The 64,430-nt window shown below is 35.6% G+C and overlaps 6 protein-coding genes and 1 non-coding gene across 15 annotated transcripts in view; 4 read left to right on the top strand and 3 right to left on the bottom strand.

The window, feature by feature from the left end:
• Positions 1-5,565: 5,565 nt before the first annotated feature.
• On the top strand, positions 5,566-8,969 carry LOC110107301 (G-type lectin S-receptor-like serine/threonine-protein kinase At2g19130). Its single transcript, XM_020837524.2, has 2 exons — positions 5,566-8,380; positions 8,848-8,969. The coding sequence occupies exon 1, from the start codon at positions 5,909-5,911 to the stop codon at positions 8,348-8,350; it is 2,442 nt and encodes an 813-aa protein (XP_020693183.1). The 5' UTR covers positions 5,566-5,908; the 3' UTR covers positions 8,351-8,380; positions 8,848-8,969.
• A 2,658-nt stretch (positions 8,970-11,627) lies between these two features.
• On the top strand, positions 11,628-14,829 carry LOC110107321 (pentatricopeptide repeat-containing protein At3g50420). Its single transcript, XM_020837557.2, has one exon. The coding sequence runs from the start codon at positions 11,686-11,688 to the stop codon at positions 13,828-13,830; it is 2,145 nt and encodes a 714-aa protein (XP_020693216.1). The 5' UTR covers positions 11,628-11,685; the 3' UTR covers positions 13,831-14,829.
• Positions 14,830-18,697: 3,868 nt separating this feature from the next.
• On the top strand, positions 18,698-26,047 carry LOC110107326 (equilibrative nucleotide transporter 3). Of its 7 annotated transcripts, none has more exons than XM_020837567.2 (11): positions 18,698-19,114; positions 19,298-19,508; positions 20,272-20,343; positions 20,427-20,531; positions 21,578-21,733; positions 23,138-23,281; positions 23,388-23,493; positions 23,603-23,778; positions 23,866-24,026; positions 25,300-25,558; positions 25,684-26,047. In XM_020837567.2, the coding sequence occupies exons 3-11, from the start codon at positions 20,302-20,304 to the stop codon at positions 25,789-25,791; spliced, it is 1,257 nt and encodes a 418-aa protein (XP_020693226.1). In that variant the 5' UTR covers positions 18,698-19,114; positions 19,298-19,508; positions 20,272-20,301; the 3' UTR covers positions 25,792-26,047. The 7 variants fall into 7 exon arrangements, with proteins under 7 accessions (XP_020693226.1, XP_028547364.1, XP_020693222.1 ...); XM_028691531.1 differs by having other exon boundaries at positions 18,698-19,140; XM_020837563.2 differs by having other exon boundaries at positions 18,698-19,159.
• Positions 26,048-27,099: 1,052 nt separating this feature from the next.
• On the bottom strand, positions 27,100-31,669 carry LOC110107324. Of its 3 annotated transcripts, XM_020837562.2 has the most exons (6): positions 31,590-31,666; positions 31,445-31,516; positions 31,274-31,333; positions 30,834-30,951; positions 30,527-30,700; positions 27,100-27,454 (listed from the first exon to the last, which is right to left on the bottom strand). In XM_020837562.2, exons 4-6 carry the CDS (start codon positions 30,930-30,932, stop codon positions 27,278-27,280), a joined length of 450 nt encoding a protein of 149 aa, XP_020693221.1. In that variant the 5' UTR covers positions 30,933-30,951; positions 31,274-31,333; positions 31,445-31,516; positions 31,590-31,666; the 3' UTR covers positions 27,100-27,277. The 3 variants fall into 3 exon arrangements, with proteins under 3 accessions (XP_020693221.1, XP_020693219.1, XP_020693220.1); XM_020837560.2 differs by lacking the exon at positions 31,274-31,333 and having other exon boundaries at positions 31,590-31,669; XM_020837561.2 differs by having other exon boundaries at positions 31,445-31,647.
• Positions 31,670-33,775: 2,106 nt separating this feature from the next.
• LOC110107309 (cytochrome b6-f complex iron-sulfur subunit, chloroplastic) lies at positions 33,776-44,645 on the bottom strand. Its single transcript, XM_020837537.2, has 5 exons — positions 44,485-44,645; positions 44,087-44,328; positions 39,246-39,363; positions 38,244-38,426; positions 33,776-34,180 (listed from the first exon to the last, which is right to left on the bottom strand). The coding sequence occupies exons 1-5, from the start codon at positions 44,524-44,526 to the stop codon at positions 34,079-34,081; spliced, it is 687 nt and encodes a 228-aa protein (XP_020693196.1). The 5' UTR covers positions 44,527-44,645; the 3' UTR covers positions 33,776-34,078.
• A 7,312-nt stretch (positions 44,646-51,957) lies between these two features.
• On the top strand, positions 51,958-52,120 carry LOC114578375. Its single transcript, XR_003699424.1, has one exon. It is a non-coding gene; the product is annotated as a U1 spliceosomal RNA (small nuclear RNA).
• Positions 52,121-53,391: 1,271 nt separating this feature from the next.
• LOC110107314 overlaps positions 53,392-64,430 on the bottom strand; it is a 14,788-nt gene continuing 3,749 nt past the window's right edge. Inside the window, exons 3-5 of the mRNA XM_020837541.2 lie at positions 62,214-62,378; positions 54,309-54,374; positions 53,392-53,883 (exon numbers count right to left, since the gene is read on the bottom strand). Of these exons, the coding sequence (XP_020693200.1) occupies positions 53,635-53,883; positions 54,309-54,374; positions 62,214-62,378 (480 nt within the window). The 3' untranslated portion in view covers positions 53,392-53,634. The remainder of the gene's footprint in view (positions 53,884-54,308; positions 54,375-62,213; positions 62,379-64,430) is intronic.

Below are 64,430 nucleotides of genomic sequence, written 5' to 3'. Positions count from 1 at the left end.
CGCGACGCGTGATGCGACTCGCGAAGCGATGCGTGGTCAGGCTCGGTCCACTTGGACTCCGCGCGGGCAGCTTCGGTCAGCCCCGGTCAGGGCGGGCAGCGGGTCATTCCGTGTCATTTTCGGGTTTCCAGGTCAACCCGAACCCGACCCGGTTTTTCAAACGGGTTGAAAACTCGAACCCGAACCCGACCCGGTCCGGGTTCGGGTTGACCTGAACCCGACCTGATCCGGGTTCGGGTTGACCCGAACCCAAAATTTTCGGGTCGGGTCCGGGTCGAGTTTTCGTGTCGTGTCAAATATTGACAGCCCTACATCGCATGTTCTTCGCCTCGCCAGATCAAGTAGTCGCAGCGAAACTGTGCTAGAAGTGATAAGGTAGGGATATGCTTGAAACTCTGCTTCAATGACGCATTTTTCTTCCGCGTGTAAGGCTCTTCGACAAAACCGTCGCAACCAGGTGCATCATTTTGAAAATCTAATCTTTCATCCACAATGTGAATTGCATTTATTAATATATTTTGAAAACCTAACCTATGAACAAGTAAGACCGACGTCTAATACAACATAAATTTTTTTTCTGTGACAAACAGATGCATTTTTCTGCGACAAACACAATCTCGGGTAATGGTGTCTACATTCTAGTGTACATTCTAATCCGTTGATTTAATTTTTTACTGTTGCTAAATCCCAATTTATTCACATAAACTGAGATGAATATAAGTAATTTTTGCTTCATTCTCATCAAATTTGGTGGATATTGGAGTAAAGTGCACAGTCAGAGTCGAACAAAGCATGTGAGTGGAAAGCATAAAACCTTAAAGCTTCAGATAGATGAAACCAATTTAATGTTGCAAAAAGGACGAGTTCAAGCACTTTGTCATTGGATACGGGGTCAACCATTCGACTTACTCTATCATGTTAATGGGACATCACTTAAGAATTACAAATTGATTTTAACTGATGCAGATGTAGTTGACATGCTTAGCGGTTCTTATGAAAGGAATAAAATTGAGGTGACGGTTACAATGAAATATCTCGAAGAAGATATATCCCAATCAAAAAACAATCAAACTAAAATAGACAAACAGTTGACTAAAATGCATCAATTCAGCTCGATGATTGGAGAAGATATTGGTATTGTCGTAGATGATTTGTGCAATGATTTCTTTATACCCCAAATTGATGAGGCAAACAGTCTTTTTGTTGGTTCACTGTTTCAAAATGCCCAAAGTTTGAAGCAAGCAGTTCGGTCTGATGCAAATTTTAAGAATTATGCTATAAAGATTAAGGCTAGTGACAAATCCATAGTTATAGTTACTTGGGAATACAGAGGTTGTCCATGGAGAGTACGTGCATCATTGTCTCGTGATGGTCACTCCTTTGAAGTTAGAAAAATAAAATCAACACATTTATGCCCTGGGGTTAATAGAGTCGGAAACAAGCAAGCTACAACTAGTTGGATGGCTCATGAAATCAAGAACATTGTCAAGAGAACTCCTGATATCACACCAAAAGAAATTAGCAATAACTTGGAGAAAACTTACGGGTTATCATTGCCATATATGAAAATTTGGAAATGAAGAGAGTCGGCAAGAGATGTAATGTTTGGTTTTGTCGATAATAACTACATGTGGGTGCCTATGCTGAGGTCAGAGTTAATCAACAGGGATCCTGGCTCTCACATTAAATACATATGTGAAAGCAAAGGAAATGCATTTAATATGTTCTTTGTTAGCTTCAAAGTATGTATTGATGTTTTCATTGTTGGACGTAGATTCTTAATTGGGGTTGATGCTTGCCACCTCAAATCAAAGTATCTTGGTGTATTGCTATCCGCAAATTGTTTGGATGGAAACAATGGTTTGTACACAATAACATATGGTTTGGACGGTATCAAACACTTATAACCTAAATGTTTTGCATATGAAACTTGAAGAGATCTTCAAAATCAGTCCACAAGTATACTCGTATTTGAATAATTTGTCATGCAAGTGGTCTAAGGCGACATTTTCAAAGCACATTAAAAATCACTCCAATACAAACAACATGTCAGAATCATTTAATGTATGGGTTGAAGAAGCTAGAACTAAGCCAGTCGTTGATTTGGTTGACATGATTAGGGCAAAGATTACGGAACAACAATCGCAAGGAAATCTAATTTCCTCCTCTTGGAGAGGTCAACTAGTTCCTCATGTGGAAGAGTACATCAGGGACATCACAACTAGGAAAGAGCATTTTATAATTCGCCAGTCAACATTGAGTAGAGCTGAAGTTGAGGATCTTCATGAAAGGCACGCGGTTGACCTAGAAAAGAAGGATATTTAATAACAAAATCAAGTACATTAGATTTTCTTCGTAACATTCTAAGTTACATTCATTTGCAACTACAAGTCTTCGATATCGAATTGACGACAATAACAACAACAAGTAAAATCATGATAACCAATAAGAATTTATTTTGAAGCAACTCAAATGTAACTAAAACTGCAAGCTTGAAATGACCTTCTGATGCTTTTCCACTACTTAAGCGGTTCATATCTTCTAGCTCATCATTTTCTTCATCAATCCACTTTTACAATCATCTTCCGATCTATTTCAGGGGCATCTGTAGAATTTTACTCCGCAATTATTAGCTTTGTAGCAAGTATAGATTTGACATTGCAGATTACAACGACAATAGATTGCATTGTTTAGGCTTCTCGTTGATGGAGTCGAGCGGCGAAGTCATGTCATATATCCCAAATTGCTGCAATAACAAAACAAACACAAATTTGTAATCAACTAAATGATATACTATAAATAAAACCAATCCGATAAACATAACTCGAATATGTTAAAATTTGAGAAGAAAATCTAAGCAACTATATCTTGCACTGGTTCTCATTCAACCATCTGTCAACCTCAAATAAGAAATTAAGGATTAAAGATCAAAATTAATCACTCTGCTTTGGGAGCATAGCTTCGTTCAAGTCCTTCCTCCCTGGTAGCGATGAGAGGTAGTTGCGACAGGCAGTGGCGAAGCCAGAAATTTTATTTAGAGGGGTCCTAAATTAAAATAATTTTGTTTGCTATTTCATTACCATGGGGTCTGTCTTTAGAGGCAAGAGAGGAGCGAAAGATATTTAAATTAGTTTTACTCAACATTCTTTAAAATATAGAAAAAAAGGAAATTTATTGATTGCATAGCATAAATTTGAATAAAAATATAGCTTAATGATATCAAAAATAAACTATCTTTAGCTCATTGGATTCGTCTCATCGAGCCGCTCGATTTTATAAGCAAATAAATTTTGAAAACTGTTTGATCATCCAAATTATGTTTTGAATCTTCCAAATGTATTTCGGGTCCTTGATTTGGACTCATTTGTGCTCGGATTGAGTCGAATTTGGTGTTGTTGGGTTCGTATTTTGAGACGTTAAGTTCGACTATAAGTTTATTGAAATCGAAGTTTAGATGGTCTCCGATTTAATTTTTGAAGTTTCCAACTTGTTTTTTTCCAAAATTCGTGCCCGATCAATATTATTTTTGATGATATATCAATAGCTTAGTCTTGATTTAGAAAAATAAATTAATCAAATTATTTCTTTCTCTTATCTAGCATGCATATAAGAGAAAATAATCAATTTCTCTCATATATAAAAAATGTACATGTGAACTTTTGCTCTTCCTTGTTCTCCTTTGATGGTGGTAATTGGTTGGAAACACTTATAATTGAATTATTTTTTTTTAGGGGGGGCACGTGCCCCTCTTGGCCCCCCTTCCCTCCGCCACTGGCGACAAGGTAAGAATCCCGAATTAGTTCTTTGATATGTTCTGCTGAGATGGATTTGATTGATGTAGTGGAGAGATGTGCCGAAATGGGTCAAAACAACAACCTTAACAAACATAACGATACATCAAACCTAGACATCTCCCTTATCAGGCCATTACACCTAAAATGCATTCTAATGTACAAGAAAACATCAAACCTAGATATTGAAATGAAGAAGAACACATCAAACCTATATATTGAAATGGAGAAGAACAACAAACCTACGCGATAGGAGGCCGAACACCGTTCTATGTTACCTGTTGTCCTCGAATATGAAAAAGAGACGGTGAAATGGAGAAGAAAATACCTACCCGAGCGAGCGAGGGAGATGAACTGAAGGCGAAGCAGCGTGGTTTTTTCCCTTTTTGGGTTTTCCACGTAAAAACCTTTGGTGTTCACTTCTCTTTTCTGTTTGTGTGCGGAATACTCGTGCAACGCTAAGACGAATATTTATAAACTCTACCGCCGCGTATATTCTAGCACGCAACAGGCATAAATTTAAAAAATATGTGAAAAAATTATCATGTTAATGTATATTATTATTTTTTGTTAATAATTTTACTATAAAAGATTAGTAAAATTAAAAAAAAAAATCTCCCAAAGAAAGTAAGGAGAGAAATTTAACATGCAGAATTTCTTCTTGCTTTTCTCAGATCAATAGTTGAAAATCAAAATGAATTCTCCTTTAAGAAATAGTTGTCCTTCGGAAATTAAATAACACAGCTGTCTTTTATTGACCAGGGCTGTTTGATCCAATTTGCCATCTTTTGGCCTTAACATTTACGCAGCTAAGGACCATTAGTCCATGTGATTAGTGATATCTCAATGTAATTAATTAGCGCTAGGGATTTATTAAGTCAATAATCAATAGTAATTAGTGTAATTACCTTGAACTTATGTGGACAAGCATTGAAAGCTGAAAGCTATAGTCACTGCCTCGTAGACCTCATAAAGCTTCTCTAAACTGCTGGTTCAAGAAAATATCTTCTACAGCTATGGTTCAGACTTTGAAAAATCATCTATTGTAAAGCATCTTGTTGTCAATTCTGTATATAGAACGAATACAGAGGTGAGGAGAGAAAAAAAAATGTAGTAGTTTTCATTGTGAATGTTTTTGGCGTAGTAGTTTTCTTACTGCTTCTTAGATCATCTCCAATAGAACGGCAAATCATTGTTTGCCGTTCTTCCATCGCTCCAACCGAGCGGCAATTTTGCCGCTATTTCATAGCAAGTGAACTGTGGAACCCCAAAATAGGCGTAGCACTGTTCATCCGCTAAATTTTTATGTGTCAATGGGATTTACCCGCGAAATGGAGAAAGACGGTTACGAGACGACGAAGCCCTTGAAATGGAGTTTGATTGGAGCAGAATTACGACATTTTGGAGTTTTGTTGTATTTTACATTGAAAAATAGGATTTTCAGTTGGAGATGCTCTTAAAGTAGCTTTTTAATATAAAAATTATAATTTGTGTATTAAAATCTATTTTAAAAAACAGGGCGAATTAGAACATCCAATCCAGACATGCCACGTCACCTGGATACACTGGACTCTGATGTATTTGGATGACATGGCACGTCTGGATTGATGTCCAGACGAATCCGGATACCGGACATAATAATTTTCCAAGAAACAGTGACTGACTGACTGTGTGTTTTCTTCCCAACAATAACATCATTTAATAATATAATACAATGAAATAAATCTCAGTAACGTATAAGACAATAAATTCAGCGTACCTCTTCCTTTAAATAACAGCGTCTCCTCTAACCAGTTCATTAAACAGCCGCTGCTTCTGTTGCATTTCTTCTGTAGTTTTTGCTGCCAAGATGTATTTGTCTCTCTCCCTCTCTCTACTCCTATATACACGCTGCGCGCTACCATACAGATTGTGCAGTATTGACATCTATACACATAATTTGCAGCTATTATAAGTGTCTGCGACGCATGTAATAATTTCCAAAAAAAAATCATCATTATCATCTCCACGAAGGCTGTCAAGAAGAACCCAAATTCTTCATTAAAACTCAATCAAAGAACCTTATTTCACTTTCTGATTGGCATTAGAAGTTGAATTCTGCCTATGATTCAGAAACCATGGCAGCTAACATCAGTCCATACAAATTTGTTTCAAAACTACTTCTACTTACAGCCTTCTTTCTCAACACCAAAATTTCTATGGCAACAAACAGCCTCTCTCTTGGCCAATCCCTCTCAGGAAACCAGACTTTAGTCTCCAAAGATGGCACCTTTGCTCTTGGCTTTTTCACGCCTGGCAACTCTCACAAGTTCTACATAGGGGTCTGGTACAATAAACTCCCAGGCCAAACGATCTTCTGGGTAGCAAACAGAAAAGCTCCCGTCTCTGATCCCACTACTTCAAAGCTCCAAATCTCAGATCTTGGCAATCTCGTCCTCCTCGACAGCGCCAAATCTCCAATCTGGTCATCGAATTCCACTGCTAAAGTTAACATAGCCATCCTGCTCGATACAGGGAATCTTGTCCTCAGAAATGATTCAAACTCGGAAGTTGATCTCTGGCAGAGCTTCGCTCATCCGACGGATACATGGATGCCTGGAGGATGGCTTGGTGTGAACAAAATCACTGGAGAGTACCAGAGTTTGACATCATGGAAGAGTACTGAGGACCCTGCGCCTGGCCTCTTCGGGCAGAGCATGAACCCTGATGGCTCGGACGAATATGTTCTGATCTGGAATGGTTCAAACATCTACTGGAGCAGCGGTCTATGGAATGGCCAGTACTTCTCTAACGTCCCAGGAACCCGAGAAAAAACAGCCTTCAACTTTACTTTCGTTGACAACAAAGAGAGAAAGTTTGCCACATACACGATGGTTATGGATTATATACTTACGCGATTTGTAGTTGATTCTGAAGGGCAAGGCAAGCAATGGTTTTGGATTAATAACACACAACAGTGGCAGACAGAGTTTACCCAACCGTTAGCTCACTGCGATGTCTACTCTCTTTGTGGACCGTTTGGTGTATGTGATGAAAAGAATCCAGATTCAATTTGCAGGTGTGCTGAAGGTTTTAAGCCTGCTTCAGAGCAAGAATGGGCAAACACAGATTGGAGTTCAGGTTGCTTGAGGAAATCGCAGTTACAATGCGAAAAAGATGGGTTTTTTCCTATGCCTAACATGAGGCTGCCTGCAAATATTCCAGAGAGTTTGAATCTGACGAATGAAGTGGAATGCAAAGAAGCTTGCTTAAAAAATTGTTCTTGCACTGCTTATGTTTATGGGACTGGCTGCTCAATTTGGAAAGGGGAACTCAGGAACCTTCAGCAACCTAATGTTGGTGGTGAGAATGGAGGAACTCTGAATCTTCGCCTCGCAGATTCTGACCTTCCAAGTCCAAGCAGCTCAAACACAAATGTAGTTGCTGTGGTTGTTGGTGCAGTTGCTGGAGGAGTTGTAATCTTGGTAATTGTTTTCAGCCTCGTATGGCTATGCAGAAGAAGGAAGATAAGAGGCCAGGCTGCAATGGTAGAAGGCTCTTTGGTGCAGTTCAGCTATGGTGATCTGCAACGAATCACCAAGAACTTCAGCGAAAAAATTGGAAGTGGGGGCTTTGGCTCAGTCTTCAAAGGAATACTTCCTAACTCCATACCAGTAGCTGTCAAGAAACTTGAAGATGCGGTGCAGGGAGAGAAGCAATTCCGCGCAGAAGTTCGCACTCTTGGCTCAATTCAACATGTTAATCTAGTTCAACTCCATGGATTCTGCTCTGTCGGCAACAAAAGGCTACTCGTTTATGAATACATGCCAAGAAGCTCTCTTGATTCCCAGCTTTTCAGCGACAGCCCCACTGAGCTAAACTGGGAGATAAGGTTCCAGATCATTCTAGGAACAGCAAGAGGACTGGCTTACCTTCATGAGGAGTGCAGGGAATGCATAGTGCACTGTGATGTAAAACCTGACAATGTGCTATTGGATGCAGATTATAACCCCAAAGTTTCAGACTTTGGAATGGCCAAGCTTATTGGAAGAGATTTCAGTAAGGTGCTAACGACAATGAGGGGCACTGTAGGCTATCTTGCACCAGAATGGATTTCAGGGCTCCCAATCACACCGAAAGTTGATGTGTATAGCTACGGAATGATGATCTTTGAAGTGGTTTCTGGTAAGAGAAACAACATGCATTCTGATGATGGAAGTCTGGCATTTTATCCTTCATGGGCTTCAAGAAAGATTGTGGAAGGAGATGTTAAGAGCTTATTGGATAAGAGATTGGAAGATGTTGATGTGGAGCAGTTGACGAGGGTATGTAGAGTTGCATGTTGGTGCATTCAGGACTCGGAGGGTCTAAGGCCTGGAATGGGGCAGGTTGTTCAGATACTGGAGGGAGCTTTAGAAGTGAACATGCCTCCATTGCCAACTGCACTTCAGAATATGATAGGCAGTCAGAATTCAGCGGTTCATTCATTGAGGAATGAAGAGAAGGGAGAAAGCAGTAAAGAAATGACCATAGAATCTTTTGTTGATAATGAAGATGGAGAAACTACTGTCTCTCGTTGATCAAGAGCTAGCAAATGGATTAGTTTTGCTGTAAGTTTGTATTATCTGTGTGTGTTGTTGTTGTTAGGTTAGCTACTATAAGTTTGTCAAGTAGGATTTAAATTTGGCTTGGGATAATTTTTTTACTGCTTTTAAAATAATTTTTTAATTTTTTTTTAAATTCAAGTTATCGCAAATAAAGCCTTAATTTTATAAATATTTATTGCCAATAAAATTTCATAATTTTGTCACGTTTGAACAAGTTAGGCTCCGTTTGGAACATGTTTCTTACTGTTTTTTAAAGCAGTTTTTTAGTTAAATTTTTTTAATTTTTATACTTGAAAGTCATTTTAAGAAGCAAAAAATATTGTCCCAAACACAACCTTAATCTAGCTATTCTTGTTGAACATTACAAAGGATATATTTCCTTAAGGTCCATGGAATAATTCCTCTTGAGGATTGAGGTTTATGGACATACTGAAAATCTGAAATGGGGACTTGTTTTGTGTGTCAATCAGCCTCTGATTCCACATGCTACAGATCTCATGGGATTTGGAGTTCTGAGAATTGCGTCTGGAATGATTCTACATAGGGGCAAGTGATCTTACTTCATTTTCAATTTGCATGAACACCCAAGGCATCTACATGAGATCTTTCTCAAGGGTTTGCAAGCTTGAAGGTGATCATGGCTGTTAGAGTATACTCTCAGCACATCTTACTTATCTTGTTCCATTATTTGTCAATGTCAGCATATACTCCACTTCCTGATATTCTCTGTCCACTGCGGCTAACACAGGCTTTAGCCGTTATACTCAGGTTGTATTAGGCATTTTATATTAGCCTTTGATTCGGCTGAAATGGAACAAGCACAGGAGCCATTGTTCTCCTCAGAATAGTTTTTCCTTCCTCTAGTTTTTGCTTTGCTTGCTTTCTCCTTGCAGGTCATTGAAGTGAAGCTCAACAATGGCATCCACTCTTTAGCTAAAATTTTATGAGCAACTCGCATGTATAAATACATTGATATTGGTTGATTTCAGAATGAACGAGTAAAATCAGTTAAAAGGATTTTAATCAACATTATCATCTTGGAGATTGATATTAATCTGTAAGTATAGTTGAGAGCTATTGTATTTGGATTTTGGGAAGTGCTATCAAATATTTGATAGAAAATACTTGAAAATTTTAAATAAATTCTATCAAGAGAGGCAAAAACAGTAGTTTGCTCCGCAAATCCAATAGAAAAAACAACAAAAATGTGATTTTTATTGAAGAAATCAAACTAACGGAAGAAATAAAGCAAAGATCCTCTATTCGAGAGGAGTATATTTCTCTCCCAAAATACAATTCAAAAGGAAATCTCTAAGACTCTAAACAGTCCATACATTCAATTTCCCTCCTAAACTTTCTCAAAAAAACCTTCCAAAAGTGCTCTTTTGGCTCTTGCGCTTGGATCGACATACAGTAGAGGCGGAGAAGTTTCGCCTCTGTTTCGCATGGGCAGGTCCCATAGGATCTGCTGGATCGGTCTAACAAAATTCTATGTATATTATGCATCTTCTATGGCTTCATGTGTTTAGTGGATTTCATCCCATTTCTTGTAGATATAGGCTTTATTTTGCATCTCTGTGTGATCTTTTCTATGTTTATTTATTGTTCAATAAACTATGAACTTGGATGCTCTCTCATATTTAGTTTAGCATTTAGCTATAACAAATTAATATTAGAGCATATTGTAAAGTATAATGGCCATGAAATCCGAGATCAATAAATCTGATGGCTTAATAAGTTTTTTACTATGTGCTATCAAGATGCATACTAGAAACTATTTTCATGCAAATTTTTATGAATTACAAACATGAAGTATTATTCTTCATTTATTTACAAAGTGAAGTTGGGAGTGAGGGGGCGGGTGGGCATAAATTAGATTTTTCAAATATTAAAAAAAAATGTTATAAAAGCATAATTTTTTTTATTTTGGCGATCGTTGCATTATTGTTTGGAATCATGGAAGTGTTTGCAATTTTAGCACTAAAGGGTTTTTTTTTTGCAAATCATTATTTTTTTCGAACTTTATACCTATCGCCGTTGTTGTTCAACAACAAACCTTTGACCACCATCACGTGGCTACAAACTTTCGACAATCATCGCTCGACCATGATCATTCAAGCATTGTTCCCTAACTTCGGTTCTCCGACCACCATCTCTTAAATACAATCCTTTGACTACTATCCCTTAACTATGATCCTCCATCAACAATTCCCCAACTATGGTCTCCTGAAAATGGTCATTCATTTGACCATCGTGGTCAACTACAGTCCTCCGGCCACCATAAACCAATCATGATACTCTGACTACTATCACATGACTATGATCCTTCAATCATTATTTCCTGACTTCGGCCCTCCGATTACTGTTGTCTGACTTTGGCCTTTGATCATCATCATCTAACTTTGAACCTTCAATCACCATTGTATGACTTTGATCATTTAACAATATTAGCCCAACTACGATTCTCTTATCATCATCGACGACTATGGTCATTTGACCATCCACTATTGCTAAATTTTAGTCCCCCGACCATCACCACTTAACTATAGTCACTCGACCACTATCACTTGATTATAGTCCTTTGTCCACTTTTATTTGACTACCATCCTCTGAACATTATCACCTAGCTACACCGACTTCCATAAACTTTGCCATCTATATTCGCCAACAACGTCAACACGTACCATCACCTATAAAGATGATACACATCGTGACACAAACTCTAACTTTTTACGTCTATCTCCTACCCTCAAACAAACAGTATAAGATTTATTAAAGATAGCTTCCGTACCACATGGCTTATCCAATTTTCATTACAAAAATGCATTCTATATAATTTATGTATATTATGTTGCATTAAAACTTTCTTCAATCATAAGGACGAACATCAATTGTAGTCTATAACTATTTGTTCATTTAATTTGGGTCACTTATGATTTTTCCCTTTTCTAACTTTCCATATAAAAACTGGATTGTCTCTTCAACTCCATTCTAATTGTATGTATATGCTAAGATGTTAAGCCCTATTTTCATTTTTCTTAAATTTAGTAACACTCAATAATTATTAATAATTAAATTTGGAAACATATAATTAAAAAATATTAGAAAATAGTATATTTTTAATGCATAACTTATAATAAAAATCATATTATTATGTGCTCTTAAAAAATATTCGACGCTTAACTAAATCTTACACAAATCAGATCAAAAACTTTGACAAGTTTTTTTCCAAGAAGCATTAACTCACGTACATCAGCACAAACACCGGATCCGAGCCCACTGATAATTCCATTTTCCCCAAATACAAAATGACGAAAATAGCTTTCATAACTTCTTTACTGGCTTCCCCCACCAGTTACGAAGCCTCACTCGCAACCGTGGCCGAGTCCCTCCGCCGCCTCCCCTCAACAAAATCTCTACGCAAATGCCGTCAGCTCCACGCTTTCATCCTCACCTCGGCCCCCTCCCCTTCCATCCGCTTTCTATTCAATAACCTATTGTCATTATACTCAAAATGTGGCGCACTCCTCGACGCACACAAGCTGTTCGACAGAATGTCTGACCGAAATACCGTCTCCTACAATGCTATAATGTCCGCCTATTCCAGGTTCCCTTGCCACGCCACTTCTTGCATGCATCTGTTCCATGATATGTCGTCGGTCGGCATCACTCCCAACGCCTCCACCTTCTCCGCTCTTGCACATGTCATCCATGACCACCGAGCTGGCAGCGCCGTTCATTGCCGTGTCGTCGTTTTGGGATTCTACGGCAATGTGTTTGTAAAGACGTCTCTTTTGAGAATGTACTTGGGTTGTTTAAGCTTGGAATCGGCAGAGAGGATATTCCACGAAATGCCTGAAAAAGATGAGGTAGCTTGGAACTCCATGCTCCTCAGTAGATTGAACGGTTGTGAGATTAAGCGTGCACTGCAGCTCTATGTTGGCATGGTACAAGAAGGATTAGAACCTACTCCTTGTACGTTTACAATGCTTTTGACTGTGTGCAGAAAAGCGGAGGACTTGAATGCAGGACGAGTCGTCCATGGACATATTATTAAGTCTAAGTATCCACCTGATATTCCATTGCAGAACGCGCTTCTTGATATGTATGCTAGCTGTGGGGATGTGAGAACGGCTGAGTTGGTTTTTGAAAGAATTGATGATCCAAATTTGGTGTCTTGGAATTCCCTGATGGCTGGTTTTTCAAGTAATTGTGATGGGGAGAAGGCTATTGGTGCTTTTGTGAAGCTAAAGTTGATGAATTGCTCAGATGTGCTTCCTCCCGATGAGTATACTTTTGCAGCTGTCGTTGCTGCTACTGCTGCTTTTCCTTCATTATTCTATGGAAAGCCTCTTCATGCTGAGATCTGTAAAACAGGATGGACGGAGAGTGTCTACGTTGGACAGACGTTAATTGGCATGTATTTTATGAATAGTGAGCCATTGTCGGCCGAGAAGATATTCCATAGTGTTCCTCAGAAGGATGTGGTCATATGGACTGAGATGGTGGCTGGACATTCAATGCTGGGTGGTGGGGAAATGGCAATACAATACTTTTCTAATATGCTAGTGGAAGGACATGAAGCTGATAGCTTTTCTCTTAGCAGCGCTATAAAAGCATCAGCTTTTCTTACCGCACTGAGACAGGGTGAGATGTTCCATGGTCTGGTGATTAAAGTTGGATATGGAGGAAATTCTTGTGTTTGTGGAAGCCTAGTTGATATGTATGCTAAAAACGGTAGCCTTGAAAGTTGTAGATTTGTGTTTGATACAATTAGAAGGCCTGATTTAATATGCTGGAACTCAGTTATTGGAGGATTTGGTAATCATGGAAATGCTGAGGAAGCCTTTAGTCTTTTTCGACAGATGGTGGAAAGTGGTCTACAGCCTGATCATGTCACCTACATCTCTTTACTTTCTGCCTGTAGCCATTGTGGACTGCTTGAGAGAGCCAGGTTTTACTGGTTTTGTATGATGAATGATGGCATCATACCAGGGCTAAAGCACTATACCTACATGGTAAACCTGCTAAGTCGAGCTGGGCTGTTGCGAGAAGCTGAAGAGTTGATCGCGAGCTCACCTTTTGGAGATTGCTCCACTGAGTTGTGGAGAATTTTGTTGAGCTCATCTGTTGTCAGCAAGGATTTGGATATGGGTAACCATGCAGCTAAGAAGGTGTTAAATTTAGAGCCAGATGATCTTCCTACCCATATATTACTTTCAAATCTTTATGCTTCGGTCGGTAGTTGGGATGAGGTAGTTGAAGTCAGAAGAAAGATTAGAGGTCTACTTGTTGGGAAGGAACCTGGTTTAAGCTGGATTGGACAGAAAAATACGGTTCATGTTTTTTCTGCTGATGATGATTGCCATGCACAGATTGATGACTGTCGAAATGAGTTGCTTAGATTGCAAGAAAATATGGAAGGATCAGATCTACATAATATTTGTTTCTGATTATAACTGAAGGTCATCTTTGATATTATTTTAATGCGGTGAGGCTAAACATTCCATTCAAATTGCTTCTGATTGGTCTCTGTACAGGAATACATGAAAACTGCATTTGCGCACAACAAATTAATCCTTTTTTCATGGGAAGACTGTCCTGTAAGTAGAGTAGCGAAGCAAGCTTTAGTTTTGAGAGGAAGGTTTCAATGCTTTTGATAATTGAAGAATTTCAATGGCAGATGATATAGTGATTGTCAGAATTTTGTTTTGCCTGCCTATCCGACAAGCAATATGATGATTTCACGGAATGTATGGAAAAGCAGAAGGCCGGAAAAGCATCCATCAACCTGATGAGGAAGCAGATGCAAGAACATTACGAAGACAGCAGGTGTTCATTTTGTTTTCAAATCTATCTATGAGTGGCACCAGAGTCTTACTAGTAAGTACGAATCGAGCCCAAGAGAAAAAAAAATTGAATGAAAGAGAAAACTAGAGTAATAGACTGAAGATTTCACTAGATTTCCATTAGAAAGTACATAATATGATGTAACTTGATCGATTGCAATCGGTCATAATACTGATAGGCCGGTTCCTCCTGAACTGGCCCAACCGGCCCATCCAGGGCCAATTTTTGTTTATAGGAGACAGGCTAGTCCCGCCTCCTCTATACTTGCCGTAGCCCGCCTCCTTTATGCTTGCCGCCCACAATAGTAGGTTCCACTATTCCAATTGAGTTCAAATTAGAAAAGGAGGGGGCGGCTAGGGCTTTGGAGGGAAAATTGATTTGGAAAGTTTATTTATTAAATAGCATGAGGTGTTTTAGGGTTAGGGTTATGCTTGATTTGTTTCTCTTGTAGTTCTTTGGCGTCTTGGGCTCTAGACTCCTTATCTAGAGATTGGGAGATAACGATCCTTCTCTCGGATTGAGGATCACTTGTATCTTGTTTTGTGTTTGTTTGGTTTTGATTCTCTTATTGCAATCCATCGTTTTGAGGCTGATTTCACCCATATTTTGCATTATTTTCACTGTTTTCACCAATTAGTGATAGTTTTGCTTGCGAACTCAAGTATTTCCCTTATGGTTACTTGCTAACTCAAGTATATCCTATCAAATACATCAGTCTCATCCTCTGATCCTTATTTATAATTTTAGCTCAAATTTCAGTGTTACAGCACATTTTATTCTAGTGACTTCGGGCAAGCGGTGAGTAAACTATTTGATAACTTGCTGAGTCTGATTTATTTCAGCAATATGACTCGACTGACTCGCCCCAGCCGGCATTGGGGGGTACACTTTAACTAATCAATGCACTGATAGAAGGAAGTTGTCTGTGGGGTTGGTTCAAACAGAGAATCCGCATTACTGCATGGAAAGGAAATTTCTTGGAAAATTTTTAAAGGTAACCAGTTCACAGTCCCCAACACATACACGCAGTAATTTCCCATTTGAAAGTATAGGTGGCAAAGCATTTATCTTATTAAAGTTAATGGAGAGTTTAAACCAAATGCAACATTTTATAAGAATGAATGAGAAAGAAGTTTTTACGAATCCAAATAGTTAGGGTGAATTCATGGGAAAAGGCTTATTATGATGATGATCATCATGATATATGGAAGGGAACGATGAACTAAACACATAAAAATAGTAAATCACGATTTGCAAAATACAAACGAACGCAAGAGATTTACGTGGAAAGCTCAAATTTGTGAAAAATCACGGGTGGAAGGGAGAACGGTTTCACTATAGAGAAGAGACGCAGTACAAACAGCTTCAAACCCTAAGCCATTTATAAGTTATAACATATTTATAGGAAAAAAATAGGGTACTGAGAAACAAGTGGGCAGGTCAAACCTCGTTAAGGGGCGCTGCCCCCTTGGACCCCCGACATATATAGATAAGTTTTCTATACAAATGATTAATGAGTTACTAGACCAGTTATATGGGCGATTATATTCTCAAAGATTGATCTGAAATCAAGATATCATCAGATCAGAATGCATTTCGTTGGCATCCACAAAACTGCTTTCAAGACTCATGAAGGCCACTACAAGTTTTTAGTGATTCCTTTGGGCTTACCAACATCCAGCTAACTTCCAGTCGCTTATGAACAAGGTATTTCAGCCAAACCTCCGTAAGTTTGTATTAATTTTCTTCGATGACATTTTGGTGTATAGTTGGTCTGACGTAGAGCATGTGGAGCACTTGAGGCTCGTGTTAGTAACATTGAAGGAGCATCAGTCATATGCCAATTTGAAGAAGCGTTCTTTTGCACAATAAATGTTGGAGTATTTAGGACATGTGGTGTCCAAATCAAGAATAGCTTTAGATCTTTCCAAGATAAAGACTACGTTAGAGTGGCCCTTACCCAAAACTCTAAAGGAGTTGAGAGGGTTCTTGGGACTCACAGGGTACTACATAAAGTTTGTGAGGGGATACAACTCTATAACATGGCCATTGGTAGAGCAATTGAAGATTGATTATTTCAAATGGGGGGAGGCATCCACCCAACATTTGAGCAATTTAAAAAAGCTATTACGAGTGTCCTCGTGTTAGCACTATCATATTATAGCTAATTATTTGTAGTAGAGACTGATGCATCAGCCTATAGGTTGGGTCCAGTTCTCATGCAGAGTTAGAGGCCCATAGCTTATTTCAGCCAGATGTTGACCATTAGGGTGAGGGTGAAATTAGTGTATGAAAGGGAGCTTGAAGCGTAAGAGGGAGCAGGATGAAGAGCTTAATAATACCAGCAGAGACTTATTGTAGGACAAGGATAGCCATCATGGTTACTCTTTGATAGATCAGAAGCTACTATACTGGGGACGATCTGTGCTCTTGAGGACATCACCACATATCCCTCTCTTATTGCAGGAGTTTCATGACACAAGTGTTGGGGGATATTCAAGAGTTCAAAAGACATATCATAGACTGGGAGCGGAGCTATATTGTGTGGGCATGCCAAGGGATGTAGAGGAGTTGGTGGCAAGTTGTGATGTGTGTCAAAGACACAAATATCTTGCTATGACAACATGTGGTCTTCTACAGCCTTTTACATTATGCAAGAAGGTATGGGAAGAGATGACTATGGACTTCATTGAGGGACTACCTAGATTGGAAAGGTTCAATATGATTGTAGTGGTGATGGGCAAATTGAGCAAATATGCTCATTTTACTCCCTTATATCACCCATACACCGTATTGTCGGTGGCAGTCGTATTCATTAAAGATGTGGCCCGTTGCATGGCATACCTGAAGTCATTGTGTCCGATCAGGATAAGGTGTTTCTGAGTCGCTTATGGAGGGAGTTATTTAAGATACAGGGGCCTATCTTAAAACGGAGTATAACTTATCATCCCAAAACGGATGGCCAAACGGAAGTGGTGAATCTCAGTGTTGAGATTTATCTTCATTTTTTTGTATTACATACACCAAAGATGTGGGCTAAGTGATTAACCTGGATGGAATATTTGTATAACACTTCATATCATAAATTTATGCGCATAATCTATATAAGCTTAGAATCTAAATTTTTTTAATAAAAAGTCTAAACTCACAGTCAAGAGAACAAAATGATCTGCACATCTTTTAAATTTTTATTATTAATTGATCGTCTGAAACGCTTCAGGATTTCGGGAATCAAATTCTCGCACTTCACGCAGAATCTAAGTCAGAATCTTCATTATTTTACGGATCTGAAAGCAAAAAGTTGTTCTCTCTAAATGTTTTGGATTTTTGCTCTTTTTTTCTTCCGAGAAATTCAGGTTGATTCGTATGGATATTGTCTTCTTTATAGTATGGGGCTCAGCGTGTTTCCATTTATGCTGTCAAAGACGCCATTTCCACCTACCTGTGAAAGGTTCTTTTCTAAATTTATTTAAAATTTATTTTAAAATTAATTAATATTGAATTTTAATTAATTTCATATTGTATCTATTTTAAAATCTATATATTTTGATCATATTTTAATTTAGATATTTTGATGCAATTTTTTTATTTAATTTTTGATGCAGCTAATATTAGAGAGAGCCCGATTAGGAGAGCATATACATTAAATTTGGCCTGAAAGGTAGGGATAAATTTAAGTAGAATTGGTTAGAAAGTATTAGAAATGATATTTTTTATTAAATTTAAATAAAAATTTGACTCTTAACAGGACAATAAAAAAAATTTATGTAGGCATTACCATATAGTGGGATTAGGGCTTGATGTTGTTGTTTTAGGCATTTATATAATTGCCAATTTAATATTAAATAATTTGCAAATCTAACCCTCAAATCACTTTTAAAATTTTGACATATTTATTATTTATACCGAGCTTAATTTATGTAATTATTAATAAACTAGAAAGATATAATTTTCTTTCAAAATGTCAAAATAAAGAGTGGGTATTTTCGCAATGAATTCATAAAATTTTAGATTTTTTTTTTCATTTGAAATTATAAATGAATCGAGTCACTTGCGGCTAATTAATTAACATTTAATTTAAATTATTAAATATATAATTTTTAATTGTTGCATTTTAATATATTTAATGAAAATAATTAATTTGGAAATAATTTACCTTTCAGATTATTATTTATTAATTTAAATATTTAAAAGATGAAAAAAAGGAATGTCAATTTTCTTAATCTATTTAATATAATCATTGAACAAAATCTTTAAAAAAAAATTGGTAGGTGCTAGGTAGGAGAAAGAAGTTTATATCTCTAATATATATATATATAATTTTAAAGCAAAAAATAATATTAATTTATATAAGTTATATACTTCCAAAATTTAATTTTGCACGTGCTAAAATAAAATTAAAAAAAAAAACAGCTGAAGTATGACCATGCTTTGCTTAATTTGAGTTGTTTACCATCACCTTATTTTATGAAACCCTAAAAGATGACGCTATCTATTTCCATGGTCTCTTTAGCCCGAATTATTTAATCTTTCATAGCAATCGAAGCTCCCAATAAGTCTACAACTTCCCTTGTTAGGTGCAGTAAAAGGAAGTCCAGCCAAGGCTTTGAAGATTTTTTTAAGGCAATTTGAGTGCTAAAGCTGTTGACGTGACCCAAGCGTTGAAGAATTTAGATAAAAAAGGAGGCGACTTTGGATCTTTGAAGAAGAATGAGCTGACAAGTGTGAACGATCACTATGCCTAAATGGAAACCAATCGCCTCCAGCCATATAATTGAATTGGATAGTAGCTACTTGCCAAAGGAGACCCCGCCTTTCGTGTTTGGCTCTGCCTCTTTGTTTATTGAGAATTAGGGTTCAGTGATGCGATAGTGTGGAATCTTGCACGTAATCTTCTATCTTGGCCTCAGTCGGTAAACACAGAGGGAAAAAGTACTTTTTTTTCCTCACTGTAGCTATCATTTGATCTTTTTTGGGGCATTGATTCCTTCTTTTTTGTAATTTTCGTTTGAAGTTTAGGACTTTATATGATTCTTATTGTTTTCTCTATTTTGTGGTTTATGGCTTCAGCATGGGAAGAAAATTCATTCAGGAAGTCCCGAATGGATTTACATTGAGAGGAATGCTATCGGAGTCAAACGTGCCATTTATTTTCCTTTAAAAAAAGAGCTTATCACTGAAATCTGGGGTTTTGAGTGATACCTTTCAATTCTGTTGGGAACTCGTCTAGTTTTTTTTAGTTGTGGATATAAAAGTTCTTTTCTTACTATTGCAAGGAAAGGTACTCTTTTCTTCCTCATCATTTCTGATTACTTTTTGGATTCCGAGGCTGCTTTAGATTTAGTGGGGTATTTTTCTTATGAAAACTTGTTTCCATTCTGCAATTTGGGTTCAAGTGGCAAGTTTTCTGCGTCTGCCGTAAAGCTATCTCCCTTTGTTTTGTTTTTGTGTGAGGTTTACACTGGTAAAGAATGACTTTGAGATTCTGAGGTTCATCAAAGCGTCCTTTTTGTGATCTGGATTCCAACTGCATGATGGAATCCTTCATGTTCTCTTGAATTTTTAGTCTTCTTTAAGGAGCTACTCAAAATTGGTATTTTGTTTTTTTTTCTGTCATGCTTAGCTTATAGGTTCTCTGCGAGCTAAGAAGAAATAGAATTCATTTATCTGATTAGAGCTGAAGATAAGCCGAAACATGCACACACAGACACCCATAAACAATGTTAACTTCTTTCTGCTTAGCTTCTCTGGTTTTAAGGTGTAATAGTGGTGGATCCTTTTGAGATATCTCAATTATTCTGCACAAAATTCTTATTTTAGTTCAGGGAACCTAGTTTTTTGCTTATTCTTTTTGTTAACTTTCCTCATTTAATTTGCTGAGTTCCTTGTTTTTTTATTCAAGAGCTCTCCGGTTCAGTAATTTATATGTAGATTTTACCAAGCTGTTATTATCATGTTAGGCTTAGATATGACTTTTTTTATTTGCTTTATTCCTTTGATTCTCTTAGTAATTTATATGTGATTTATTCCTTTGATTCTCTCAGCACTTGAAGGTATATTGAAGTGAAGCAAATATGAGTTCGCAGTTTGAAAGAGAGGAAACAAACAAAAATAAGGTTCATTACAAGCCTATATTCTTCTTTGCTAGAGATTATGCATGTATTGTGATGATTAGCAAAGAAATTGCCTGTATACGCAGGGAAGATTTGCTGCCATTGTTGTTTGCTGGGTCTTAGGGAATGGATCTCTCATCTCATGGAACAGCATGCTTACTATTGTCGACTATTATACTACAAAATTTCCGGTATGATTGTGTTTAATAAGTTTCTTGATGCTATTGAGCCAGAAGAAGCTATTTAGGCTTGAAGATAATCTGTTTTTAATGTGCCTTTTAATTCCAGTACAGAAATTCAAGCTCTTCTAACAGATCTAGAATTTGAACGCATCCATGAAAGCAATACTTCCCAGCCCTTCTTTCAAAGAGATTCTTTGCAGATATAGTTCTCATTGGCATGATAAAAAAGAGATTCATATAAGGGATGGAAAATAAACTTGTCTGATTTGGTTGGATTGTCTTAGCTAATTTCTTGCCCATTAAAAGCTGAGCTACACTTGCATGTTATTTTCAGAAACAAGCTTTTGTAGCCCTCAATGTGTAATTTTCCTTTTTTGATAAGACAGATGAGTATGTCTCCTAACCCTCCAATTGAAGTGAACCTTAATGAAACTAAGGCTTCGTTTGGGACAGCTTTCGTACTATTTTTTAAAATGGCTTTCTAGTTAAAAATTATCAAATTCAAAAAATTTTTGTATTAAAAAGCTATTTTAGAAAGCAAGAAGAAGGCTATCCTAAATGAAGCCTAATTCTAATATGTATGACGATTTACTATTATATACCTAACATCCAAAAGAGCTTAAGAAATGGAAAGAAAGGCCACTTCTCTACTTTTGGTTGGATTATTTTGGCTAATTACCTGCACAATAAAATCTAAGCTTGACATGCTTGTACTTCAAACGAGTATTTCTTGTAGTTTCAATGTGGTAGATTTTAGGTTTATGAACTTTTAAGATGATCTGCAACTGTAATGAATTTGCTGACACTCTTTCTTTCATATAAAGCTGCCTCTATTTTTCTGATAAAGTGATTTGAGAGTTTTGGATATTAACATGTCCACAGAAATAAACTGCTAGGTAGAGCATGTCTTTTTATATATGAACTAACATAATAATCATCCTGTATATAAATTGTACATTCCTTATCAAAACTTACCGTTTTTTTTTCTTTTTTGGGTGTGTGGAAAGATATGCATTTACTTAAATTTTTTTCTTGATGTCTTTTTGTTGTTGCAGAAGTACCATCCCACGAGAGTACTTACACTAGTTTACCAACCTTTTGCCTTCGCAATGCTTGCAATACTCACCTATCATGAAGCAAAGCTTAATACTAGAATCCGGAACATATGTGGATACACGTTGTTTTTTATAAGCTCATTACTTGTGATAGTTGTAAGTAAATTTTCCAACTTTTCTTAAGCTCCCCCCTATAACTCCTTAATGTATTTGGAAATTTCTCCTGATCAAATTAAATTGATTAGTGCCCTTGTGATATGTGATAGAAGAATATAATAGACTAATTATTATAAGAATTCAAGTGTTAGGAACAAAAAATCATTGAGAGATAATGTGTAAAAATAAGAATGTTAAGACGGATGTGTAGTAAAACTAGAAAGGAGTGAGAAATGATTATAAAGTTGGGATAATTATGGAATCATCTATTAGATGTAATAATAGCATATAGACTCAAATGATTTTGGCATCTATAATAGAGTGCCGAAGATGTACTATTAAGGAATTAGGTAGAAAAAGGTTAAGGGATTATCAAGAAAATAGGGATAGAACAATGGTAATGTGGCTTAAATTTTTCCAAAGGGGTTTGTAAAAAAAAGAAGGTAATAAACTCATGTTACCTGAAGTGGTTGGTGTGTAAGTGAGCTGAGCTGGCTCGAGCTCGACTCATTTATGGGCTCAAGAGCCGAGCTTATCGAGCTCACAAGTCGAGCTCGTTCTTGATAAAGCTCAGCCCGTGAGCTCGCAAGCTGGCTTGAATTACTGTTTAATTTTTTTTAAATCATTAATATTTTTGTTACATTTAAAAGTTCTAAAAAAATTAAATCTAATCTTCAACAGCAGCTTAATAAAAACATTCTAGAACCGTTTATGGGCTCGCGAGCCGAGCTTATCGAGCTCACGAGTCAAGCTCGAGCTCGTTTAGTAAACGAGCTCGAGTTCGATCTTGATGAAGCTCGGCTCGTGAGCTCGCGAGTTGGCTCGAACTACTCTTTAAATTTGTTTTTAAATCATTAATATTTTTGTTACCTTTAAAAGTTCTAAAAAAATTAAATCTAATCTTCAACAGCAGCTTAATAAAAACATTCTAGAACATCAATACCAACAAATGCTAATAAATGAAACACAACTTTTGAGATATTGAAATAATGAAATTTTCAAAATATATATATATATATATATAATTTAAAAGCTGTGAAGAAAAGCAGCTTTTTTTCTTTTCTAATAAATGCTAAAGGGTCTTGAGCTCACTCCAACAGTCTTCTTTGCTCGATTTCTGTGTTCGCTCTCCATCTGTTCGAAACGGGTGGTAAAATCAAAACCAGGCGGGAAAGTGACGAACAGGAAATCGAGCGGCTCCGTAACGTCGAATCGAGCGGCTCGACGAGTGGCTCGATAAGCTCGATATAGTGTCACGAGTCAAGCTCGAGCTCGGTATTTGACTTGTGAGTCGAGCTCGAACACCCCCTGACTCGAGCTCGACTCGACTCGTTTACACCCCTAGTCTAATACAATTGCTGATGATTATGATTCTGTTGATTTATCTTTGTTTTACCCTCACAGTTAGATCTAGCAACATCAGGGAAAGGAGGGGCTGGACCCTTCATTGGCATTTGCCTTATAAGTGCAGCTTTTGGAGTTGCTGATGCACTTGCTCAAGGTGGGATGGTTGGTGATCTGGCCTTAATGCGTCCAGAATTCATTCAGGTTTTCTTCTCTTTTTACAACGCAATCTCTAATCCACAAATTCATTTTTTCAAAACTGTATTACTTACTCATTATCCTACTCTATTTCTATTTTGAATATATATAGTCATTCCTTGCTGGTTTGGCTGCTTCCGGGGCATTAACCTCTGCTTTGAGGCTGATTACTAAGGCAGCTTTTGAGCATAGTCATGACGGTCTTCGCAAGGGAGCCAGTACGTGAAAATTACTTCTTCCTTCTGTACAGAACAATTTATTCTTTTCAACCATGATATGTTTTATTATAGTTTATTTCATGGCCATTGCTTGAACTGATTCCTGCAGTGATTTTCTTTGCGATTGCTTCATTTTTGGAGTTTCTTTGTGTTCTACTATATGCATTTGTCTTTCCCAAGCTTCCAATCGTAAAGTACTATCGATCGAAGGCAGCTTCTGAAGGATCAAAAACAGTTTCAGCAGATCTTGCAGCTGCTGGCATCCAACTGCAGAACAAGCCAAATGTGCGTGTGTGTTTGCACATTCAAGCCACAATCTGAATTTGTTAAACTAAAAAACTTTATAAAATGAGCATATTGTATGTAATTCAGGCTGAAGAAGATCCAAAGCAATTAGAGCGTATGACTATCAAGCAGTTGTTGATGCAGAACTTGGATTATGGACTGGACTTGTTTCTTATATATGTTCTAACTTTGTCAATTTTCCCAGGCTTCTTGTCTGAAGACACTGGGGTCCACCAACTTGGTTCTTGGTATGTTTTTTTTTTTTTGTTCACTCTTAGGTTCAATATTTTTTGTATTTCTATTTTTTTGCATGAATCATATAGTCTTCCTTCTTTTAAGCTCTTAGTAATTTGATTGGTTTCCTTTTTTATTGAAATTCATGTTTCATATAGCTTTAAACTTCCATTTTTTATATACATATATGATGTCTTGTTGATTTTTTCTCCTGAAGGATGCAGATCTTTTTCAAATCTTTTATAAATTGAAAGTAAGGCACAAAGCAGAGCTTTGTATTGGGTACCCATAGCCACGCCCACTCATATACTCAACCATATCCAATGGGTATGGTGGTATGGGTATGCTCATGGCCTCCTTGGTGGGTATGGGTGGGTACTCAGCATCGGGGGATAAATCGATTCACATTGCTAATCACTGTATGTCTTATATTAGCGCAATCTTCACTACACAGTGTGCAGCACTGAATCACGCTGCGACCATGGTAAATTTTGATATGCGGCTTGAAAGTTTTCAATCAGAGCAATGGGCAAGAAGCCTAAAGGCCATCAGTCCGTGGCAAGCTGCGTTCAAGAAACATGAAAAGTGGGTGGGTATGGGTGGGTACGACATCTCAAAAGTCACCATGGGTTGGTGTGGGTGGGAAAAGCCAGTCTGTCGTCCGCGCAGAGCATGGGTACCCAACCAGGACCCCATGTAGGGCTTTGGTACAAAGTTAGCCACATATAATTAGGTTGGAGGTCAATCTAAGGCTTCGTTTGAGACGACTTTCTCGCTGCTTCTTAAAGCAGCTTTCTAGCAAAAAAAAATTTTAATTTTTGTACTAGAAAGTTGCTTTATGAAGCATCAAGAAAGCCGTCCCAAACGAAGCCTAAGATAAGAACGACACAAGATCAATTATAGATCGAATTCCACACATAAGAGCTAAAAAATATTGAGTTTAAGGAATGTTGCAATATGGACTCAAATCTATGAACTTTGGCTTTAGTTTTCGTACTGGTTTTTAAAGCAGTTTTTTAGTACAAAAATTTTTTGAACTAAAAATTTTGGTTCTAAAAAACAGTAAGAAAGCTGTCCCAAATGAAACCTTTATCTAGAGAACCAAGGAGAGTACCAAATCAAGTTAGAGCTTCTTCATAGCCCTCATTGAAATTGCCAATGATGTGGCATGATCTTGTTGATAGAAATAGATCCCAAATAAATCTATTTCTTTGGATCACATGATTCCGCTGGCTTTTTCTTCCCTATTATAGTTCTTGAGGATTTGGTTTTTCCCTCATTGTTCAGGTATTCTCTTGTTTTGATCGCAATGTATAATGTGCTGGACCTCATTGGAAGATTTACTCCTCTCATCAAACAAATCTGCATAGAATCAAGGAAAGGCCTTATGATTGCAATTATTTCCCGTTTTCTGTTCGTTCCTGCATTCTATTTCACTGCAAAATATGGAGGACAGGGTTGGATGATACTCCTCACATCATTATTAGGGTTAACTAACGGTCATCTTACCGTTTGTGTTCTCACTGCAGCCCCAAAGGGTTACAAGGTTAGCTTTCTACAACCTTTTTTCATATCTTGGAAATATTTTCATTAAATCATTAATTTATTCATATTTATAAATTGTTTTTTTTTTTTTTTTTTGTTTCTGAAATGAAATGGTTTCTTGTGCAGGGACCAGAGGCTAATGCCTTGGGAAATTTGCTGGTTCTGTTTCTTTTAGGTGGTCTTTTTTCAGGAGTTGCATTAGATTGGCTATGGCTTATTGGCAAAGGCTGGTGAGGTTATTGATCAGCCACTTCAGTTTCTAAATTCCAGTCAGAAAGTAATCTTAAATTTAGATTTTTTAAAAAAAATCAATTTTAAGGTTTTTTTTTTTTGGGTAAAGTGAACTAATTCAAGATCGACATCTTGAATTTTTTATCACAAAATAAGTGTTGAAAATCATTTGCTTGCTAATGCAGCAATGGAGCTTCTCCATTGCTTCTGCATTTTTTACTTTAATATTTCATTAATGAATCATGTTTTGTGATGGTAATTAAGGGCTTGTTTGGCTATTTTTTTCTTTACATGGCTGCAGGAAGTATTTAAAATGGAGCTGATCAGAATTTACTCGTTATGTATGTTAAAATTTTTTAATTTATATTTAAAATGAAATAAATAAATCAATCAATAAAATAAAATTATTTTCATTATTTTCATTAGATTGAATTTTAAAAAATTTTAATTACTTTTGAATTGAATGCAATATCTAAATGATCAGTTAACTTTAATATTATACGCATCTTGAAAAATTTTACAGAATTTCAAAATTTATTTGATAAAAAAATTAAATTTGACCTAAATTATTATTAGAATTGCAACCATAAGAATTTTAAATATTGTTTAACTCTCAAATCAGCGCCAACCATACCAACATTTTGAGCGAGTATGCGATTTTTTGACTTAAAAAAATATTTTAAGAAGCTGCAAAAAAGTCATCCCAGATGAAATGTATAGGCTTCATTTGAGACAGTTTTCTTATGGCTTTTTAAAACAATTTTTTAATATAAAAATTAAATTTTTATGCTAAAAAATTGCTTTAAGTAGTAAAAATCCGCCCCAAACGAAGCCTTAATATAATTATAAACCCAGCCACTCATAGGATATCATCCCTAGCTACAAGTAGGGGTGTCAATTTTTGACATGACCCGAAAAATTCAAGTTAGGGTCAACCCGGACCCGAAATAGGTCGGGCTCAGGTTCAACAAATCAACCCGTTTTAAAAATTGGGTCAGAATCGGGTTAACCCAGCAACCCAAAAATGACTCAAAATTGACACGAAAACTCCTATTTGACTCGGAAACCCGAGATTGACCCGATTTTGACCCGAAAATTAGTAATTTTAGATCAACTTCGAGTCATTTGTGTCAGGTTGGGTTGACCCGGACCCGAATCAGGTCAGGTTCGGGTCTAGTAACCTGACATGTTTTTAAAAATGGGTCGGTTTTGGGTTGATCCGAATAGTGCCGGGTCAGTTTCGGGTTCGACCTGAACCCAACCCGTTGACCCGAATTGACACCCCAAGCTACAAGGCAAAGTTCAGAAATAGCAATCTAAGAACAAACTCTATTATGGCTCATTTAGTTGCTTGAAGATTCTGTAAAATGATCGGAAGAAAAAATTGATTTCTCCCCAAAAACAATCATTGAGAGAGAGTTTCTGCATCTAAAAGCAACAGAGTGAGCCCTTTAACCACAATAAAAACAGGCAGATGAGGCAAAACTGTCTAGTTTTGTTCCATTGCTTCTGCGTTTTGTGTACCTTCTTCATGATCAGGTGCTTCCTGTTCAGGTTGTTGTGGAGGTGGTGGCAACATCTCGTGCACAATATTTAACAGTTCGTCAACATCATTTGAACCGCCATCTTCATTTACCTTGAAGCGAGCATCCAAATTGGGTATAACCTATAACATGACAAAAACAGACATGGGTGAAAAATCATATGAATACTGATCAAAATTCTAGATTTTGTTGCCAATTAAGCCTTCGTTTGGAACGATTTTCTTCTTACTTTCTAAAACAGTTTTCTTTTACAAAAATTTATTGAATTTGAACTTTTTTACTAAAAAATCGTTTTAAAAAACAGTACAAAAGTTGTCCCAAACGAAGCCTAAATAACAGTTCTAAGAGCATGAAAGGTGTTTAAGTTTAATGGAGAATGATTCGTACTATCAACAAAGGCTTTGATGGCGATCACTTCCCTAATTCGATTGGTATATTCTCCCTACATGATAATTTCGTAAAAGTATTCTAGGAATATATTATGTGATATTTTAAGTGGATATTTGTTGTTTTCATGACCAATTTATTTGAAGGGAGGGAAGGGGTTCATATCTTGTAATTATAATTCTAAAAAAATAGTGGAATCCATGCAATCATAGTATTTTTTTAGAGGAACTAATCTTCAAACCACATAAAATCTCTATCTTTAGTGATTTTTTTTTTTAAATCTTCTTGCTTTCTTGCACTTTCATTCTCAAGAAAGATAGGACAATTAGTTGTACATCATCTAACAATTAAAATGTGAAGGGGAGCAACATATAATCAGCATTAGTAGACAGAAATATCCAGGGCAAGAAGATTCTAAGGGGTGACAATTAATCTAGCAGAAGGTAGCTGCAGTCTGAAAGATCCATCAAGAGAAGAACAGGAGGGATAAAAAACTGTAATGATGAACTACCTTTTCAGTATATAAACCTTGGTTATTGGTGCCATCTGACTATTTTATTATTTAGCAACAAAAAGGCTCATAATAAGGAATGGACTGAGTTGCTCCAGAATAATTAACATATATGATTAAAAGGCATAAAGAAACTTGGTTTCTCACAAGCATATTGGCTCATAGAAGGCCATAAGCTTGAACTATAAATGTCCTTACAAAGAAAAAAAAAACGTCCAAAAAGATTTTCAGCGATATACCCTGCAACTCTTTTGCCAAAAGCACATAGCATTTCACCTGCTCATTGTTCAACTAAAAAATATACATTATAATTAACATTTTTTCCAAAAATCTTCATCATTTACAAGTTCTTTTGAACCTTTATCTAGTTGTAGCTAAGATTATATTACTACAAACTACTCATTTTAGTAAAATTGATTTAGATTTTAGTAAAAGTGCAGAAACAGTTATACAAAACGCCAGTTTTGGTAATACATTTTACACCATCTGTAATCTCTAATACTAACCAAATGCAAGCCTAGTACTGAAGCATGAAGTCAAATGTGTTATAAGCCCTAATAATTTATCTGAACAGAACTTTTAATCTGCCCCACTCCCCTAAAGCTTCAATATTCATTTGGAAGTAAATATCAAAATGATACCTAAACTTCTTAAGTGTATTCCTTTTAATCCAAAACATTTTTAGGTATTCAACTTAGTATCCGAACTCACCAAATATGAAAAAATTTTATCATATTCTCAATTTTGTCATCTTTGAACATAATGGATGGGGAGAAACTTTCATAAAAGCATTTTGATTTTTTTTGGGATCAATCTACTTACTTAACACCAGTTCAAACTACCGAAGTTCATTGTTTTTTTTTTTTTTTAAGGAAAAAGAAATTAAAAAAAAATTTAGTTGTTGACCTCAACTAATGAAGTTCATTGTTAAAAGTTCAAAATAGCCTAAAAAAACTTCTCTCAATAATTTCCATCTAAAGAAATGATAAAGTATTGGTAGGACCAAATTGGTTCAAATTTAGTTGTTGACATGTAACCTACGATCGAACCTAACCGCCAGCTCCCATTACCCACGATCTCCCTCATGTAACTCCCTCCAACAGTCATTTGCTTCCTCAAAACCATTCAAACTTTCGCTCTCTAAAATTGAACGCAAGGAAGAGAACCAAAGGCACCACTTTCCACAATCTCTGCTCCCGTTGAACTCAGTCGAAGCCCCTCCAGCCTCCGTCTGCCCTAGTCGACCCTCGACCAAGCCCATCTGAAGCTGACGCCGCATAAAATCGACGCCTTCAACCTCGCACGCGAGATTCTCAACCCTTCATGCCCTACACCTGATCGCGACCACATACCCGATCCCGTCAAACTCCCTAGAACCTAAGCATCCGGCTCGTCTGTCTTCTTCCTCCTGCCGACACTCGAAGCCCTAGCTGACTGCCGCACTTGCCAACTTCAGCCTCCGTGCGTGACTCTGCCTCTGACCCGACATTCGTCTTCCCTCTCTCTCATATGAATTTCTTTCAAAACTCACAATACCAATCAAAACTAAAAGATTACTGAGTTTCATATGAATTTCTTTCAAAACCATAGAAACTTTAAACCATGATGTGAAGATTGAATTTATGATTTGCAATTTAAGTACGAACAATATTACCAATTACCATTCAACATTATCAGAAGATAAGTGATACCTAAGCATAGGTTTAAGTATCTCAGACCTAATACATAGAAGAATTGAGATATAAGATGTAAATATTAATTTTAGAGTGAATATTGGGTCGGCTATATTGCATGCTATGCTTATTGGGTGGTAAAAAATTGTTGATAGTCAAGTGTGGCTAAAAATGAGAATATTAATATTAGTGTGTGGCAAAAGTACGATGGAGAAATTAAGAGACTGACCATATTAGAATAATGGTTTGAAAGGCATATATCAAAGATAAGGTAGTTTAAAATAGACTTGTTGATTGGGACATGTGCAAGAAGGGTAGACAATGCACTACTTAGGCGAATAGATAAAATTAATGTCAAAATGTTATGAAGGAAAATGCTACAGACAAAAGTTGTTCAAAATTATTTGCAAAGAATAGATTTAACACCTTAAGAAGCACTTGATATGAACAAGTGTAAAATAAGTATTCATAAAAATGATTCCAAATAGTGGGGATAAGCTAATGATAATGGTGATGATATATCCCTAGAGAAGCATAAAAGATTGTCAAGCTTCACCAATTGTACATCCATAAAATTTCTTCATAAGTTAGAAAATACTTAATAAAAAAAATCGAGATGATACCGCATATAGCTCTGCATGACTGGATGGCCTGAAGTTGATGATATTCAACAGTTCAGCCTTTGTAAGCTTGCGCTTTTCATTTCCTTTCTTGAACTCTTCATATCTTCTCTTAAAACTTTCAATTACTTCCCTAGTCTGATTGCAAGCAGCCCTTTGTAGAAGGTAATCATACACCTAAACGCATTTGCACAACAACAATTTCAATGTGATTTCAATGCTTTGCATAATAAGATTTAAATAAGAGTCAAACTAAGAAATAAAATCGTCTGGAACCACATTGAAAAGCAACAGATAGCTATTCAAGCACCTTACACTCTGAATTAGCTACAAGTCCAATACAGGCCATAGGATCGCGCTGTGCACCTCGAGCACGTAACATGTCCAAAACTTCAAAATCGGTAAGCATTCCCGCATCGGTCTTTAGTCTGCAAAGTAGCAGCTGGCATGCATTAGTAGCACCTTTCAATACAGAAAGTTAATATGAATAAGAGCAGCCATGCTCGAACTTGCAAAGTTAATTCTAGCCAAGGTAGCCGACCATGAATGTAGTTTCAGAAAATTACCTAACATTTATCACGTTTATCTTTTCAGAGAAGTTGTCTTCTTCTTGTTTGAATTTTTAATTATAGAAATAGAAAAAAAAAAAAAAAAAAACAGTAATAGGTTGCGTTTGTCACATACGCTTGGGCGCCAAACTACCAATAAATAGAAACTACATAGACAACGAAATAGATATAGATCCATTACCATCTATCCCGAAAAACTTAAAGAATCAGCATCTTTTGGGCCAACTAATGTCCTGACGCTCTAGAAGACGTAAAATGGAAGAAAATCATATAACTAGTGATCACAGAGAGAGAGAGAGAGAGAGAGAGAGAGAGAGAGTAATCAGAAAAGCAAGATCATGAGATCACTTACATTTTCATCGTCGGAGTAGGGAGGAGATATCTTTAGGGTACTGAAACGGCAGCACGAGGGCAGGAAAGAGACCTGATAATTAGGGTTAGGGCAGAAGCAGTGAAAAGTAAATTGGTAGACAATCAAGGCCGAGAGGAGATCGAACCAGACTGGGGCTGCAAATGGCGAAATTATTCTCCGGGGCATTTGGACGGGAATAATTTGGCGGATATTTGAGAGTATATATCGTATGCATTTGTGTATAGTATACATATTGTATTCACATAATTAGCACTCATAATTTGAAAGCTTTACATCCGGAGGTCAATAACATGTCGTCATGTGCTCTTACTATTTACCGCGCGACCCGACGACCCGACCTGTACCAGAACCCGATATTTGCTATGTTCGTGTATTGCTAGGTATTGCTTGGCAATAACGAGAAATATCGCTCTGTCAAGACCAATACCAAATAATACCTAGCAAAACTGGAGTATTGCTCAGTATTACTCGGTATTGATCGGTATTGCTCGGTATTGCTAGGTATTGGTCTTGACAAATAGTATTTCTCATTACCGAGCAATACTTAGTAATACCCTGGTCTGCACAAATCAGCTAATACATAGCAATACCGGGTTCCGGTCTGGGTCGGGTTGTCGGGCCGCACAGTAAAGAGTAAGAGCACATGTCGACATGTTATTGACATCCGAAAGTTGAGCTATGCAGGTGTACGGACCTAATAAAAATTCCATAATTTGGATGTTCTTTTCGTCTGGAAGTCACACAGAGCAAATGAACTGAGCTTTTGATAAGGTATTAGTGGTTCTGCTCAATTATTATGATCATTTTTTAAGTAATTAAATGAATTTGAATAATTTTTTAAATACTCGATTATTAAATAAATATGAACATATATATGTACTGCTTATTTATGTTCATAAATAATATCAATTAAAGCTTGATAAAAACCTCGTTAAGAAGTGTGATTAAATCTTTATTTTATATATTTTCATATAATTCTTAGTTTTCTTATAATAAGTTATTCTTATTATATAAAAAAATTAATTTCAATTTTATGTTATCAAGTTTCATTATAAAAATTTGTTCATAAACAAGAGGTATTTATTCATATTTGCAATATTTTTTGTTTAAAATGTGATAGGAAATACTTGATTTCAAGTATTTCCAAATCACTTCTATAGCAAATCTCGATGCAAACTGCTGTTCACAGTAGAAAAAAAAAAAACAGCAAAACAGTGGGAAAAACAGGGAAAAGCTGAGAGAAAATTGGAAGAACAGCTTGTATTTTACTAGTAGATGGAAGAAAAATAGCAAAGATACAAGGATCCTCTATTCGAGAGGAGGATCGCACTCTCTCAATCTCTAGAATTCGTTCTAGAGCCCAAGCCTCCAAGAAAACCTTAATTCCAATCAATCAAAACATGATCACTCCCTCATTCATTCATCCCCTTTAATACAACATATTTCCTATTTTAATTTCCCTCCCAAAACCTCATCTCCCCACTCCGTTTGAACATTCAAATTCTTTGGAGAAGTGGGGCCCGCCCCCACTTAAGAAATTTCATTTAAAGGAGGCGGAAGCCTCCGCCCCCTATAGACCAACGGCTGGAGATGCTGCTGGTTCTGGACCGGTTCACAGAGAACCGGTCTAACAAAATGTTCATGAATAAATTTGTCAGCTCGATTCAAGGTTTCATGCACTTAGTGCTTCTTATGCTAAAGTAGTTAAGTAAATATGTCATTCGTGATTAACAAGTTAATTACTCTCTTAAATATTATATTTTTATATCACCATCATATATATGTGCGTACATTTGTATATTTGTGTGGCTTTGAAACTTGATGTGATTATCATAGCTTGTATAGTTAAGCTAAATATGAAAATTGTACTCAATAGCCCTATTCTCACCAAGGTTTTGCTTCAACTGCTTTTTGAAGCAACTTTTCATTACATAATTTTTTATTTTAAAAATATTTATACTAAAAAATTAATTTAGAAAAGAATAATAAAGCCGTCACAAACAAAATCTAAATCGTATAATCAAACACTATAGCTTACTAAAGTTAAATGAAAGTCAAATATGAACAATCAAGTACTCGTAATTGGCTCGGCTCGGCTCAATTCTAATAAAAAAATTTTAGTTCAACAAATTTTAAAATTAAAAAATTATTTTAAAAAACAATAAGAAAGACAAAGACCAAGTCGCTCGATCATACATAAGCTACTCTTCAACTTAGAGACAAGTCTACAAAGATTTCATAGAAACTCCATATTCAAAGATTTCATCATTTAGTTAGAGTTCCTTGAGTGGCTCTATGTACTTCCATAGCTAAAAGCAGAATGATTATATCCATTTAACATATAACAGTTTTCCATACATTCCCAGAAAATCATTAGCAGTAATCACATATAGCATATCATTTAAAACAAGTAATTAAAGTTGCAAACATAACATTCATTTTTTATCCCTTTTTCTAATTAATAGAATATTGATGTCCACATTGCTCTTCCCTAACACAACATCATGAAGCTTTGGGAAAATAATGTTTTTTTTTCTTCTTCAATGACAGAATATTCAAACAAACAGATCTTGTTCCTGCTCTTTTTCTTTGTTGATGAACAGTCCAGAGAGTTCAGGACCACCAAGGATCTTCACCGGTTCTGAAATCAGTTTCTACCCAGGGAACAAATAAAACCTTCCCTTCATCTATATCCGCATGAGCCAATGCCAATGACTGCAACATGCAAAAAAAAAAACAATCTTAATTTGGGCTTCAAATTACTCCCTATTATGAAGTGTAAAGAGTGTAATATTAACATGTTGCGAGTAAAGACATGCAAGAACTAAAGCTTAAATAACATTCAGCAAGGGTTAATGGTGAATAATGAATCATAACGTATGCACAAAACAATTGACATAGAACAAATGATGATAATAATTTCGAATTCAAGCAGCAACAACAACAACAAGTCATTAATAAGAGTATATGTTTTAGATATCTTGAATCTTTTATTTAGAGTGATGGTGAAATAGATGGGGATATTATTAGTAGAATTCAAATTGGATGGTTGAAGTGGAGGAATGCATCGGGCTTGTTGTGTGATAGAAAAGTCTCCCTCAAACTTAAGAGAAAATTCTATAAGATGATGGTGAGACCCGCAATGCGTTATGGTGCAGAATGTTGGCCATTAAAAGAGAAGTATAATACTAAGTTAAGTGTTGCAGAGATGAAGATGCTCATGTGGATGAGTGGATTTACACTTAGAGACAGGATACAAAATGAGCATGTACGTGAAAAGGTTGGAGTAGCTCCAATGGAAGATAAGATTAGAGAGAGTCACCTTAGATGATTTGGTCACATAAAATGACGGCATTTCAATGACCATGTTAGGAAAGTAGAGTTATTAGATTTGACTTATATTAAGAAAGATAGAGATAGACCTAAAAAGACTTGGTTAGAAAATATTATAAATGATATTTCTTTATTAGATTTAAATAAGAATTTGACTTTTGACAAGACACAATGGAGAAAAAAGATCCATGTAACCAACCCCACATAGTGGGACAAAGGCTTGATGTTGTTGTTGCCATTCAAGCGCTCATGTCAAAATTGTTTTTTGTATTCAAAGGTTTGGTTTAAAGTGATATATTTTTTGCCCTTTAAGGTCATTTCTCTAATATACTAACAAGTAGAGCAAAAATGGGTGAACTTTACTGCAAATAAATAAGCTAACAACATTGTTAGTGTTAATCACAATATTTTGAGCTCGATTTATAGATCCTCCTTTTATTGTAATTCTTGTTAATTGGAAAATGAGATGCAGATTCAATTTTGATGTCTTTCTACAACTTCTGGCGATATTTTATGCTGTCCATTCCTCATACTTTATCTCCATTTCATATTCAACTTCCCTGCTGGTCAAATTGATCTCTCAGTTGTCGATCATTATACATGACCAAATCGTCTAAGTTCATTATTTAAGTCTAAGTTCATTATTTAAGCTTTGTTTGAGATGGCTTTTTTACTGCTTTTTAAAGTGGATTTTTAGTACAAAATTTTTAATTTTGTACTAAAAAACCACTTTAATAAGAAGTATGAAAGCCGTCACAAACGAAACCTTAATCTTATCTTCAAATAAATGCTTCTCTAGCATCCCTATGTAAAGTTATTTTTTATTATATCCTTCCTCATTTTACCAAATATCCATCCTAACATTACCAAATATCCTATCTTACTAGATTTGCCACGCTCAAATTAGCTATTAAAAGTGCTTTCGCTGACCGATGGATGAATTTATCTAGTATAGCCGATCTGATTGTATTTTTATAGCTAGATCCGGGTGAGCTTGGCTGGACAGATCTTGTAATCTATCCTGATGAAATTAATGATAAGGGAACTTTATTAATGAATAACTACTTTATGTAACACTGTTTAGAATTAGATTCTCATACCCCTTGGACAAAGGTTTAGGCGTTGTAACTTAAATAGGTCTTAGACAATATATTGTCACAACATTATTATTGTTAAAGCATCCTTGGGTAATTCAAAAAGGAAAGCTAGCAGGACCTCATTTCATTCTTTTTCAAAAATTACAGGGAGATAGAAGATAAGATAGCATCAAACGCTAAGGTAGAAAGGGCTAAGAGGGCTATCTGCATGCTCGGGTTTTTACATAGAGATCACATATATAGCAAAAGGTTGTATTTATAGGAATAATTCTTGTGGGGCTTGAAAGATGGGGATGAATTGAGCTGTTTTCATCTCGTCGTGTAGATGAGACTGGCAGACGTGGTGGCTGCTCCATTGTCTACAAGATCCTGACCATTGGATGTTTTGATCGCAAGTTGTTTTGTGATGTTATTACCGTCAAGCAAGGTGATAATCCAAGATTGGATTGTTAGCTAGTTTCTTAGTTGTTGAAATCCACTATTAGGTGGGAGATTTGGTGAACGTATGGACTGGCTGACCGAAGGAGTTGATTTGTTGAACGTTGTTGCCACAGAGATGTTGTGCTCGCTAATAAAATGGTAATCAATATCGATATGCTTCATGCAAGCATGAAAAACAAAGTTAATGGCAAGAGCGAGGTTGGGATATTGTCATAGTGAAGAGCCGGGAGTTAGTGTCGGGTCCTGGAAATCATAGAGAAGGCATCAGCTGACTTCAGTTAAATTTGTTATGAATCTTGCTCGAGGGAGAGCGAGAGGGAGGAGAGGGATAGAGCAATGAAAGGAATTTGGAATTCCGTTATTAAATACAACTCTTGGGCTTACAAGGGGTACTTCTTTACATCAACCTATACATTCTATTTATAGGCCTTTTATATAAGTGTTATCTCATGCAAGAATAATCTAATCTAAAACCGAACCATTACACAACAAAATTGAGTTCTGAAAGTGAGCTTAAATGATGATCAATGATGATTGTTTGTTTGCATCAGCTGACTTCAATTAATTCGGTTTCAGTTTTTGTTTGGATTGCATTTTTTCAGTAATCCTATTAATTTTCTATTATTTTACTATCATTATTATTAAAAGTTATATTGTTACCAATTCAACAGCACTTACTGATAAGTTATTATATCACTATTTAAAGCATAAAGCAAATATTAAGGTTTTTTCCACGCCTAAGGGCCAATTTGCTTCAACATAAGAGAGATTTATGTTGGCATATGGTCATTCATGTACTCATTGGGATATTGGAGATCTTGAACTGTTCTCTATTTGGCTCATTGGAGTTATTCTCAAAGATTGGATGCATGAATTGGATGCATGAATATCAAGGTATAATCATAGAAAGTGATAACTTCAATGTTATCAAATATTTGCAAGAATTGGGAGGTAAATGGAGAGATGAATTGGTTTTCTTAAAAGATCACAGGTATGTTTTGTTTAACTGGGTGGAGAGGAAGTGTAATAAACTAGCTAATCTATGTGCTAGTTATGCCATATTGAGCGACTTCTACTGGGATTTTTTTTTCGCCTAGTTTGATTCCTCCTTTGTTTTGTGATTTATTAGAGGAGGAATCTAATAATGCTTGTAATAAGTAGTTGCTTTGTTTTTTAATAATTTTAGCCGATGGCTGTTTTAAAAAAAAAAGGGGCCAATTTGCTTCAACGTAAGTGTTTGCAAGTGATGGGAACCTAATTTCGAATATAAGGTATTTGAAATGAGTTTTAATATTAAAAAAAAAAGTTTTAATATCTATTTGTTTTGTGGTAACTTATTTTTTATAAATTCAAATCTAGACTACCGCGAGTTTCATTTTTATCCATCTTCATCATCATTATAAGTAAAAAATAATATTCTAAACAATCATTTCGTTAATTTTATATTATATTATTATTATTATAAAAAATTGAGACTAGCTTATCATCTTTACAGAGGTGAGTTTCAAAAAATGAAATTCACTTTCTACAAAACAATTTTTGAACTTGCTTTTAGAAGTGAGTTTCAACCACTTACCTCAAAAGAAACAAACACTAATATGAATTCACTTTCATTTAAAATATATCAATCAAACCTCAGTTCCAAAACTCAGTTCCCATTACTTTCATCAAAACCAAAACTCAGCTCCAAACGCTTTCAACCCTCAAAACAAACTATTCCTTAAGTTTTTATGTTGAAATGTAAGAAACACGATACATATCAATGGCACTAGTGAATGATAACAAGCAGTCTTGCCTTGTAAGATTCAAATTATTTAGCAATAAAAACAAAAAAGGCGTGATAAAAGAATTTAAACGCTAGCCTAAAGTTGCAAAGAGCACAAAAAAAGAAGGGTTTGCGAGCTTACCAAAGGAGCAGGACCTCTAACAACCTTGCCTTGGTAGTTATACTGGGATCCGTGGCAGGGACAGATGAACTTGTTCTCGGCCGAATTCCATGGAACAACACAACCAAGGTGGGTGCAGACAGCATTGATTCCGTAGGTTGCAAGAGATCTATCAGCCTCTACGACAAGATAAGTAGGATCTCCCTGTGATCAAGAGATACATATTCAATTGATTCCCATAATTAAATAAAGGTATTAAATAAATCGATAGTTAAAAAACTACCAACTTAATATGCATCTAGCAGTTGATGTGGCATCAAACTTTGTTGTACTAGGGCTATATCACTTGAAATATCTTATTTAAGATGCTAAATATTTATAAACTTCAATACAATATAAATTACTCTTGACAAAGTTTAAGTAGATTAACTACAAAAAAAGGTTGTTTTAGGTTATTAATTTACATGACCGATTCGAAAAATTAGAGAAATTAGTTAAGTTATAGTAAATCCACTCATATTTTGAAAACTTACTCATTTTAGATTGAAGTATCTTTTATTTGCATTACAACTAATGTATGCCAATAGAAATAGTCATAAAACATATAAATATAACAAAAATTGCATAGATATAAGCTGCCGTGTATGTTAACTGCCACATGCACAATGATTCACGCATGGGCTTAAACAGCTTTGTTGCCTTTATTTAATTGTTAAAGCGTGGTACTATATTAGAATAAGCTTTCGTTTGGGACGACTTTTATTCTGCTTCTTAAAGCAACATTTTAGTATAAAAATTTTAATTTTTGGACTAGAAAGTTGCTTTACGAAGCAGTAAGAAAGCTGTTCCAAACGAAGCTTAAATTACAACAAATTTCATACTATAGAATAAGTCACCATCATCATCATTAGTAGCCTTATCCTAACTATTTATCACTTTATAATTCTCATTTTTAATTCATACCTGCCAAGTGACATCAGAAATTCAAGTTGACAATATATGGAGGATATTGGTATTGTCTACCTTTAATCCTTGAGTGAGAGTTCTATCACCGGGTCCATGAATTTTGAGCCATTCAGCGGCCACAACATCATTTCCAAGGGCATCTTTAGCAAAAGTTCCGCTACCACCACCTGACCCACTACATTTAATCCCAATGACAACATTAGGAACAAAAATAAAAAAGAATTATACTATAATATCATGATAAAAAAATTTAGCAGAATAAACATATTTGTTAAAAAGAAGAAGACATTTGATATTAACCACCCGACATTTTAATTTTATCTTATGAAAATAATGCTCTTAATTTATACCGACTATCTTCTATTTTGAACAAATGCCTTCCTATTATTATAATTTTTTGTATCAAGATATTCTGATATGATTCTTTCAACTACAAAACAAAAAATTATGTTGAAACCATAAAACTATAGCCAAAATGACATAGTAAAATAATTAAATGACACTGCTATTTGGTAAACAATCTCGTTCTAATTGATATTAATGTGTCCTGCTTCTCGCTAACATGTTCCACTTCGAAACAACAGAGATAGATGGGAGAGCAAACTTTTTCTGAGGATGGTTTAAGCTTAGTTTTGATTAATCTGGTATGGTAAGGATGAGAACAGTTTTCAAACTCGTCTTTAGAAGAATAGATGGGTGAGAAAGCAAACTTTAAAATTTAAATTTCCCAACTTAGAAATGTACTTTAGAGTCAGTGGAAAGTAAATCGATGAGCAGCACAGTTTAGCAGTTACGTTGAATCTTCAACGATGTCTAAGTTGTTTGGCAACAACTTAGACTTCGTTTGGGACGGCTTTTTTACTGCTTTTGTAAAACGGAGTTTTAGTACAAAATTTTTTATTTTTGTACTAAAACTCCGTTTTAGAAAGCAATAAAAAATTCGTCCCAAACGAAGCCTTAGCAAGGTCTGAGTTATTTGACGCTTAATGACAACAGTGCTAATCAGGTTTGGTAATGGAAGTTTGATGGCTACTTTTTAGATAATATTTCTATCTTTTTTCTCTCCAATGGCGGTTTTGTCTCTCTTTATTTCATGCCCCGGTAGTCAATCCTAGCACCCTGAAATTTGAGAAATTATTCTGTGCAGGGTCTGGACGGGAAGAACCATTCAGATTGTGGCGTATTTATTGAGTATTTGCTGCATATTTGTAAATACTCAGTGAATACGCAGCAAATCAGCAAATGCTCACAACTAAGTATTTGCTGAGTATCTACAAATGCGTAGCAAATCCAGATGTTTTTTCTCATCTGGACTCCTCACATAATAATTTCTCCTGAAAATTAAAGATATTCATGTGCCTGGCTCTAAAGAATTTCATCTTTGATGTGGAACATTTTAAGCTTAAAGTGTTCCTTAGGATATCTTATCTAGTTTGTTATAAATTTTTCTAGAATCTTCTATAGCTAGTTTATATAGGTATGTATTGTAGTAGGATTGCTCATTGAATGAAGAATATTACATCTCTTTGAAGCTTTAAGCTTGAGTTTATCCTTGTTCCCTAAAGTGAGATTAAATCCTTCAATCAGGTCCGATTCTTCCGACGATCCAACTACATCAGTTTGGTATCAGAGCCTGGAGCTTGTGAAGATCGATGGACTGCAGAAGAAGTTCGGCTGTCGACGACGCTCAAAGCCGAAGAATAAGATTGGAGGTCGATGACGATCGATGCCAAGAAAGGTGGGCTGTCGACGATGATCGAAGTTGTATTGCCTTTTATCAAGCTCAAGTGAATGAATCACTTGATCGGATAGATAAAAACCTTCGATCCAAGGAGAATTCAAATGCCGCCGGCAACCATACCGGCGTCTTCTTCTTCGCTCCTCTCGTCCGCTTCACGCGAACGCCATTAGTCCCCCCATTTTCCCACCGTCATTAATGATTACCCTCCGCTAGAGCTTCCCCTCCGGTGGCGGGATTCCCTTCCGTTCCAACACTTCGGTGACGGTTCTGCCGCTGTTCGCGACCCACGTCCTACGCTCCCAACTCTTTCTCCGACCCTCTGCGTGATTTCAGCCCATCTGATTTCACCGCTGTCAATCCGCCATTGCCGCTCGCTCTCAATCCGGCCATTTCGGCATCGTCCCGTTCCTTCCCCAATAAGCCCGATACTAACTCGCATCCCGAATCTTGCAGTTCCTCTCTGCATTTCGATCCATATCTGTCATGTGCTCCCGCCCGTCAAATAAGTTCCCAGAATCCAGAGCAAGTATCAAGATACAATAAATTCAAGAGTGCCTTTGTATCATCTAATGGGAATGATGATATTCGATCAAGGAAGAAAATGTACTCTGCCTCCCATAGATCAAACACCGACAACTATGCCTTTTAGAAGACATAGAAAAATAAAGAGATTGCTTGCACTCCGTGCCATGTTGTCGCTGATCAATCTCAAAACAGTAAATAAGAAGTTCTTGAAGAGAAGAAGGATGCATCAAAGGGAAAAGCTATGGAAGGTTTAAAGCAAATATCCAAGAACAAGGCATCCATAATTGAAATGGCATCTTTACATCTTGCTGAATATGCTTATACCTCTGGAGAAGAGCTTGAGCTTAATCTTCCCTTATCGAGTACAAGTTTTGATGATAGTTCTCAACTGTTGAAAACCTGCAGAATCACAAGAGACTGCCCAGAGGAAATCGAAAAAAACTTACCGTGAGGATAAAGGTCGTGATGACATACGTTATGCTGGGACTGGAGATGTTGATTACATATATCCAGTGGATTATGTGATCAATGCAACTTCACATGAGGCCCATTTTACGTAGGTATGTAATGATCTTCATACCCTTAGCATTGCTGAAATAAATACAAATGGTATTGAAGTGTGTGGCAAAGCCATTGGAAGTGGTATTGGGAACGTTTTCCCTGCAGGTGTGAAAATGCCCCGTCTAAATTCGACTGACAAAGCTGATCCTGTGCAATGCTCCCAAGCTGCTCGACGTAATGTCAATGAAGGGTCAAATCCTAAATTTGTTTGGCCTGGTATTGTTGATATGGGAGCTAGGGAAGAAAAGTTGGAGCGATTCTTGGCTGACATCGATGAGGAGGATCCACCGAATATGCAGATGACTGCTTCCGAGTCATTTGAGAACCAAGAAGGTAGAATGGTTGGACCTTCCAAGTTCATTGCAAAGCTGACATAGGTGATTGTTGAACTTCCTTCAGATAGTTTTGGAGCTTATTTCACATCAATATTGCTGCTCCTCGTAAGCACTGCATCATTAATCTCTGTGGCGCTAGAGAGCGCTTTGGTCTCCCACCTGCCTGGCTTCAAGGGAACTTTCCCTCGAAGCATTACGCTGGGTATGTGACAATTGATAAGAACCACGGGAAGAATCTATACTACTACTTCGTGGAATCAGAGCGGAATCAGGAGAAAGACCCTTTGGTACTTTGGCTGAACGGGGACCCAAGCTGCTCTAGCATTGACGGCTTCGTCTATGAGCATGGTCCATTCAATTTCAAATCAGGAGGGACATTGGATTTTAATCAGTCAAGTACTTTCTAGATATAAATGACATGGTTCATTATTATACTGCATACGGAGTAATGAGTTTAGCATTTCATCCAAATTTCACTAGTAACGGGTGTTTGACACAAACGACGAGTTGTTTTGGAAGATATCAAGGTGTTATTTCTGAATTCACTGTCAATGGCTCCTCATCGACAATGTCTTCAGAGGCAACATCTGCTTTCCCTTCTGAAGTAAAAAAGGATTTTCACCATGGGGCTTCCATATACAGAACATCATGACAGGCAAATTCTTTTTGGACCTGAAGATGGGTATTTATACTTTATGCTAGAAGATGGTGGGAATGGTGAAGATTCATCAACGAACAAGCTTGTGAGCCTGTATCCGATATGCAAAATATTTGACACAAGAGGATTTTTTTTTGTATGACTTCTACACCTATCTCCTTACCACTGACAAGCCTCAACAGATTCGAGCCCTTTTGATGCAAGGGGAGAATGATGCGGAGCATTTTAAGCTTAAAGTGTTCCTTATGATATCTTATCTAGTTTGTTATAAGTTTTTCTAGAATCTTCTATAGCTAGTTTATATAGGTATGTATTGTAGTAGGATTGCTCATTGAATGAAGAATATTACATCTCTTTGAAGCTTTAAGCTTGAGTTTATCCTTGTTCCCTAGAGTGGGATTAAATCCTTCAAGCATGTCCGATTCTTCCGACGATCCAACTACATCAATCTTAACTTCTTGAGTAAAAATAATTTATACAAAAGATGCCTATAAAGTATAAATCACAATTTTTCTCAAATGCAAACAAATAAAACAAATATGTCCGGATTAGGCCTCTGCTTCAAGTTTGAAGAATTCATTAAGCGCTCTATTTTCTTTGGAGAAATTACCGAAGTTACGAAATTCCTGTTGGAACTGCGCTAAGCTGGAACTTACGAATGTGTTTTGCTTAGTGGGCTATTTGTTGGACAGAAATGATCTCATTTCCATATATCCAAACTTCAATCAATGCACTATGTTTTGCGAAGCACTCTCCTAAGGGATAAGATGCGCCATGGGCCTGCAGTGAGGAATTTGCTTTATCCTAAGAACTGTAATTGGAAACATGTGTTTTTCTTCCCCTAAATATATTTCTGCTAGATCTGTCTATATCTCTGTTGTCTTCTTCTTTGTTCTTAGGTTTGGGTACTCTAATGTATCTTGGCTTCTCATTTAGCTTGTCCCTTGTGAGCTTCTTCCTCACTATTTTGTTCCTCAATTTTCTTGAGGTGTTTTCCTACCTTTTTTTGCCGTAAAAGTTAAACATATTAGCAACCAATTAAAAACAATAGAAAGACAGGATAATCTGCAGCTCTCACCCAGGAGGAACAAAGAAATAGGTATAAGGAAACAGCATCGCTCCAGTTGGCAATGAAAGTGCTCCAAGAAGAAGAAGGTTCATGAGCTTCCTCTTGCCCATATCTGGAACCCTATCAGCTGAAATGCTTGTAGCCTGGCATGCGATCTTCATTCTCCTGTCCTTCCCCAAGCTCAAAAATTTTGTAGGCTTGAAGAGCAGAGCGTGCGATGGTGCATAAATTCCATTTTTACTGGAGCAGAGCTGCTCGATAAATAGTAGGATATATCAAAGGCGCAGAATTTATGTGATCAGAATAGGGTTTTTATGGCAGAGAAGAAGAGCTCATGTTATTATCTGAAGATGAGTTTGCCAGATTAGTGATTTAACGAGAGAATAATAAGTTTAAGCCGCAGTTACCTGAGAAGGGCAAGCAGCAGTGGAGAGAGTGGCGGAGGCCATTAAAGCTGGAGGCGATACCTTCTTCCTGCTCTGAAGTTATCAAGATAGGTGCTCGAATGGTGGACTTGAATACTGAACTGATAGATTGGGATAGAAGCCTTTGGTTGATTGAAAACTTTTGGCCTATGGTGACCACACGATTGGAGTTCTCCACGGTTTTCCTTATCCATTTCTTTTGCTCCCTTTTTTGTAATAGTAGGGGCTGTTGACTATATATATATATACATGAGTTTTGAAATTTGGATGGTTTAGACATAGTATTTTCAATATCAAATTCACTCTTAATATATTTGAAATTCATTGATTTAATCGAATTTCAAAAACATAACTTGTATGAGATAATTCGGTCCCAATCATTACCCATTGTTGCTCATTGCTACCCCTTGTTGCATCCAGTATGCTGTTAAGTGTCAACCATCATCGCTATGACGATAATGGTGTATCTCAGTGATTGAAAGCAGTGCATTGATTACAAGATGATGACGGCAGTAGCGGTCATTGACCATCACTATGAAGAAGGCATTCAACAATCATAAAGAATTATGGTGATTTCAACCTATGGTAGCAGACAATGATTGTGGTCGATCGACATCTATACGACTACAACAAGTGGAGGAGGATTTACAGTGTGTTTTAAAATGTCAATTTAATTTATTTTTAAATACATTAAAATAAGCTACATGTTGCAATATAAAAATGAACTTGTTATCTTTTGTCAATTACAATGGGCTTTAAATAAGTTAATAGTAGTAATATTTTTTATGGAATTTAGATATTTATGTGTTATATTAGTAAATATAAATATTTAGATGCAGATATGTAAATACATAAGAATATTATAGTATATAATAAATCCCCCAAATATGTTTAATAAATTAAGAGATTTAAGAGGGTCTTGAATTTATTTGACTCTATTATTAACAACACTTTAAAGTGCTTAATTTTATATTTTTTTATTAATATCTAAACGAGACTCACATATCATCCAAGAGGCGGGCTCTAACTTCCACTTTTGTGGCATGGGCAGGACTTACTGATATTGTGATTCTTTGATTCTAGCTAGACATGGTGGAGAATATTGGATAAGTGGTGATTACATTGATAAAATAAATAAATATTAGCGGCAATAAGTAATTATTTGATGATAGTTCTCTAGTGATAAGTGGTGGAGCCATAAAATTTATCAATGGGGGGCCTAAATTAATTTAGTAAAAATTTTTCTCAACCTTTTTCATTCGGACTTGGGACCGGCATAGGCAGTTTAAAAAAAAAAAATTATTAATAATTATCCAAAAACATATAATATTAAATATAAGATAGTAAACAGCTTACAAGTTATAATGTCTAATCTTCATATTCTGAAAGAGTTGAATGATAACTTCATTATCAATATAATCCAAAATTTCTTTTTCAACATAAGCAATTAATAAATCATTCATCCATTGATCGCCAATCCTATTTCGCAGCCAATTTTTTATAATATTCATGGCATAAAATGCTCTTTCAACGCCTGCTGTAGCAACGGGTAATACCAATGTCAATTCTAGTAGTTTAAAAACAACAGGATATATTATATCCTTCCTACTTTGGATAATTTTCTCGACAAGACTTCCAACATCTTTTAATAAGGTGAACTGATCATCAGATCACATATCCATGATATAAGTATCCAATTGATTTTCTTGATTTAAGTCTTGCCCGGATAATAGATTTCTACTTTGTAATTCATTTAATGTCTTCTCAAGTTGTATTTCTCGAACTTGGTCGTGATGCTTACAATAAACACCAACAAGATTCATTACACTTGAAATGTTAGTAAACAACGAAATAATATGAACATGACTTTTCGCCACTGCCACCAATACTAATTGAAGTTGATATGAGAAACAATGAATGTAATGTGCAGATTGATTTTCATTCATAAATAGAGCTTTCAAATCATTAAACTCCCCTCTCATATTACTAGCACCATCATAGCCTTGACCCCGTATTCTAGATATACTCAAACCATATGTTGATAGGAGTTGTTCAGTCGCCAATTTAAGACTATTTGCTGTAGTTTCTGACCATGATAAAAATTGCGACAGTTATAGAAAATTATCTTGATTTTTTTGGATGTAGAAGACTCATTATGACCTCGAAAAGCTAGCCCTTGCTTCAAAAGAAATCTTATGCAATCAACATAAGTATTGAGGCGGATGCGGTATGTAGATGTAGCTTGATCTGTTTGCTTTTGAAACACAAACCCAATATTTTGACTCTATTTCAGTATATCTTCAGAAATACTTCTAACATTATTAAGCGCACTGTTATGACCTCCTACATAAAGATCAAATTTGTTTATTTTTTTCCAATTTGAAAATTCATTTTTATTAAAATGCTTCTTCATCTTCATTCCTCTACCTAGTTTTCTGAACATATAACAATAAAAACAATATGATTTGTCTTCGCTTATGTTATACTCTAGCTAATTTGAATACTTGTCAAACCAAGTATGATTAAATCTTTTGTTTTTCATCCCGAATTTAGTTTTTGAAAAATCATGACTACGAGGTTGAAATGACCTTTGTTGTAAATATACTCTATGAACTTCATCCCAAATATTAGGATTAAAATCAACATTGAGAATTCGTAGTCCTGGATAAGATGGAAGATTTTCAAAACTTACTTCTATATTGTTGGGTAAATCAAGATCCACTCGAATACACTTTTCTTTATGATCTTCAACCTGATTGCTATTGTCATTTGATATTTTTGAAACTGAAGATCGTTTGAAATATCTCTCAATAATATTCCAACTCAAAGATGCCTTAAGATTAATCTGATTATATATCTATTCAAAAATCAATAAATAAAACTTATTAAATCAATCTTATAAATGCAAAGAAACAAATAATAAAACTTATAAAATTAAACAAAATAAAATAGATTTGTTCCTTTGCAAATTCCGGCCAAACATCCCCAAAAAATTTCTCAAATTTTCATATTTTACTTCTAGCAAAAAACTAAGGCATGATCCATCTTTTCATAAAATAAAATATATTAATATCAATTGCAGGTCATGACTCATGAGATATCACTCCCTTGTTCTAGCAGCAAAATGAAAAAATAAAAATAAAAAACCTCTCGACTGTATAGCTATTGCGTGACTCCCGGCCGAGCAAGTCGATGCAAAAGGAGTGAGAGTCGTCGGGTCGAGGCAGGGGAGGAGAAGACACGCCGTCTCCGGTCGTCGTTCGCCGCCGTCGGTCATCTCGTTGCGAGTTGCGGCGTCTCCCGATGAAACGCGAAAGCAGAGAGTTTGCGTGAAAGGGGCAAATGAGAATATGAGATGAACTGGTAAACCTATTTTTTTTTTACTTATTTCACTAACCAGCTGCCTAATCCCCCCCCCCCCTACTAGTGATGACAATTGAGTTATGACAACTAGGTGATGACGGATGAGGAATGGCGGTCGAGTGAAGGCTATCGAATAAGGATTGTCAAACAACAATGATCAATAGAAGAAAATGGTTAGGCAATAATCAATGGGTGACGATGATCAGGTATTGGATTGTTAGGCGATGATCGTTGGTGTCGAAAAGAGCTCTAGAGTTCTTAGGATCTCCAAACTTTCTTCAATTTCATTCATTTTTATATGGAGAATGTCAGCTTATTTATAATTTGTAGTGATATTTAACAATTTTAGTTAAGATCCTCAAACACTTCACAAGACGATTGATTTTAATTCTGTTGATTGTAAATCGTTCTTTTAGCATTTAAGTGTCTCAATGATATTTACATTAAGTTATCTTGGACTCATTAAATTTCTCTTATGAAGCATTTAAAGATTATTTGGTGTATTTTAATAATTATTAATTTATTTTTTAAACTGAATTCAAAAATAATTTTTTTAAAAAAAAACTTGAATAAAGCCAATTGCTAATCAAATTTAATTTGGTTTGAGATCAAATCAATTAACTTTAGGCCACTATCAAGTAAAAGTTAGATCAGCTCGAGATCAAATTGTTATTAATATTAATAAAATATCTTTAAGAAAATTAAAACAAATATTTTCTTAAATTATTATATTTCACACCATTTTTACTTTTTCTAAAATACATCGCCTTGTATCATTTTCTCATGTAAACAATTTATAATATTTTGATAAGCATTGATCGAACTTCAAAATTACTAAATTTATTTTGAAATAATTATAATAAATTTATATATATATATTCATATTAATTTAAATACTCCTCTCATGGATTGAGAACTACCGTCTGATGGCGCTTTACTGAAAAAAAAAACACAAAATGTCGATAACAAATCCTCGCCGCCGACCATTCAAATTCCACTATTTCAGGCAAGAGTTTTCTCACAAGCCAGTTTATTAGTCCCACATCGTTAATTGACAAAACAGTTCCACAACTGGTCTATAAATAACCTTCCTATGCCATGTGTAAACCATAATTTCCCGAACAGGGTTTACGAGCGATCAGGAAGGCTGGCTGCTTAGGTTAGTGGCCTCGATTGCACATTTGGAGGTGCGCTGCCCTAGCGGTCTCCTGCTGGGGGAATTCGCGTAGGCGAGTTTCCCACAAAAATATAAATTAAATAATTTATCAACTTAAAAGATATAAATTTTTTATATTGGAATGGTAATAAGATTAGACTAGTGTGTTTTTTTTTTAAAGAAGTATAGTTTAATGAGTTATTAAGTGAACTCTAAGAAATAAGTTAGTATATTCATTAAACCAGAGAACAACAGTAAACTCAAGGAAATAAGTGAGTGTACGCTTTGATTTAAGAGTCTCATGGTTTTGTCAACCATCCAAGAATTGCTCTCGGATGAGCATATTTAACTGTGAAATTTCTTACAGAAATTTTATCCATTACACAAAAAGGCGTCTCGATATTTAAGAGTTTAGATTATTTTACTTAAGAGGTTTCATAATCTTCTCCATTTAAGCAATTGACGTCCTCGACAACATCTTTATCCCAGAATCATCAACTAGGCATATAAGATTCTAGAAGTGGCTCTTACAAGATCAAGTGGTGTCTCCCGTCATGTAGCTCTACGTTACATACAGGGTTCAAGATGTGGCTCCCATGGCATAGCATTTTGTCTCGTATGAAACTTAGTTCCCATTTTACACCTGGAATATTGCTCCGATATAATTTGTAACAGCCGCTTTGGCCTAAGAGACTCACAGTTTTATTATGTTGGTGTATCTTCTCAGTAGGTCACTCATACTAGAATTGTTTTAGGATAAGCATGCTTAATTGCGAAGTTTCTTACATAAATTCCATTCATTATAGCAAAAGGCGTCTCGATGTTTAAAAGTTTAGATTATTTTACTTAATGGGTTCACAATTGCTACCACTTATTGCATCCAATATATTGTTAGGTGTCAACCATCATCACATGACGACAATGGCGTATATCAGTGATTGATAGCGATGCATTGATTGCAAGATCATGACGGCAATAGCGACCACTGACCATCACTATGAAAGAAGGCATTCAACAGTCATAAAAGACTTATTGTGACGGTGGCCTATGGCACCAGACAATAATTGTAGTCAATCGACATCAATACGACTACAACAAGTGGAGGATTTATAGTGTGTTTTCAAATGTCTATTTAATTTAATTTCAAATACATTAAAATGAGCTGTATAATGCATTATAAAAATGAGCTAGTTATCTTCTATCAATTGCATTTTGCTTTAAATAAATTCGTATTAGTAATATTTTTTTTATGTAATTTAGATATTTGTGTGCTATATTAGTAAATAAAAATTGGGATTTTTACATACATAACAGCTAAAACTATTGAAAATACGTATTTAACACCTAAACTTCTATATTTACTAATATACCACCTAAAATTTCATTTTCCTACCATTCTACCACTCCATTGAAGCGATGAGATACATGTATTCACTGTGAATGGATGCCATTGACATGGAAGACAGTCGTTGATAGTAATTTTTTGAGGGAAGGTTTAAACATAATGTTAGAATTGATTAAAAGAGGGGTTTTAGGTCGTATATTAGTAAATATAAAAATTTAGGTGCTAAATATGTATTTTCAATAGTTTTAGGTGTTATGTATGTAAAAATTCCTTAATAGATTAAGGGAATTATGAGGGTATTGAGTTTATGAGGAAGATTTTACTTTTAGTATTGCTCATAGATCCACACATAAATATAAGAGAAGTTCGAGTGATATAACAAAATTTTTATGTAAAAAATTAATCTAAAATAATTTATTATGTAAATAAGACTATAGAAGCATGTTTTTCTTCTTAATCTCATATCTAAAATATATATATCAACAACAATAAGTAATTGTTTGGTGATAGTTGTCTAGTGATGACAATTGAGTTATGACAACTGGGTGATGACGGATGAGCAATGATGATCGAGTGAAGGCAATCGAGTAATGATTTTGGAACAACTATGGTCAATTGAAGAAGATGGTTAGGCAATAATCGATGGGTAACGATGATCAGGAGTTGACGGCCAGGCCATGATCGTTGGTGTCATATTCGAAAAGAGCTCTAGAGTTCTTAGTTTTTTCAAATTTTCTTCAATTTCATACCTCTTTCATATGAAGAATGTGAGCCTATTTATAATTTTTGTAGTGATATTTGACAATTTTAGTTCAAGTCCTCAAACACTTCACAATATGGCCGATGTTAATTCCGTTGATTGTAAATTATTCTTTTGGCATTTGAGTGTCTCAATGATATTTAGATTAAGTTATGTTGGGCTCACTAAATTTACCTTATCAAGTTTTTAAAGATTATTTGATCTATTATTTGGTGTATTTTAATCATTATTAATTTATTTTTTAAACTGAATTCAAAAATTAATTTTTTTTTTTTCATAAACTTGAATAAAGTCAATTGCTAATCAAACTTAATTTGGTTTGAGATCAAATCAATTAAATTTTAGCCAATATCAAGTAAAAAAAAAAAGATCAGCTCGAGATCAAATTGTTATTAATATTAAAAGAATTATCTTTATGAAAATTAAAACAAATATTTTCTTAAATTATTATATTTCACACCATTTTTACTGTTGCTCTAATACATCGCCTTGTATTATTTTCTCATGTAAACAAAATTTATAATATTTTGATAGGCATTGATCAAACTCCAAAATTATTAAATTTATTTTGAAATAATTATAATATAAATTTTTTTATATATTCATATTAATTTAAATACTTCTCTGATGGATTGAGAACTACCGTCTGATGGCTTTACTGAAAAAATAAAAAAAAATGTCGATACCAAATCCTTGCTGCCGACCATTCAAATTACACTATTTCAGGCAAGAGGTTTTCTCACAAGCCAGTTTATTAGTCCCACATCGTTAATTGGCAGGAACAGTTCTACAGCTGTTCTATAAATAGCCTACCTATGCCTTCAATCAACCATACTTACCTGGACGGGGTTGGCTAGCGATCATGAAGGCTGGCTGCCTAGGTTAGTGGCCTCCATTGCACATGTAGGAGGTGCGCTGCCCTAGCGTCTCCTCAACGAGGAGATCGCACGTCATAATTTGTTGCTGGGGGAATTCGCGTACGCGCGGTCCCCACTAAATTTTAATTTCAAAATTTTTTAATTTAAGTGATATACTTTTTATTTGTCAATTGTTAATGATAGAATGGTGTAAAGGGATAGTTTAATGGGTTATGTTATTATTTATATATTGTGGCTGTGTTTGCAGCTTTATTTTGGTTGTTGAAACGTGAATGGATTTTTCACGGTTTTTTTATTTTTAATTATAGGAAGTGTCATATTCATTAAAAATTAAATAAATGCATAAACCTTGGAAGTCAGCAACAATAACAAAAGGAATGCTACTAACACCTAAAGGTAAAAACACAACATTAAATGAAATGTTGGAATGATTTTAAGGTCAGATTTTTTTTTTTTTTTTTTAAGCCTTTGTTTGGGATAGCTTTAAATTTGAAGGTCAGACAAATGGAATTATTTACTTGATTTTTTTTTTTAAAGAAGTATAGTTTAATGGGTTATGTTATCATTTATATATTGACGCTGCTAGGGGTGTCAATTTCGAGTCACGGGTCGAGCCCAGAATTGACCTGACACTGTTCGGGTCAACCCGAACCCGACCCATTTTACAAAAGGGTCAATTTTTGGAACCCGAAACCGACCCACTTTAGGTTCGAGTCAACCCGACCTAACACGAATTTTCATGTTTGGCTGAAGCGCGTGAGAAAATGAGGAAAATATTAGCGAGCTTCCGTCACTACTTCCATTTCCGGCTCGAATCCCATGGGTGGCCATGACAACCTTAATTGTTGGCACAGATAAATTGGTATGAGTTAACTGTTAGGTCAACCGGAGTTTACTCGCCACATTGCGAAGTGGTTAATACTTACAAGCACATAAAACAAAACAAAAATATAAGCTAAAAATTGAAATACTAACCCCTAAGCATATTATAATTAAGATGCCCAGTATCATATTTCCCAACAACAACAATAACATCAAACTTTAGTCCCACTATGTGGAGTCGGCTACATGAATTCTTTTTCTCCACTATGTCAAGTTAAAAAATCAAATTATCGTTTAAATCTAATAAAGAAATATCATTGCTGGATAGAAATCATTCATATTTCTGCAGTTTCTATATCTTCCTTTTACTAATAAAAAAATTTGAAAAAAAAAATTAGGTTACAATCTCTAGAACACCCATTTTCCTTAGAACTAAAGTCGTCGTGAACGCGAAAACCTTTGCAAGTCATAGAATTACTATCGGTCAAATGCTTTACCTAATCAAATTTTCCAAATGCTTTTCCTAATTCAATATTTCTACAAAATAAAATTACAAATCACAATCTCAAACAAATAAGTAAAAATATTTAAATAAAACTCTAAACTCAACCAAGGTTGCAATGAATTGATCCTTATATTAAATCACAATGCAACAAAGCCTTTACAATTCCACAATTCAGAGCTCAAATGGTTAAATTAAGAGTTTGTCTGGTTACCTATGTTACCAATCAGCATAAATGAAAGCTCCAGATTAAAGAATGTTCCAACTTTAAAAACTGAAGCAATCATTTGATCTGGTCAACTACTCTCATCCTGAATAATTGGCAGGACTTAGAGGTTTTGAAGGGCTGATATCCACATTCCATGAGTGATTTCCACTGCCATTTGCAGTTCTTTCCATGTTACATGACTCGGGATTCTTTTTAAGTGTAAGAGAAGGTTTGTGGAGAACATTGAACTCCTTGCTTCCTTCGCCGTACTTACCTATGCATATCGTATCGCCCCGCCCATGCCAGATTCCATCTTGCACATTGTTCATCTCCAATGTTCTCGACTCCTGCTCAAACAAATCGATTACTGTTCATTTTCAACCATGTTCAGCGCGATAATTAGCTCGAGTCTGAGTAATTTTTATAAGCTTGTTTCTATAATGAGATAAACACTAACAATATCTTAATTGACCATGTTCGATTCGATGGTAGCTTGATCATTTTATATATGAGTAAAAATATGTATATTTATTTATGTATGTTTCTAGATGTATATGCATAAATTGTCAGCTCGATAAGCTAACAAGCCAAATGAAAATACATAATTTTAGCTCATTTGTTTAACGAGCTGAGCCGAACAACATTAGCTCGCTCAAGCTTGGCTCATTTACACCATTACACAAAAGAAAAGTTTGAGATGAGCTAATGCAACTTAGCACAAAAATAAAAAATCTGCGAAGGTAAAGACTAAAGAGATGGTTAAGTAACAAACCTGGCACAGTGTGCAACAGGGGCACAAGAGATGGAAGATGCAGTCTTCTAAAGAACTGCCACTACCCTGCAAAGCTAAATGTTAGGACATTTCAATAACTCTTCAAAATTCTGAAAATTGGACAGTTAAGAGCCAAAATCCAAATCAATGAATAGGCATTTAAAAGCAGAATGAAAAAGAGCTGTTTACTATGAGTATGTTATAAGAAGAAGGTATATAAACCGAGCCAACATGGGGAATGACAAAGTATCCTTTGCAGTCGAAGATATCTACCTATTAGGCTGCAAAGGTTATCTTCTGAATGATTTGAGGAGAAGATTAACCCAAAATATTTTGGAATATTTAAATGACGCCAGTGATAATGTAAGAAAAAGATGAACAAGCATAGGCTGGGAACTGTACCTTCCTTGCACGAGTACACTGGATGTTAGATCCACAGTTTACATACAATAACAAGAAAAAACCTTGCCATAGTTTTTTGTTCTTGCATGTTACATAATTCTATAATTATTTTGCGAGAAAAAGACTACAATGATCCATAACTATATTAAAGGATCATTTTCGTATCTCAATTCCTTAAATAGGAACCAAAATAGTTCCACCATGAGACTATTTTCATTCCTTTTTAAGGATTTGAAGACAATTTTGATATTTCATAAAGATTCAAGGGACCATTTGATCCCTTTCACTTTACTTCGCATTAGTTCTTAGACTCATTATTTCATCACCTTTTATTATCAGAATTGTACGTTTATTGGCAATGATAGGAATATGCATCAAACATGTTTGTTTAATTGAGTAAGATGATATCTTGTTTGAGTTGCGTAATCAAATGGAAATGATGGAAACCCAACAAGAAAACACGAATCAAGAACTAACCCATTTTAGCATCCTTTCAATCTCTTAGAAGTGACAGAACCAAGGGATCAATAGACTTTGACCATGATGAGGGGTTCTATGTGCCTTCCTCAATAAGGTGTGAGCTAAGATCCTATTGTTCCCAACTATTCCCAAGATAGTGCTGTAATCCCAACCAAATCCAAATATAAAATCCTTGCAATCCCAAACAAATCTAAACATAAAATCCCAAGTTGTTGACTCTTATGCATTGGTGATGGAGATGTTGACTTCGTGGGTGCATAAAATTTAAAACATGTTGCATATATATTTATGCTGGCCTGACAGTCGAAGAAACCCATGTTATGTGTGTATTTGTTTGGGGAATGAAGCATTAAGAGTAGAGTGACTGAAATATTCATCTTCCTATATTGTTCTCCCAGCAACCGAGATGCAAGTATATGCATAAAGGAAATCATGTAAAAGCAAATCAAGTTAGTTATATATGGTGTAGATGACAGAGGCAAAGATCCAGAGATCTGAAACAGTGCAGAGGTAGTGGAGCAGTCAGATGGAGCTGTGAGCCGTAATATCAATAACAGCAAGAACTTATCACTTCTTCTTCTCAGCCCCACTCAAGTTGACAATGGATGTTTGAATTGTTAACTTGTCACAAAGTTCGGAAAAATTAGCTGAGCTAAGAGGTTTGGTAAACAAATCAGGAAGTTGATCATTGGAAGCTATGTGATGAACTGAAATGTGTGGAAGTTAGATACAATCCCCAATGAAGTGACAATAAATTTCTATATGTTTTATTAGAGCATGAAAGATAGGATTATTAGCCAATGCAAGAGCTGACAAATTATCGCAGAATAACTTCACCAAATGAAGAGAAATACCAAATTCAAGTCAAACATGTCGAAGCCAATGATGTCACAGGCAGCTGTAGCTAAACCTTTATATTCAATCTAAGAAGATCTAGCTACCGAGGTTTGCTTTCTTAAGTAAGCAAACATGGTTGAGATATTACGAATCCACAAAACTTGATGGTTGGTTCATGTAAACAATTTCATCAAGCACTCCATGCAAAAAAACATTGGAAACATCTAATTGAAGAATAGACCAGTTGTGATAGACCGCAATTGTAAGAAAAATTCAAATTATCAAAAATTTGGCAATGAGACTAAATGTATCATGATAGTCTAAAGCCAAACTCTTGCTTAAAATCTTGAGCAACCACCTGTGCTTTATAACGGGCAATTGAACCATCATAATTAAACTTTATTTTAAAGAGTCATTTGCAACCCAAAACGTTTTGTTGAGGTCCTGAAGAGACGGGGGAACAAGAATCCAAGTGCCTTGGTTTTGTAAAGCTTCAAATTCAACACTCATATCTTCTCTCCAAGTAGGAAATTTAATTGCATGAGAATAACAGGAGGTGTTTGTAGGAGTGATGGTATGTTGGAGATCAAAAACTGGCTTTGGTTTAAAGTTTTCTATTTGAAACCGGGTGACCATGGGATGGCGTAAGGGAATTGGATATGGGTGAGGAGCAAGAGAGGAGGAAGCTGGCGTATGTGGGGATGGGAGGGAAGAAGGAAATGGAAGTAATAGGTAGAAAATCATTGCCGAGGATCTTGTTTAAATCCATTGATTGCAGGTGATGTAGTTCAACATGGTATTAGAGCTTGGCGAACAAGCAAGTTTGGAAGCAGGCTGTTTAAAAGGAAAGATGGATTCATGAAATGTAACATGCCTTGAGATAGATAACCGACATGAGATGATGCTAATACATTTATATCCTTTTGCTTGAGTGGCATAACCAAGAAATATGTATGGAGTGGAATGGGGAGCAAGTTTGTGTGAGAGCTTTGTTGGCACCATGGATAACAAAGACAGCCATATGTTCTGAGATGATATGTTGGTGGCTGATTATATAAATATTCACATGGGGATTTGTGATGAGAGATTTTGGAGGGAATATGATTAATTAAGTAGGCAGCAGTGAGTAGAGTGTCCACCCAAAAGTTTGATGGTAAATTGGCATCAAATAGTAAGGCACAAACAATTTCAAATAAATGTCGATGTTTGTGTTCGACAACTCCATTTTATTGAGTATAGGGACACCTGGTTTGGTGAACAATGTCAAATTGAAGCAAATGATTTTGAAAGATTTTATTTATATACTCAGCACCACCATCTCAATGAAGAATTTTAATTGATTTCTGAAATTGTTTTTCTATAAGACATTTAAACTGCAAATTGAGCATGTTTCTGATTTTGAGTGTAAACTGAAATCATCAACTAACATATAGTAATATTTATAGGATTGCATTAATAAAATTGGGGAAAGACCCCATACATCAGTGTGTATAATCTCTAAATATTTAGTAGTTTTCAAGGTACAACAAAAAGGATAAACAAGTACATTTAGCACGAGCACAAACTAAACAATGAAAGAAGGGGGAAGACAGTTTGTTGATTAGCATTTCTTTGGAAAGACGTGTAGACACAACGGGTGTCCCAGGTGTTGACGCCAAATGGTGGATGAAGTGGAGACTATATAAAGAGATGTAGGAGAAGAGTGTAATGACCACTGATCTGAGGAGTTGGAGAGATTAATAGCACACAGGCTATGTTAACTGGGCCCTTTGGAGAAGAGTTTTGTTGGTTAGAGAATCCTTAATAGCAAAGTCATTAGAATAAAAAAGAATCAAAAGTTAATTTGTCAATAGAAAGTAGATTGTGAGAGAGATAGGGAACATGAAGAACTTTGGGTAGGTGGAGCTTATGTGATGGTGTAGGAAGGATTCCTTGACCTGTTTGAGCAATGGGAAGCAGCTGACCATTCCCAACCTGAACCTGGGAAAAATCGGAGTAAGGTTGTGTGCTGTAAAGCTAAGAAGCATTAGATGTAAGGTGGGTTGTATCACCAAAAGCTAAAAACCAGTCTGCATTGATTGTGTTATATGTGACAACGTATTCTTGTTGTGGTGCTTGGAAAGAATTATCATGACAATGCCAACAACTGAGAGCAGAATGTCCTGATTTCCCACATATTTGAGACTCAATATTTGGACAAGAGCGACATCCCTCGCACAATTGAATAAGTCCTGAACGTCCACCATGAGATGCAGGAGAATAGCGACCACAACCAGAAGAGTGAGATGGAGCACATCCTCGAGACCGACCTCGAATTGCAGAGAGAGCAAATAGTAAATCAACAACAACATGTGAGATAGTTTCACGAGCAGAATCAATTGCTATGTTCAGCTCTTCACTAAATAGGAGATCATAACAGTCATCAAGACTGATTGGATGCAGTTTTGTATGAATGACTGTCTTAAAAGACTGATAAGTGAACGGCAAAGCCACTCAATGTGTAAAGAATGATGTCTTCAGCATCTATAGAGGAGCTAGCAGCGACAATGGCATCAATTTTCTGCTTGACGACAATCAGATATTGAACCATAGTCTTATTTTTTAATTGGAGTTAATGTAATTCATTTTTTTAACTGAAGGAGTGGAGAACGATTCGTAGATTGGAGACAACATTCAATGGTAAGCCAAATGCCTTGACATGGTCCTAGTTAAGAACATAAGGGGCAATGTTGGAGTAAATGGCTTTGACTATGTTCTGAATTTTTGATCAAAAAGCATTCATGTTTGATATAAGGGATTAATGACAATCTATAATGTACATACACGGACATGGGACACGTCAATTATTGAAAATATATGATACAGACACAAGTTGGACATGATATTATAATTTTTCTATTTTAAAAATAGTGTATAAAAATTGAATAAGTATAATATTAAAAATAATTTAGAAATAATAAGTCATTTAACTAAAATTTCTACTTAAAATGATTAATATTAGGATGCGAAAGTCGGGTGTCGATGTCGTGTATTAGGCATCGAGAGAGGAGACGACAATGCTATCGAGAGTTGGGCATCGATGTTATGCAGTAAGTATCAGGTGTCGATGTTAAGATGGTGTATGTCGTCGATGTTGACAGGGTGTTCGTCATCGATGTTAAGACGGCATTGGACAAAGATGCGCTGTCAAGTTGTGGGTGTAGAAATTGCTAGCGTCGAGCATCAAATTCAAGACAATGCTAGACTTTGATGTTGAGATGGATTTGAAATGTCGATGTTGTAAAGATGCTAGACATCGATGTTGAGATGACATCAGGAATTGTTGTGAACCAAAGTCGTGACCCACCAAGAGAAATGAAAATGAAAATATTCCATGAATATGGTAGTGAGTGCGGGCGATTGATTTGGTGTTGTAGACATGAAATAAAAAATTTAGATTTTATATTTCAAATAAATAAAATTTTAAATACAAAAAAATTATATTTTAAAATTTTCATAAAATATTTAAGACACTTGTGTCCAATTTATATTTAATATTTTTTTAATCAGACACATTTTTGGCGTGTCCGACAGTGTCGGACCCATGATGTGTGGGATACATGTCTGATTAATAGAGAAATGTAGAGAGAAACTGTTTAGGCGGTTTAGAAATTGAACCAATGAGATAACCTTCAAATCTGTTTGCAGTAAATAATTTGAGAAGTTGGGCCTTACAAACGGGATGTTTGTCATGTATATTTAAAAAAATAAAAAATAAAATAGACAAATAATTAACCAATAAAATAAATATTATTCTCATCATTAAAAAATCTATTTAAAAATACAAAATGTATGTGTTTTGAAATAGAAAATTTCAACTAAATTATTTAGTCTCATAAGTCATATCACTTGAGAGCTTTATTTTATTTTGTTTATATAATTTTTTTTTCACGTATTAAGAGCTTACATGGAGTTGTGAGACCATGTGGGCATGTTGTGTTGGTTCTTAGATGATAAATAATTATTACAAAATTTTAGGCTTATTATAAAATTAAAATATCTTATATTTAAATTAATTTCTCTCCCTCTTCTTCTCACGAATTCACATTTTCTGTATCATTTATGGATACACCTCCTACAGTGTAGTTAGTTGATAGTATAACAAAGTGCATCCTAAGGAAATCCGAACGAGTGGATCGCATCTACCCACAACAATAGAATATCCAGGTACCTTGTCAAGCAAAAGGGATACCTTCATCAAACAAGTCATGGGTATAAGTAGTGAAACATCAATGAAAAACCGAAGGTGCAAAAGAATACCACCACACACATTTCCTAGAGTCAAATTTTAAAAAAGATTAGGACAGTTGATGCAGCTTTTCAAATCTATAGTCATCATTAGAAACATAAACTAGCTATGTTGATTTGTTATTTTAATATTTTTTGTGATTTCTACGGAGGATTATAAATATCCTTTTATTTTCGCACTGTGGAAAATATTATTCATATAAGCAAGCCTAAGTTGTGTTTTCCCAGGTAAATAGCATTTAGCTCTGGAGTCTGGACAGTGGAACATATGGAACATTCCGGTTCAAGTTATGTCATGGCCCAACATATCATGCATTGAACATTTAATTACCCTATAATGGACAAGGGAGTTTGTGTTTCTGATAGGTACCACTTGAATATTCCAAGTGATTCCTATCGGATCTTTACCCTATAATGGACAAGGGAGTTTGTGTTTCCAGATAAACAATCAACATAAGGTACAAAGTAGGGTATGCTGCATTTCTTCTTCTTTTTTTTAGGTACTTGGTTGATACTTAAGTCATTTTGCATGATTTTATGGGACCTTTGCTTAGACATTGGGATGCCTTAGGCAGCCTTTAGATCTCCCTCATAAATATGAGTCGCTTTCCTTACTATTTCTTATTCAATTAAATCAAAGTATTACTTTGATGAAGGAAATTCCTTCCTATCATGGATGAGAAATTCATGTTGCTATGCTTGAACCTTGACAAAACAAATGGAAATGCATCTAACCATATCATAATCAAGCAACAACATACGAACTCATCACTTGTGATTTCATCATCTTATCTCCAAATTCTTGGTTTCCTTCACATGCATCTGAAGTAGTATGTCTTTCCTTAAAACTGCTTCTCTAAGTGTGACTCTTATCATATCTAGATTTTGCATGCGCTGTACCCCAAAATATTAATCGATTTTTTTTTTCAAAATACTTGTTCATTTGCTGAGCATGCTTTAAATATATATGATTTATTTGATCTTAATTCTTAAGTCTTGGTAATATATTGCATCTCTTAAGCTCTTAAATGAATTTATTAGTGGGACTTTCACATAAGGATTGGTTGCAAGTGTAACCTAGCCTCATATGTTCACACTTCTACTATTAAACCAAAACAAAAGAATTAAATTTCTCTTTGCCAAATACAGCATCAGCTGTAAGGTCATCAGATCTAGGCATCTAGAAATATGGTCTTACATGCATACGGCCTTTGGCTAATTCCACAATTAAACCTTTCTTTTTTTTTTGCAACAGGTTGTGGCAGGACATGGATATTCAAAACTTAAAGCATACTAATGCATAAGAAAACAATCACCATGTAGCATACTCTGCATAATAAATAGCAAACTCACAAATCATTGTCACTTTTGAATTATAGTCAACTGGTACAACACAAATTTCTATTGTCTGATAGAATTTCCTTCATCAAAGTAAAATAAAGCCACCATGTAAATCTTGCCGAATAGCTTTTAACAGTTTCCTGGTTACAAAGGTTTTACTAACATGATGAAAGATTAAAACAAAACACTTTTAATTCATCAAATAAAAACGATAGCACTTGTACTCCTGATGAAAAAACATAAGAACCACTTGCTTCAAATAAAACTTACCTACACTACCATACCAACATAATATTTTTCATGCCAAAAAAGGTTAAGGAGTCAACTGAGCATCTCAGCGGCGGGATTGAATACCCGGATCAAATCAGAGTTCACGCCGCCCGCCCTGAAAAATAGGAGGCGTGGGAACCCTAAACCCTAAACCCTAAACCCTATCTATTTAGACTAAAAAACATATTGAAGCTAACACAAAGGAGGGTCTATAGTTTGAAATTTGCTTTCATTTCTTCCTTTCTCAAATAAATTTAGAGATTTATGAACAATACTAAAGATGCTTACTCTTATATTAAACAGCTTCCTGATTCTAGCACGAAAATAGCCTGCATACAGTCCAACTGAGATGGCAGCAGCAACCCCCAGGTACATGAAATAATGCTGCTCGGTGATGCCAAAAGCAGTAAGGCTGAGCAGAGCAAGAGCTAGTAGGATAAGATAGACGGTTCCCTGAAAAAGGAAATATCTAAAATAATTATTTCCGGATATCCATATAAAGATGAAAATAAGCAAGGTCTGGAGAAGTAAGTTCAAGAAAACTCCCTTAACTTTATTGGCCACTTAAAAGCCAGAGTTAACAATCATAGTTATCAAGATCTAAAACAATGAACATAAATAGAAAATTAAATTCAAATTGCTAGCTGAGGGCAACATAGTCAGTAAGTCAGATCAAAAGTAATGAATACCAATCTGCATAAGCTGCCGCTTTGCATTACACCAAAATCTCATAGGCATTATACACAATCTATATCTTTGTCCCATAAGGAATATGTTACGGCGCCGGCCCAGAAGGGGCAAGCTGGACCGGTCCAGTGAACCTGGACCGGTCCTGGTCTATGCCAGGCGGAGAAAGCAGCAGGGAGGGGGCGGAAATCTTGTGGGCCCCATGTTGGGCTTAATGCAAAGTTTGGAGTGAAAATTTTGAATGTAAGGGCTGTTTATATATTTTGTAATTCACCTTTGATGTTAATTAGGGGATTATGAGGGAATTAAGGGGTATCTTGAATTTTGAATGAAATTTGGAGATCTTGTCTTGTGCTTGGACTCTAGGGTTTGCTAGAGACTTGTGGAGACTTTTTCGTCCTCTCGAATCGAAGAACATTGTATCTTTTGTTGTGTTCTAGTTTGTTATTTGAATCAAAGTTTGTTTCTGGTGTTTCTTCTTCATCTTACAACGTTCTCGCATTGCTTTTGCTGATTTCTCATTGAAATCAACCCTCTTGCTCACTGGTTTTGCCGATTATTGGTGGGATTGCTTGCGAACTAAAGTATTAACCTTGCGGTTACTTGCGAACTCAAGTACTTCCTATCAGAATATAAACTTTGTTCTTTTAAATCAAGTAAGCATATTATGTAAGAATAATATGGCTTAAGAGATAACTACAAAAACATACAGCGATACCTAGGTAAGATAGATCTAAGTAAAAAATGAAGATATTGGTGATGATATGACTCTTAAGTTAAAGTAGGACGGTTAAAATCATGATTATGAAAACCAAACCAAACCGACCGTTGAACCAATCAAACCGTGACCCATTCTTCAAGTTGATTTGACCTAAATAAAAAATTGCATTTGTAAGGACATGGGATTAACCCATAAAAAACAAGTGGTTGAACCAATCAACCCTTAAACCTAGAGAGGTTGAGTTGGTTTGAGTAAAAATCTCAATGGCAAGATGGTGTTGGGACTTGGAATGTAATATTTGTTTAACTTATTTCATGTAATATAATATATTTCATGATATATAAATATACATATACATATTATCACTTATCATTATTAGGAATATAACATAATTTAAATAAAGTTAATTAATTTTAATAATATTTATATTAATCACGGTTGAACCCCCAATTGAATTTTAATTGAACATTTTCTTCCACCAATTCAATCTATGAGTGAATTATATAAACCTTGGTTAAAAATTTGTTTAAAATTGCGCAATACGAGGCTCGCCTTGAGGTCCGCCTTAGCGCAATTCCAATGAAAAAAGCCTTGAAGCTTACGCCTCAAGCTTTTTTTATGAGGCTTACGCCTCAGCTTGGTTGAGGCCCGCCTTAAGGTGCGCCTCGCCTTACTAGAGTGAGGCATACGCCTCAACCGATTAATATATTTTTTTTATTAAAACTTACAAAAAAACCTATGGGAGTGAGTTATGGAGCATAGGTTGCGGCGTGATACTAACATTTCTCAAAATCAATTTGGATTCATGCCGGATAGGTCGACTATGGAAGCCATACATTTATTAAGAGGTTTGATGGAGAAATATAGAGAAAATAAGGAGGATCTACATATGATATTTATTTATTTAGAAAAAGCATATGATAAAGTTCCAAGAGAAGTGCTATGGAGAGTTCTTGAAAAGAAAGGAGTCAATAATGCTTATATTCAAATCATTAAAGATTTGTATGCAGGAGCTATTACTTGTGTTCAAACACAAGGTGGATTGACCAAGTATTTCCCTATTTTGGTTGGGTTACATCAAGGATCAGCCTTAAGCC

This window comes from Dendrobium catenatum, unplaced genomic scaffold (assembly GCF_001605985.2).
Source record: "Dendrobium catenatum unplaced genomic scaffold, ASM160598v2 original_scaffold_4309, whole genome shotgun sequence".
In the NCBI taxonomy this organism is placed as follows: Eukaryota; Viridiplantae; Streptophyta; class Magnoliopsida; order Asparagales; family Orchidaceae; genus Dendrobium; species Dendrobium catenatum.
The sequence above is the reverse complement of the archived record's forward strand: the minus strand, read 5'-3'. Positions and strand labels throughout refer to the sequence as shown.

Bases quoted from the DNA above. Each gene is read 5' to 3' on its own strand.
- LOC110107301 (XM_020837524.2), top strand. From the start codon at position 5,909: ATGGCAGCTAACATCAGTCCATACAAATTTGTTTCAAAACTACTTCTA.
- LOC110107321 (XM_020837557.2), top strand. From the start codon at position 11,686: ATGACGAAAATAGCTTTCATAACTTCTTTACTGGCTTCCCCCACCAGT.
- LOC110107326 (XM_020837566.2), top strand. From the start codon at position 20,302: ATGAGTTCGCAGTTTGAAAGAGAGGAAACAAACAAAAATAAG. The intron at 21,734-23,137 runs GTAAGTAAATTT...TTACCCTCACAG, and splicing joins GCTCATTACTTGTGATAGTT to TTAGATCTAGCAACATCAGG. The intron at 23,779-23,865 runs GTGCGTGTGTGT...TATGTAATTCAG, and splicing joins AACTGCAGAACAAGCCAAAT to GCTGAAGAAGATCCAAAGCA.
- LOC110107324 (XM_020837560.2), bottom strand. The intron at 30,701-30,833 runs GTGCTTGAATAG...AAATGCGTTTAG, and splicing joins TAGCTAATTCAGAGTGTAAG to GTGTATGATTACCTTCTACA. The intron at 27,455-30,526 runs GTATCATCTCGA...GTCATGTTATAG, and splicing joins GTCATGCAGAGCTATATGCG to GTTATACCCAATTTGGATGC.
- LOC110107309 (XM_020837537.2), bottom strand. From the start codon at position 44,526: ATGGCCTCCGCCACTCTCTCCACTGCTGCTTGCCCTTCTCAG. The intron at 44,329-44,484 runs GTAACTGCGGCT...TTTATCGAGCAG, and splicing joins CTGCTGCTTGCCCTTCTCAG to CTCTGCTCCAGTAAAAATGG. The intron at 38,427-39,245 runs GTAGACAATACC...TCTTGATCACAG, and splicing joins CTCTCACTCAAGGATTAAAG to GGAGATCCTACTTATCTTGT.